At 41.0% G+C, this 69431-nt stretch overlaps 3 protein-coding genes and 1 pseudogene across 3 annotated transcripts; 1 reads left to right on the top strand and 3 right to left on the bottom strand.

Moving 5' to 3' along the window:
* Window positions 1-8694: 8694 nt before the first annotated feature.
* LOC122411364 (uncharacterized) lies at window positions 8695-11373 on the bottom strand. The gene has a single exon (XM_043420111.1). It carries the CDS (start codon window positions 11371-11373, stop codon window positions 8695-8697), a length of 2679 nt encoding a protein of 892 aa, XP_043276046.1.
* A 790-nt stretch (window positions 11374-12163) lies between these two features.
* On the bottom strand, window positions 12164-14207 carry LOC122411363 (uncharacterized). The gene is made up of 6 exons (XM_043420110.1): window positions 13916-14207; window positions 13447-13641; window positions 13209-13364; window positions 12885-13130; window positions 12702-12760; window positions 12164-12628 (listed from the first exon to the last, which is right to left on the bottom strand). The coding sequence occupies exons 1-5, from the start codon at window positions 14205-14207 to the stop codon at window positions 12708-12710; spliced, it is 942 nt and encodes a 313-aa protein (XP_043276045.1). The 3' UTR covers window positions 12164-12628; window positions 12702-12707.
* Window positions 14208-22084: 7877 nt separating this feature from the next.
* On the top strand, window positions 22085-26066 carry LOC122411362 (uncharacterized; annotated as a pseudogene).
* Window positions 26067-26526: 460 nt separating this feature from the next.
* On the bottom strand, window positions 26527-37503 carry LOC122411361 (putative nuclease HARBI1). Its single transcript, XM_043420109.1, has 5 exons — window positions 37343-37503; window positions 37124-37264; window positions 27510-27531; window positions 27264-27452; window positions 26527-27063 (listed from the first exon to the last, which is right to left on the bottom strand). Exons 1-5 carry the CDS (start codon window positions 37501-37503, stop codon window positions 26527-26529), a joined length of 1050 nt encoding a protein of 349 aa, XP_043276044.1.
* Between the last annotated feature and the right edge of the window lie 31928 nt (window positions 37504-69431).

Here is a 69431-nt window from a genome sequence, read left to right as displayed (position 1 = left end):
GAAGCATGTAAACGAGTTGTCCACGTCCATGACGATTCGTTTGCCCCATCTCGTTTCGACGAACCGAATACATGTGATGCGGTAATCTTTGGCGAGTTCAAGATCGGCCAGTTTTTTGACGGGGTAGACGGACTCCAAAAGGCCTGTTTGATTGACGAGCGAGAAATCCATTGTTCAGATCGAGTTTTTTTACGGCCACTGTTAAAGCGCGGAGTTCTGATATGTCGCGTATTCTTGCTTTAAGCGTTGCAATATCGTGCAAAAAGATATCTAAGCGTGCTTTCAATTCACGGCGTTTACTTATGCGACGACTCGGGAGTACTGTCTGCTCATCAGAGAACTCGAACGATTTAAACCTCCTGTTCGGCAGATCCATATCCCTACCTTGAGCGCAGAAAAGAGCTGACAACAATCTTTTAATGCAGCATCTCCCGCCATTGTCGCAGGGGGCAGTGGTGGGAGAAATCAGCCAATGTCTTGGCTGATGTATTGGTTTACCATGACCCTGACAGCCGCCAGCATAAGTCAGCGTTTATAAGATGACGAAATGCGAGGATGAGATCAGCGGCAATGCGCGTCTTTACGAGGATGATTTTTTGATACCGGCTGCTTTTCCCTCTTCCCGCTGCTCCACCGTTAATAAACCAGCAGTCCAGGATGTGGTGGTTCTGTACTCCCACAAGGCGATGGAGCGATCGTTATGAGAAAGCCATTTTTTCAATCTCACAGCGCCGTTGAGAGCACACTTGAACGAGGTATTTTTGTGCAGTAAGCCGTGAAATACGCAAAAAGTGCTGCTCTCAGGGAGGTTACGAGACGGTGGTTCTTCGTTCTCCTCTAGATTTATAACGAAGCAGTCTGTTAGCTGTGTCAAATATGCGGCTGCATCAGATCCTCTTGTAAACAGGCGATCGGATTGTACCGCGATTTGCTTTAAAGCCGCTTCGACCGCACGTAAAGGTGTTTCACCCTCGGACCAGTCTATACCGTGATGATTGCTCTTTAACCACGTGTTTTGTCGTTTCACACTAGGAGGCAGCGCGCTATAAGCGTGAGGCGGTGATATGACCCAGTGTGCCAGGTAAGATGTTTTCACAGAGACCACGGCTATTTCTTTAGGCACGAAGTTATTATATTTATCCTTCAGGCCTTGTATATCAACGACGATGTTCATGATACCTCCCGAACGACGTAAAGTCTCAAGCCTTGAGCGTCGACTGACGATGAGCGTTGAACGCTCTGCAGCTGCATTAGAGACAACAGTGCTGATCGTCAGCGAAATCTGGCATCCGACCCGCGTCACCACTCGTACAATTTTCGCCGAAAGAAACGGGATAGGAGACAGACACAGGATTTTAAAACGGCTCGTGTGATTCTTGTTAAAATTTTATTATCATGTAATTACCGAGAACGAGAGCAGCAGTGTTGTATACAATGTAAATGCTTAATCCTATACCCCCTGCCGATACAGTCATCTGTATCGGAAACCATACCCTTAGATTTACCACCCTTGCTGCTATACGCATTTTAATACTCATGAACTATTTTATCGTTTCGCTGCAGATCATGCGAAAAAACATCTCTAAATCGCTGAATACCGAGACCAGTAGCCATATAATGAAGAAACATAACACAATACTGTCCACAGCACTGCGAGTTAGGGCCTTGGAGCTGAACCGTGTTGCAGCGGAAGAGTCGACAGTTTCTTCGGAGACGCGCGAGATGCTGTGGGATGATTGGAGGTAGGCCGTAACTGTCGAAGAACCATCCGTGTCCATTTCGATCGACGTACATGGCGACCCAGTGAGCCCCTGGGCGTTTGTATCCATCGGTGTTAACCACGAATGCCGTCGGTTTCGTCCACACCTTCGGGATACGATCGGCCGGGTAGACGCCTATAGCATGCTCCTTTATGTTTTTGAGAGATTGTAAGATCTGAAGACTGTTCATGATTCGGGGGTTCTTCTTCCTCCACGGTCCTGGCCTCAAACATACCAATGCTCCACGACGTGGTAGTCCTATACTTCGATAAGGAGGTAATCCGCTCGCTTTGACAGAGCCAGGCTTTGATTCTCATAGCGTTGTTCAGGGCGCATCTGTAGGCCTGTCTGTGGTTTGCGACGCGGTGGTGCACACAGCATGCGTCGCTTCGAGGTAGCTGACGTAATGAAGGAGCCTCTTCATCATCTTCTAAATTTATAATAAAATAGCCCGTGAGCTGCGCCAGATACGATGATTTGTCAGAGCCGCGCGTGAAAATTCGTGTCGCCTGACCCGCAATCCTTTTCAGATTTGTCTCCAACGCTTGTAGCGATGTATCGCCTTTAGACCATTCTATACCATGGACATTATCGCGTAGCCACATATTTTGACGTCTCACAAAGACTGGCAAGTTATCGTCCGTATAGGGCGGCTTTACAATCCAGTGACCATAGTCTTCAGTTTTTACCGATACGACGGCTACTTCTTTAGGTATAAACTGGTTATCTCTACCTCTCACGCCCTGCACATCAATAACAATATACATGATGCCGTCTTTTTTATTTGACCGTCACTCTTTGAATGCTCAGTGAAAACTGAGGGTGCTTCTCTCTCTCGCTCATCAACCGCTGAAATCTACGATGACCTGTCTGGATGAGTCAATCTCAAGCACATTATCATATTCAGCGTACACAATACAGTTAATCGTTGTAGGTAAAGACCCCGCGAAGCGTACTTCTATCCTCACGCTGCCATGCCTCACCAGATTCCAGTGGGTGCTGCTATTAGCAGAGAGATCGGGTGTCAGATCAAACGCGAAAAGGCAATGGCCGTATGGGTAGTTCAAACGCGAGATACAATTACCGTCGTTGAGAAAGTGAATACCCGAGCCAGAAAATAACGTGTGATATGCATCCACATACATATTACTATCTGTGAAGTCTGTCTGCAGGGGTTTTGACGGTATCTGTTGGCCGTCTACATATAAAGAAAGATAATTGATCGAGTAGTGGTGAAAATTGAACGGATTTTTGCCATAATCACCGTTGAAAGCCTTATTATCGACAAAACCAATTATTATACGTTTTGGTAGTTGGCCCAGTATGACGTTATCAAGAGTATCGCCGTGTATTCCGGCGTGCATTGATATAGCTTTAACCTCGACACGCGTCAGCGGATATTTTGCTGTGGATTTAGACAGAGCTCTCGCATGAGACAGGAGTATACCGGGCGCTATCTTAACGCGTCGCACGATTAGCGATGCTTCTGTAATGCGGATTTTACAGTTTTTCAAATCAGTCATGAGACAGAAAGCGCTATTGTTCTGCACGAGTCGCAAACGCATCTCAACACCGTTCAGCAAAAACCTTTCCTGATTGAAGATATCGCAATGCAGATGTCCAAGAAGATCGATCGTTCTATCCTTGCCTAACGCATCCCGTCTCTCTACAAGGCCTTTGTTACCATCGCCCTTATCATCCATTGCTCCCTCTGTATCGTTATACCATAAAGCGCTCGTAAGATGCGAGGTCTTCGCGGCGTACGCGTAGTTCAACAGAGTTTCAATATAAGCTCTATAAGCATAAGCATTGTTAGGAGGAGACACAAGTTTTTGATTCAAAAATACATCGATCTGGCTGAACATTGAGTGTAGGAGATTATTGACAGGTCCTACATCGGGTGATACGCCCTCTAACCCCCCTGTCTTTTTATAATCTGGGGCATCTATCTTAACGCGTATACTTAGCATTGTATGCGCGAGATCAATGTACTCATCCCCCTGGCCTGGGACGACAAATTCTATCGGTGAATCATCCGTCAGCGATGAGATTGGTTTGTAGTATACAGAGTGTGTCCCCTCGATCGTTGTCTGGGTTGGCGGTAATGAAAATAATTCAAGCTCCGACTTAAGACACTCGCACGAGTGCGCGTGTAGGAACGCCATTTTTTAGAGTGCAGTTTAAGCAAAAATATCCGTCACTGTTCTTGGTTTCTTGTTACGTCTCGTGACGCGTGGTTTAGCCGATGATCTTCTACCTCTCACACCCTTCTTCCTCTTCTTAACACACTTCGTTCTTGCACCACCGCCGCCGCTTGAACGTTTTCGCGATTTCACCGCCTTTCTTTTCACAGAGCTGCGCCGTGATACGCTCCCCGCAGCAGAATGCACCAGTTTATTAATTTTGCTGCCTTTATAGCCGGAGCCCTTCATGAGCGATGTAATTTTTTCCTCAGCTTTACGCCTCAGGTTTTGCCCTGATTCGCGCAGGCGCGTTTGAAACGCTTCTCTCGGTTGTACACCGGAGTTAACGACATCAGAGGCCATGTTAATCCCCGAGCGAAGCGCCTCTCTACCAACAGTCCGAGCCCCCTGTTTCAAGAGAGGTATGATACGTCGAAAGAGACCCCCTAAAAAACTTCCAATGCCATGACCTCGCTGGTTTGGTGAGCCGATATACACATGGCTGATACCGCCATAGCCTGTTCGAGCCCCGCTCCCCGTTTGCATCTCGAAGTACTCGTCATAGTAATCCATTGTAGATACACCCAGGTCAGTCTATACGTTTGAACTGTAGCGTCACCGTCAGCGTCCCGTGCTCGAATGGTATTGGCTCGCCAAACTCATCCCTTATATCAATGGTTATTGTTTGAAAACTAGTATGTAGTAAGGGAATATAACGCGGTGGCGAGAAGCTTTTTATCCTCACAGAGCCGTAATTATGGGCATCGGCGATAGCAACAGGCACAACACGTAGCAATGGTGTGCGAACATCGCCGGTAATATAGGGCTCGCAGATATCGGTATAAACGTACATCATGTTGGGGGTCCCGTTGGCTAAATTGGCAGGCCTCTGAGCAGTGTATCCTTCACGGGGCACTACTACGCCTCCTGTTTCGGTGAACCCTAAAACCTTGCTCAGTACGTCGGAGAAAAAAAAGGTGTGCTCCAGGCTCTTACAGGATTCGCAGACACGCTTCACCGTCACATACCCGTTGCGGGCGTGCTTGAATTTCAAATGGCCCGTGACATAAGGTATTTCGTTAATAGCCTCGAGCAATGTCCCTATGCTATGGTATACGCCGGGCGGCACACAGGCGTTATCTTCCTTAAAAGCAGACGCCTTTGAAGCACCGGCCTCCAACTCGCTCTTGATAGGTACGTACTTCACCAGGGTACCAGCCGGTTGCCTCGTTGTCACACTCAGGAGGTTTCGCCTACCCTCGGTAGGTACGTACCTCATTGAGATACCAGCCGCCTGCTCCGTTATCATATTCAGGAAGTTTCGCCTGCCATCGGTAGGCACGTGTAAAATGGTTGAGGGTATATGGATCTCGGCTAATGAAACAGCCCAGCTACCGTGAAGAGACATACGCTGCGGTAGATGTGTGGTATACCGCGTTGTTACATTATCGGGATAATAATCCATACTACTATTGCTAGGCAAAACCATGTAAAACTCGTCTTTCATTTTAACGCCCTCTGTTTAACCTGTTTTGTTTGCACTCTCGATAGCTCGGGTTCATAAAATACACCGTCAATATCCTCGTCGTGGAGATCGTGCAGGAAGTATACCACAGGACAAATACCGGACGACACACGGTGAATCTTGAATAACTCGCTGCTCCAACCACCTTCGTAACCTTTTGCAAAGGCCGCCTTCGCGCTACTGATACGCACAATGTCACCCACCTTATATTTAGGGAGACAACGCTCTGGCCTTTTGTATCGCTGTATCAAGTTATTCCGAGCCCTAGCGGCTGTAGCAAGCGTCACAGAGCTGGGCGTCATTTTTATAGTGCTATGCGTAGAGTTGTTGTATGCTGAAACAATGCTCTGTAGAACGTCGAGGTAGCGTTTTTGCCGGGAATACGTGAAATAGCGCCACATTCTCTCCTTCAGCATTCTATTGAATCTCTCGACAATAGCCGCTTTGATATCGGGGTTTCTCGCAATGCGAAACTGTATGCCTTTTTTCTTTAAGAAATCCTGAAACGCAGCACCGACGAATTCTTTACCCCTATCCGTCTGCAGATAAACGGGTGATCGACCGTTGCTATTTTTCTTAGACAAGATGAGGTTAAACACTTTAGCCACGGATGTGGCAGATTTGTCGCGTAGAGGCTGAACCCATGCGTATTTACTGAGAGTGTCTATCACGACGAGTAGATAAACATAACCATCGTTATAATCTTTAATTGAGCGAAGATCTACCAGATCAGCTTCCCAAAAGTCATCAATGTTCCGTACGTTATAAAAACGACGCGGGAAGTGCTGTCGCACGGGTCTGTGTTTCGTGTAAGCATCCTGCCCCTCAAGCCACTGCAGCATCTTCGTTCTGGATACTTTTTTCTGACGTGCCAGACGTAGCAGTTTAGTAGCACCTGAAAACGATGCTTCATGGGATGGATTAAAATACACTTTTTCCAGCGTTTTCATATTTATAATTTGAGGTTAGCCCAGATTACATGTCTTTTCTTATGATGTTTATTAGGATAGCCGTTGCCGCTCTGCCCTGCGTTATCTGATTTGCTATCACGGCCACTGAAGAACGGTGACTGACTCGTCGCACCTGTACTGTCGCTGTTTGTACTGCTGTTGCTACTCTCCTCGAGCTGCGACGGTCGCAGCGTTGAATTGGCCCTTGTCTCCTGCCACAAGGCGTCATTACCGATGAACTCCCGCGGTGTCTGTATTGCTCTCAGAAATTTAGCGAAAGCACCACGCCCCGCCGGTTTAGATATTTTTCTAGCTCTCATGGCGTCGTTCACAAGATCAATGATATTCGAGCCCTGAATCGGGCTACCCTCAATCGATACGACTCCTCCGGAATCCCAAGAAAAATTGCTGCGAGGCGCGTCATGTAAACGACGGAGCAGTAACTTCGCTTTAGTGCGATATTTGGCTGGTATGCTTTCAATTATGACGGAGTCGTTCATGCCGTTACGAGTTTCTCCTTTTTCACTTTTATCATAATTAGACGCCGTTGTATGGTCGTTCTTCATAAGATCGCTGTGTTGTCGAGCTCTCTCGTCATCAGAAAAATGGAGATAACGCTGTAGCACAACCAGGTACGCTGTCCATTTTTCCCTCTCATTCTTGTAGGCATTAGAGTTCAAAATTTCATTTATCTCCGCGTCCAGTCTGGATAATACGGTATCAGTAGATTGTGGCGGTTGTGCCGAGGCGTTCCAGCCGGCCGTTGGCTGTCTCTGATTTTGCATGCCCAGCTGTGTCACATGCTCCTCAGGGATAAGAACCATTTTTCTCGCGTGCTCCATCATCCCCGTCCACCAATCAGGCTCGATAGAACAGTGCCTAGTATCGGTGCTAGTAGGAGCGGTAGAAACCCGCCACTCTGGATAACAAAGCGTTTTTTACTCTTCCAACAACCTTTTTTCGCGGCTAAACGACGGAGAGCGGGGGCGTGTCGTCGTAGCTTTTTTCGCTGATCAGCCTTCAAAGGAACGTTACCGCAAAGAACGTTCAAGGCACACTCGCAGATACAGCGGATGATGCTCGGATCCGCTTTACGCAGGACAGCCTCGCGTTGCTCTTTATTGAGATACTGAAGAGCCCGTAGTATCGTCACGTGCTTTTTACAGAGCGGTTCACCGTTTCGCTCCATTACGCATGTCAAACTGTCTAACCTCTCGACGTATCGCCCCTTTTAGCCGATTTTTTCGACCTATAGGGATGGGGGGTAGCGGTGCCTTTAAGAATATACCACACGCATAGACCAATACAATAATAAGGGTGGGAGGTGTTTCCACAGGTGTTGGGTCCTTGCGTTATCTTGTTAGCTCGCTGAAGTGCGCTCAAAACGATCATGCATTTATCACAGTGCGATAGCCCTTTGGGCGCCATTACATGCGCTGAACTGGTAATTCACCAGCATTGCATCCGCTTTTAAACTTTTTCCGCGGTACGTAGACAAAATGATGGGGGTCGTCGGGAAAAATACAGGTACGGAATCTACAGTTGTCAGGCGTCGATTGTTTCAGGTCGAGTAGCAAATAACCGTGCGGCTTGGCTGTTGCGTCGTGGTACGCCTCCTGTAGGAAACGCGGGTTTTCAGGATACACCTGTCGCGCGAGATGCTGAATTTGAGCACGATCACGGGGATTTTTGAAAATCACTATATAGTTGGCATTCAGTGAGATATCGCGCTGGCCGTGTCCTTGATGGAATAAGTTCTGGGTAATAAAAATAACGCTCAGATTTTTATGATGACTGCCTTTGGTGAAAAGATCCACAACATTGTTGTTAGACGCCTCGCGCATCAAATCATCGATTATGAGAAGTTTTGCGCGAGGGTCGTTAGCATAATCAGCACTCTGAGGTAGACCCTCGTGGAACTCTATTGATTCACCATACTCCGTGTACGCTGACTGCCACTCGGAGTAATAGAAAATGACTCTCTCAAACGGCTCACTGTTCATCCGTGAAATAAACTTTAAAAACTTTTTTACAAAGTACGTTTTACCGCAGCCTGTGGGACCACAGATCATTGAGGTCCAGGGATGCTTCCACCGTACATCCATCTGCGCGAATGACCACGTTTCCTACGGGGCAGTATAATATAAAGAATTCGAGCAGTTGAAACATGTATAGAGCTTTTATTTTCCGGTAACAGTATAAATATTTTACAGTAATAACATAGATATTTTACAACGCTGCTTAACAATGTTTAAAGCGAGAGTTTTTATAAACGGTTACTTGTAGCCGTAAGGGAGCGAGCCGTATTCGCCATCACGTCTTCGCTTGACGCTCAGAGGCATGCACGATTTCTTTTCGGGTCGTGTGACAACCTGGTGGAACGGCGTACGACGTATTGAATCAAACTGTAGTACAACAGGATTTTCTCTCTCACCTATTATAAATGACCGTATTGATTCGTAATTTATCAGCGAGCTGTTTGCGTAATTCAGCGTTATGCCTTTAACCTTGCAAACCTCGCTTTCCGCGCCGCTCGGCGTATTAACTATGAAAGAATAAAATTTAGGGCCGCCTGAGATGAAAGACTTAATGTAACTGCCCTCACCGTAGGAGCTTAGCTCGTCGGTTAAATCCCCTAGCAATTGACCCGTTGGCGGTTCATACTCTCCAGGCTCTTTTCTCGTGACATAAATAACGGAATCGGTGTCGCAGTACAGAGCACGCTTACCCAGCGGTTCGAGATAGGTGTAAAGTTTTAAACGGGCCTGGGCTGTGGTGTATGCAGCTATGACAGTATTTGCTATATTAGACGGTATTACAGCATCACTGGTTTTCGTATAATTAACATACAGCACCTGGTTGTTAACAGGTAGCATACCAGTGATCTCGTGCTCGGGGCTATTTAGCAGCTCCATAAGCTTTTCGCGTGTCGATACTATTTCTGTTTGCGGTAAATTTTCGCGTTGTCCAAATTTACCCCAAAAGGATTTAAGACAAAGTTTGGCTACCGAGCGCAGCCCCGGGTTTTTCGCTACCGCACCCCGCTCCAGCTGAACCCCTTCGGCTGTCTTAAAAGCAGTTATATAACGCTCTTGGGCAGCCTCGTCATCTGCATAACCCTCGGGCCAACCGCTAGCCTCTTGTTTGATTTTAAGAAAAGTGTTTATGTACCCGGTGAAAAGGCCCCCCTTTTGTGTATCGCGGTTGTACTGCGTTATATTATACTGCCAAATCTCGCTCACGGTTAATATTTTATACCCGCACGCAATAGCTTTTCGCAATTCATCCACTACCCAAGTACCGCTAAACACACGCTCCGCGGGGTCTTCATGAGGACACGCGTCCTGGTTCATTGTTTCGCAACAGCTACGACATAACCCGAATAACAGGCGCTGATGCATTCGCACCGGCAGCACCGGATGATAAAGATTTTGCGGTGGAAGCACTGTACATTTAACAAGGCCCTCGACGCGGGAAAGACTGATATTATTTTCGGGACCTGTCAGCGCCCTGCACTCGTCGCCGACGTATACCGTTGGATGGCCCACCGGATATTTGCCGTACTTGCAGATGTATGGGTACAAAGAACAAACGTCAACATATCGTATCTGCTCCCCGTCTTTCACGTCGTACAGAGTGACCATGTTTTCCGTGCGACCACCGAAAAAAGCATCGCGCGGATTGAGAGGCTCCGCTCGAACCAGAGGGTGATCACTCACAAAAGCGCTCATCTCTAAATCTGTTTTTATCATCCGGTCATACGCGCACTCCCAAATCTCGGTTAACGTGTAGCCGCTTGAGCGGATTCTCTGCGATATAGCGTTTGTTCTCTCGAGACGCTCGTTCAGTGTATCACCGTCGCCTTGTACACGGTCTCTGTTTACAGTGAAACAGCTCAAACACCCGTGCCAATAGCAACCGTGAAACTGTAACACGTGGGCTGAATCAGGTGTTTCGTAGTAACCGTCTACTAATAAATTTTGAGGCAATTTAAACTCGCGCGAGCGTCCTGCGTGAATGATACGACGATTTAAAGAATGCTCCATCCACACGAGCCAAGAGACCGCTTTTTTTGACTGATTGTGAGCCCATCTGTAACCGCCCGTAGGTATAATACCGATCGTGTTAGGTTTTAAAAAATTTTTTCGAAAGATTTGAAAGCAGGCGGACGCGATTGTTGTGTTTTCGCTAAACGGGCAAACGCGTCCGCTGTCCTTGAACATTTTCCGGAAAACCACACAGGCCTGTCTCAATATCGTAACGTCGTTTTTACAATAGGTTATGAGCTCGTTTGAAAAGTTAAATACATAAGAGGCATTCTTTAACTCGTTATACCATGCAAAAAAACGCTCGCGTTCCTCCGGGCGCATAGTGTCGGGAGAGTAATCGGCCGCAGGCGGCATCGGCCCAATATAATTTTGATTCTCGGGCCTATTGAACAGATGCGGAAAAGATCCTTTGGCGAGAGCAGTTTTTAGACCGAAAGATTTAGGCAGTGCACTCAGAGGCATGTGAAAGTAGTTCAAGCTGTCGAGAAACACGAGTTTGCCAATGCGCATTGTGATGATTTTAGTGCCGTTCATTATTAAAGAAGGGAGCTGCGTTTTTTTCTCCTCGATGAGGTAGCGCAGGATAAACTGGGCGTCGAAACCACCGGCGTTATGGGCTATTAAAAATACGTGAGAGAAGTTCGGCATACTCTGTATGGCTAACTCCACAAGTTGACACACAGGGTTCGTCCTAAATATAAACTCGTGATCCCCGCAATACTCGCACGGCTCGTCTATAGAAGCATTATCGCAGCACTTGGTGCAGACACGTTGAGCTACGCAAAGATTCGGTTCGTGAACGCGCGTTGTAGGATCACCTTTTACAGGGGTACACTGCTGCGTTTCAAAATCATAGAATATGAATATGTTCTCTATTGGCCTCTCATCGACGCGAATAGGCCTCATATAGCACAGGCGATTATAGGGGTGCCGCGATTTACAGGTTTTACAGAAACCCTCCCCGCACACATGCGTCTTTTTCTCTAAAGGCCTTATCGCGCGAAAGCAGTTACGGCACCGCTGAAGAGATTCGCAAACAGTGTTTACCCTGTGTTTACGACGGATGGTAACAGCCCTGTGATTTTCTAAACATTGCTCCCCAAAAAAATCGCGGTTACATGTCTCGCATCTGATCGCGGCAGCTGCTCCCAGAGCGTAGGGCGGTGCTTGAAGGCAGCGAGGGCATTTCTTTTTTAAACATCTATGATCCCGACGAGAACGAGCGTTACAGATTGCGCAGAAGTTTAAGCTGCCTACAGCACCACGCAGATTCAAGATAGGCTGGAAATGATGCGACCGCTCATAATACAGAATGTATAACGTGTGCTGGACTGAGCCTACTGTATCCATAACCGTCTGTGTACCGTCAAACACCGGTCTTTCGCGTCGCCCCAAAGTCAAAAACTCGAAAACCACGATAGCTAACCCCTCGCGAGCCAAATAATTCTGGTATATAGCAATTTCGCGCATACCGCAGCCAGCGGGCTGTATAACAACATTTGCGCTTCTCGTGAGCTCAAGCGCCGCCTCTTTTTGAAGCGACCCGTTAATCTGTCGTATACGCTGCCATCTAGAATGCAGAGCCCCCGAGCGTATCTCACCCCTTTCCGCGTACGCGCGTGCTGTTACTAACGAGCGCGGTAGACACAGATTGTCGGTATTTCGAATCGTTAAAATTGATTTTTAGCAACGCCCTCGTGTGTCAAACCTTTTCGCCCCCTACCCTCCAAACCTTTAACGATACATACTTTTATATGGAAAGAATCATTAATATCCAGAGACGCTGCACTTTGAGCTATGTTTGTTATTAATTGCCAGATATCTACAAATGTATAGGCGCGGACAGGGCGGAATGAAAGCCAGACGGGGCCGTGCGCTAAGCAGCTCGCGGAGAACGAGATCCCCGCGTAGTCACCACCCTCACAGTGACTCGTGAGATGCGTCAGAAGATCGCGGAATGCTCCTTCAAGCCATGCTGTCACGTTTGCGCCAGCTTGAGGTTGGCGGATACGCAGTGTTATCTCCCGACCACGTAGTCGAAAACGTTTGAAATAACGAGCTGTATCGTGCGCAATGATGATCCGCCCTCCCGGGGGTTGCACATCCCCGAAAGCCTCGCACCCCTGTGTATTGCGCGTTCTCCCCCCGCCCGTTTGTATATCTGTAATCAAACAAAAGCGTGAGTTATAGGGTAGAGATCGCTGATAAAAAGGCATATTGTAACTTTAGTGTACCTCGTACTAATCGCGGTACGCCAATAACGAGACAGCTGACGAGTCAGCTGACGAGTACCCTGTGTTAAATATAATAAAGCCTTTTAAACATATCCTGCATTTACCGCAAGGGTTAGAGATAAAGAGAGAGAGAAAGCGCGCGAGTGAGGGAGAAAGAGAGAGAAGACATTATTATTTCTTTACCTGAATCACACTCCATCAGCTCTTGAAACCATAGGCCGAAGCGTCTAGCTTCTAATCGCTCCTCGTTTAGACGCTCCTCCTCCTCCCCCTCCTCCTCCTCCTCCGCCTGTTGAGCGTCCAGCGGATACACCCCCAGCTGATTCTCGGGTTGTACGAGGTCATCATCTTCCTGCTGACGATGGTGGTGATACGATGGACCCGCTATCGCTCCGTCGTCATCGTTAGCTCTGGTGTGCCGGTACACAGCTGTTTGGGTTATTTCATAATTTCTGTTTATTAACGAGGTTTATTTTTATTTTATTATCGCTGTACGGCTATGCTTACCCAGTATATCAGACCGATCGCTAAACATCAAGGAGGGGTTGAGAATAGTCGACGCCTCGTCGTCATCAAATTCGGGCTGCAGCGGTACCGGCTCGGCCGAGGTTGCCGAGGTGCTCGCTCTAGGCTCTTCCTCGGCCCTCTCCTCATGCTGCGGTTCTGAAAAACACCGCGCCAGTAGCTTTTATATCTAAAAACGAGAATCGCTGATAATAATGCCAAAACAGAGTTGAATACACACGGTAGAGGGCGGTTTGATGCTCTAGATCCGCTTCCTGCGCAGCTCTCGTCGTCTCAGCGAGAGCCTCTTCTTCTTCGTCACTCACAGCGTCGTAAAACGGCCGATATATGGTAAAATGCTGCGGTATCGTCTCGGCCGGGGCTGCCGAGGTGCTCGCTCTAGGTTCTTCCCCCACCCCCTCCTCGTGCAACGGTTCTGGAAAAATACCGCCCCCGTGGTTTTTACGTCTAAAAACGAAAATCGCGGATGATAATGCCAAAGCAGAGTTGAATACGTACGGTAGAGGGCTGTTTGACGCTCTAGATCCGTTTCCTCCACAGCTCTCGTCGCCTCAGCGAGAGCCTCTTTTTCGTCACTCCCCGCATCGTAAAACTGCCGATAGCCTATGGTAAAAAAAAAATAGCTGTTGTATTGCTAATCGCCAACAACAGTGATTTATCGTGATAATGGTACTTACATCTGATTTCACCGACAAGGCCTCTTACGCGGGGGGCTTCTAAAACACCGCGGCGCTGTAACTCGTCATACACAGCATCCAGCACTCGTTGACCACTTAATATGCCTCTGTTATAGGCCACCACTAGAGCACGTAAAGGGGCCCACCAGATCACGTATTTAAGTCTGTTCACGAGTCGAGCACCCGATAAACGCAGCAACTCGTAACACCATAGGTCGTTACACCGGCGTCTCAGCTGAGCGCTATGCGGTTTTGTTAGACGTAAAAGACCCAAAATACAAGAACGCACTGATTCATCCGACATTGTAAGGGGTGATCGTTAAATACCGTTCTATATGACGGTTGAATCGCTACTGTCATATCTCGAGCGAGAAGATAGGTGTGAATCATGATTAAAATGCTAGCGATACTTTTTTCAAGACAGCAAAGGAGCAGTCGCTGAAGTTTAACAGTACTCTGCATGGTCCCCGGTGTTTGCGTGAAAAAGCACGCGCACGAGTGAGACAGCTTTGTTTAGCCCTGCAAGCATATTTCCGAGCATATTGCTCCATCTTCTGTATAGCATCTTCTCCCGAAGACCGAGCTGTGTCTTTAGCCCTCGGAGATACGCTCTTCATAAGTGAATCGGCTGAAGTCGCAAAATAGCATATAATAAAGAATATATATTGATGGGGATTTGTTTAGAGGCATCAAGAGGCTGCAGCCGTATGTGTAATCCCGACAGTTCTGTATAAAGCATCGCGTCTTACGGTAGAGCGAGAGAGAGGACTGCTCACTAAAGGATCGGTATGATGAGAGTGAGCGAGACGGCATACGTCATCACTGCTACAGCTTTGAAGAGTTGTGCCTCTACATCTAGCGAGAGAGCAAGTGAGAGAATGAGCGGTGTCGCGAGTGTGAGCGAGAGGGCATATGCTGTTGCTGCTGCTCTCGCGCGCTTCACAAGAGAGAGAGTGAGCGAGAAAATGTATCATGTCTCCAGGTGTGGGCGAGAGGCTGTGCTCTATCCATGTTACAGCTCTGGAGCGCTCGGCCGATGCACGTGCAATTCTGATGACACTGCACGACGACGTCGCGAGAGCGCAGGGCCTCGCATCTCATGAGAGCGCAAGCGAGAGGGCTTATCATGGCACGGGAGCGAGTGAGATAGCATGCTCTATCATTGCCGCGACTCTCAGATGCTCGAGTATCGGGCCCCACGAGAGAGAAAGAGAGAGAGAGAGGATGTATCATGATGTTGGAGCGAGCGAGACGGTATATGATATCACTGCTACAGCTGTGAAGCGCTGTGTCTCTACGGCTAGCGAAAGAGCGGGTGAGAGAATGAGCGGTGTCGCGAGTGTGAGCGAGAGGGCATATGCTGTTGCTGCTGCTCTCGCGCGCTTCACAAGAGAGAGAGTGCGCGAGAAAATGTATCATGTCTCCAGGTGTGGGCGAGAGGCTGTGCTCTATCCATGTTACAGCTCTGGAGCGCTCGGCCGATGCACGTGCAATTCTGATGACGCTGCACGACGGCGTCGCGAGAGCGCAGGGCCTCGCATCTCATGAGAGAGCGAGCGAGAGGGCTTATCATGGCACGGGAGCGAGTGAGATAGCATGCTCTATCATTGCCGCGACTCTCAGATGCTCGAGTATCGGGCCCCACGAGAGAGAAAGAGAGAGAGGATGTATCATGATGTTGGAGCGAGCGAGACGGTATATGGTATCACTGCTACAGCTGTGAATCGCTGTGCCTCTACGGTTAGCGAAAGAGCGAGCGAGAGAATGAGCGGTGTCGCGAGTGTGAGCGAGAGGGCATATGCTGTTGCTGCTCTCGCGCTCGTGTGCTTCACAAGAGAGAGAGTGAGCGAGAAAATGTATCATGTCTCCAGGCGTGGGCGAGAGGCTGTGCTCTATCCACGTTACAGCTCTGGAGCGCTCGGCCGATGCACGTGCAATTCTGATGACACAGCACGACGGCGTCGCGAGAGCGCTGGGCCTCGCATCTCATGTGAGAGCGAGCGAGAGGGCTTATCACGACGCGGGTGCGAGCGAGATAGCATGCGCTATCATTGCCACGACTCTCAAATGTTCGCGTATTGTGCCTCGCGAGAGAGAAAGAGGATGTAGCATGACGTTGGAGCGAGGGAGACGGTATACACCATCGTTGCTGGCTGTTGCTTAAAGAACCAGTGCGATGCTATGACTTAAGGTCAATGCTACGATGACGTACTCCCCCGCCTGCTTAGAGGCTGTGCACGGTGAGCGCGAGGTACCGTATCTCGAGAGAGAGAGCGAGCGAGAGCGTATACGCTGACGCGTATGCTAGCACGAGAGCGAGTAAGAGGGTGCACGCCGTCGAGATTGCAGCCACGTGCAGTTTTGATGAAGCAGTGAATACCTCAAGCTCTCGCGAGGCATCGCGCCTCGCGAACGGTCTTATCTAAGCGCGAGAGCGAGCGAGAGGGCATGTGTGATTCCTTTGCCCCGTATACGAGGATGACTGCATCGGGCCGAGACGTCAGCTGTTTTACACCCCTCCTGTCCTTCTTTTACCCCTGCAATGATGTGCTCACCATAAGCACGTATTTGCATGAACGTCTTAGCCGTCAGTCTTCAGCCGAACCGTGCGCGAGTATCTCGTCCCGGCCTCTTTTATATATACCGCTCCTCTACAAGTTTTTTCTTTTTTTTATTTTTTCACCAAAATGTATCCGCGCTACCGGGATTATGAGTTTTTGTGCCACTCGTTTACGTGCCGTGTCATACGGTTCTTGAGCGTCGCGTCCCTATACGTCCGTACCGACGCTCTTGAACAACTGTACCTCCACGTGGTAAATTTAATGCACAGTGAGTTTATAGACAGGAGGTTGGGCCGGCCCATCCAGCGCGAGGAGGCAACGCCGGGTGTGTGCTGTGTGGTTGTATTGCGGGGCTCGCGTATTGCGTACCGCGGGGAGGTCGTGTACTGCGATAGCGGTGACTTTGTCGAGGTGCATCTGGTGGATCATGGTGACAGTGAGTTTTACGAGTTAAACTGCCTGTACCACCCGTCAGCGGCATTAGAGGCAATACCGGCGCTCGTGCTAGAGTGCTCCCTCCGCAGCGTCGCCTACTTAGAGGCCTTCCATTATCCGGCCCATGAGATGGAGGCGCTGTGCGAGGGGCCTCTTACGGCTAGGGCCGTGGGCCCTCCTACACGCCACCCCCTGAGCATCCAGCTGTTTGACGAGGACGGCCGGGAGCTCGGGGGTGTTCTCGTGGACGAGTTACCGGACGGCTATCGCGGCTACGACGAAGGGGCTGAAGACGGGCTCGTCGGCGTTGCTGCAGCCCCTGACGACCCTGAGGAGTTGTGTGTGTGTGTGTGTGTGTGTGTGTGTGTGTGTGTGTGTGTGTGTGTGCGCGCGCGCGCGCGCGCGTGAAAAAAACAGTGGCGTGCGAGCCAGCGCCGTGGAGTCTGGATCGGGGCGAGAGAGAGAGGCACGTCACCCTGTTAAGTTTCTCGATATATATTTTTTATTTTTAATTTTTTCTTTTTAATTTTTATTTTTTATTTTTATTTTCTGCTTTTTTTTTTATCCCTTTTAAAAATAAAATTAATATAGAGAGAGAGATTTTTTATTTTATATTTTTTCAGAAATATAAAGAAATATAAAAATAAAAAAAAATATATACCTGAAAAAACGATGGTGCACTATGGCGACACGCTCATCCCCCTCCGCACACCCGCAAACCTCTCGCCCACAACGCCGGCCGCTCGGCCTAGTGGGGGAAAGGAGTGGGGATAGGAGTGGGGATAGGAGTGGGGGTCGCCATAGTGCACCACCTACTACTGTCGGAAATAAAGATGGCCGCCCAAACCCAAACGGTCAGTAATGAAGATGGCCGCCCAAACACTCGGTAATAAAGATAGCCACTCTAACCCAAACAAACCTAAACGGTCGGTAATAAAGATAGCCGCCCAAACCCAAACGGTCGCTAATAAAGATGGCCTCCCAAACACAAACAAACCCAAACAAACCCAAACAGCCCCAAACAAACCCAAACATGTGATCGAACTGAGCTCAAACCCAAACATGTGATCGAACTGAGCTCAAACCCAAACAGTCGGTAATAAAGATGGCCGCCCAAACCCAAACGGTCGGTATTAAAAATGGCCGCATAAACCCAAACAAACCCAAACATGTAATCGAATTGAGCTCAACCCCAAACAAACCCAGACAGTCGTTAAGGCAGTTTCCCAAACCCAAACAGTCATTAAGGCAGTTTTCCCAAACCCAAACATCGAACTGAGCTCAAACCCAAACTGAGCTCAAACATTCAAAGTCCCGCGCGCCCATAGATGGCGATCTGGCTAGTGGAGATCTCGTGTGCGGAGTCACGGCTGACCGAGCATATAAGGCAGCGCGTAGCGCTTGGATTTCGTTGAGCGACTATGGTAAGTATATCCCACAATAATGCTCTCATGTACCTTTTTGTTCTTTTACAGGTGTGGTGGCCACGAGTGGGCCCCTCGCTTGGCCGCGGTCAGTAATAAAGATGGCCGCTCTACGAATCGGTAGTCCGGTCGACTGGATGGTCTGCTCCACCCGTCGGTAAAACAGATTCCTCGGTGGGAGATTCGAACGCTGTATTTTTGGCTGGACATTTGAACTTTGTAGTTTTGGCGGGAGATTCGAACGCTGTATTTTTGGCTGGACATTTGAACTCTGTTATTTTGGTGGGGGAGATTCGTTCGCTATGTTTTTGGCGGGGGCATTGGACCTCTATAGTTTTGGCGGGAGATTCGAACGCTGTATTTTTGGCGGGACATTTAAACTCTGTAGTTTTGGCGGGACGTTGAACTCTGTTATTTTGGTGGGGAGATTCGAACGCTACGTTTTTGGCGGGGCATTTGACCTTTATAGTTTTGGCGAGAGATTTGAACTGTGTAGTTTTGGCGGGAAATTTGAACTGTGTAGTTTTGGCGGGGGAGATCCGAACGCTGTATTTTTGGCGGGACTTTTGAACTCTGTTATTTTGGTGGGGGAGATTCGAACGGTGTATTTTTGGCGGGACTTTTGAACTCTGTTATTTTGGTGGGGAGATTCGAACGCTACGTTTTTGGCGGGGCATTTGACCTTTATAGTTTTGGCGAGAGATTTGAACTGTGTAGTTTTGGCGGGAAATTTGAACTGTGTAGTTTTGGCGGGGGAGATCCGAACGCTGTATTTTTGGCGGGACTTTTGAACTCTGTTATTTTGGTGGGGGAGATTCGTTCGATATGTTTTTGGCGGGGCATTTGACCTCTATAGTTTTTGCGGGAAATTTGAACTGTGTAGTTTTGGCGGGAGATTCGAACGCTGTATTTTGGCGGGACATTTAAACTTCGTAGTTTTGGCGGGAGATTCAAATGTTTTGACGGGAACTCGAACTGTCAGTCATAAAATTCTTTACTCTGTTGTTTCGGCGGGAGATTCAAATGTTCTGACGGGGGTCCGAACTATCAGTAACTAAAACCCCAGACTGTTGGAGGATGAGCAGATAAGTCGAGACTGAAAGTGCTCGAACGATCTTAGAGGTGATGACTTAACTATCGGAATATGCAGACCCGTGCGCGTCTCCATCCAGCGTCCTGCATTACCGATTGTCTCCAGGGGAAACCCCGAATCCGTACGAGGTATCCCGGAGACGCTAGGGGCGGACGCTGGGGCACTGTTCTGAACTAATCTCTCTCTATCCGAGATCCTAATTACGCGCCTCAGGATAGACAACTATCAGGATAGTTGAGGTTAGTCTTCTGTCACTGAGGATAGTCAGCGAGGTTAGGATAGTTGAGCTTGGGATAGTCATGATAGTTGAGGTTAGGAAAGTCATCTATCACAAGAGTTGAGGTTAGTCAGCTGTCACGATAGTGAAGATTAGGATAGTCACGATAGTTGAGGTTAGCCAACTGTCAGGTTAGAATAGGCACGAGCGGGATATTCAAAGTGCAGGCTATTTGTCGTTAATGACCCACCAAACGCAGAATCTCATTGGCTGAGACCCAGGGCGGAATCCCATTGGGGGAGACACGAACAGAATCTGATTGGCGGAGACACGAACAGAATCCCATTGGCGGAGACACGAACCCACCGTCGGAATGGTCTAACGTGTGGTGGAGATTCGGCTATTGGGAATGCAGATTCCACACCCCCCTCCCGATAGAGCTGTGGCGAACACTGCAGCGGGAGATTCGAAGTATTGGCGATCAGGTCAAAATAACCAGTTGGGCGAGGATAGCCAACCATTTAGATAGTCAGCGATCAGAATAGACAGCTATCAAGATGGCCGACTAACGATCAGGGATAGCCAACCAACTGTCCCCTACCGAACGAATCCTATTGGTGGACAGCGAACCCAGATCCCCATTGGTGGACGGCGAACCCACATCCCATTGGTGGATTGGCGAATCCCATTGGTGGACGGCGAATCCCATTGGTGGACCATCAGAATAGTTGCAGTCACGTGGTGGGGACAGTCGGAATACTCAGGTGGACTTCCCCCACCCGATAGAGCCAACTGTGGAGCCGCTCCCGCGGCGCGATCAGGATAGCCAATTATGAGAGTAGCTGGAATACTCAATCGGCAACCATCTGGATAGTCAACGATAAAGATGTCCAAACACAGATGTTCGAACGGTGGGAATATCAGGGATGAGGATAGCCAACTGGCGCCTACCAAACGAAACCCATTGGTGGACAGCGTCTCCAGAGCAGAATGGACAGCCAACTATCGCGATAATCAAGGTTAGGATCGGGGTCGCGGGCAGTTCCACTTATCTGCTGCGCAAGCATACGAGAGATGGCTGGGGGAAGAAATTCGAGCATAGCGCCACTGCTGTCCGGATAGTTGATTCGAGATCACCCGCTGCGTGGTGACTCTTTTCCGGTGCTGCCAGGATAGCCGAGTGTCAGGATAGTTTGCGAACTAACGTTGAAGTTGACTATTGGAATAGTTGGAGTTAACTATTGGAATAGTTGAAGTGAACTATCGGAATAGTTAAGAAACGGACCGTGAAAGCGCGCCTGACCGGTTTTGGTATAAATATACCGGGCACTGCGTGACTTTGCGCAGTTCATCATGGTTGGTCGAAGCGACGAGTTCCGTCGTATAAAGCGAACGCTCTGCCAGCTGGAAAATTTTCCATCTCATTAGGCTCCTTACTTGCATTAACAAGACGTTCGAGCGGCTCGACGTTTGGTTTGAATGTTTCGGTGAGAGTTCTCTCCCTCGATTGTTTATCCCCCATCTGGATCATGTACTTGCGTTTAACAGCATCTCTTATTTTTTCCAGCTGGCAGAGCGTTCTCTTTATACGACGGAACTCGTCGCACGCAGTGCCCGGTATATTTATACCAAAACCGGTCAGGCGCGCTTTCACGGTCCGTTTCTTAACTATTCCGATAGTTCACTTCAACTATTCCAATAGTTAACTCCAACTATTCCAATAGTCAACTATTCCGATAGTCAACTATTCCGATAGTTAACTTCAACGTTAGTTCGCAAACTATCCTGACACTCGGCTATCCTGGCAGCACCGGAAAAGAGTCACCACGCAGCGGGTGATCTCGAATCAACTATCCGGACAGCAGTGGCGCTATGCTCGAATTTCTTCCCCCAGCCATCTCTCGTATGCTTGCGCAGCAGATAAGTGGAACTGCCCGCGACCCCGATCCTAACCTAGATTATCGCGATAGTTGGCTGTCCATTCTGCTCTGGAGACGCTGTCCACCAATGGGTTTCGTTTGGTAGGCGCCAGTTGGCTATCCTCATCCCTGATATTCCCACCGTTCGAACATCTGTGTTTGGACATCTTTATCGTTGACTATCCAGATGGTTGCCGATTGAGTATTCCAGCTACTCTCATAATTGGCTATCCTGATCGCGCCGCGGGAGCGGCTCCACAGTTGGCTCTATCGGGTGGGGGAAGTCCACCTGAGTATTCCGACTGTCCCCACCACGTGACTGCAACTATTCTGATGGTCCACCAATGGGATTCGCCGTCCACCAATGGGATTCGCCAATCCACCAATGGGATGTGGGTTCGCCGTCCACCAATGGGGATCTGGGTTCGCTGTCCACCAATAGGATTCGTTCGGTAGGGGACAGTTGGTTGGCTATCCCTGATCGTTAGTCGGCCATCTTGATAGCTGTCTATTCTGATCGCTGACTATCCAAATGGTTGACTATCCTTGCCCAACTGGTTATTTTGACCTGATCGCCAATACTTCGAATCTCCCGCTGCAGTGTTCGCCACAGCTCTATCGGGAGGGGGGTGTGGAATCTGCATTCCCAATAGCCGAATCCCCACCACACGTTAGACCATTCCGACGGTGAGTTCGTGTCTCCCCCAATGGGATTCCGCCCTGGGTCTCAGCCAATGAGATTCTGCGTTTGGTGGGTCATTAACGACAAATAGCCTGCACTTTGAATATCCCGCTCGTGCCTATTCTAACCTGACAGTTGGCTAACCTCAACTATCGTGACTATCCTAATCTTAACTATCGTGACAGCTGACTAACCTCAACTCTTGTGATAGATGACTTTCCTAACCTCAACTATCGTGACTATCCCAAGCTCAACTATCCTAACCTCGCTGACTATCCTCAGTGACAGAAGACTCACCTCAACTATCCTGATAGTTGTCTATCCTGAGGCGCGTAATTAGGATCTCGGATAGATTGATTGATTGATTGATTAACATTTATTATGCCGCGGAGTATACTCCAAAGGGCAAAAGATAAGAAATTATACAAGCAAAGACAAATGAAGCTATATAATAACAAAAATATAAAGTAACATAATATAAAATATAATGTAAAATAAAATATAATATAAAATAAAATGTAATAATGAAGTTGATACACAGCATGAAGAAAACAGACGAAGGAGGTACATACTAAGAGTAGATGCCAAGTAAAATTAAAATCAAAATAATCAAAACAAATGTCGAAGATTAGTATAGTAAAATAAAGTAAAGTAGATTAGTTCAGAACAGTGCCCCAGCGTCTGCCCCTAGCGTCTCCGGGATACCCCGTACGGATTCGGGGTTTCCCCTGGAGGCAGTCGGTAATGCAGGACGCTGGCTGGAGACGCGCACGGGTCTGCATATTCCGATAGTTAAGTCATCACCTCTAAGATCGTTCGAGCACTTTCAGTCTCGACTTATCCGCTCATCCTCCAACAGTCTGGGGTTTTAGTTACTCATACTTCGGACCCCCGTCAAAACATTTGAATCTCCCGCCGAAACAACAGAGTAAAGAATTTTATGACTGACAGTTCGAGTTCCCGTCAAAACATTTGAATCTCCCGCCAAAACTACGAAGTTTAAATGTCCCGCCAAAATACAGCGTTCGAATCTCCCGCCAAAACTACACAGTTCAAATTTCCCGCAAAAACTATAGAGGTCAAATGCCCCGCCAAAAACATATCGAACGAATCTCCCCCACCAAAATAACAGAGTTCAAAAGTCCCGCCAAAAATACAGCGTTCGGATCTCCCCCGCCACAACTACACAGTTCAAATTTCCCGCCAAAACTACACAGTTCAAATCTCTCGCCAAAACTATAAAGGTCAAATGCCCCGCCAAAAACGTAGCGTTCGAATCTCCCCACCAAAATAACAGAGTTCAACGTCCCGCCAAAACTACATAGTTTAAATGTCCCGCCAAAAATGCAGCGTTCGAATCTGCCGCCAAAACTATAGAGGTCCAATGCCCCCCGTCAAAAACATAGTGAACGAATCTCCCCCACCAAAATAACAGAGTTCAAAAGTCCCGCCAAAAATACAGCGTTCGGATCTCCCCCGCCAAAACTACACAGTTCAAATTTCCCGCCAAAACTACACAGTTCAAATCTCTCACCAAAACTATAAAGGTCAAATGCCCCGCCAAAAACGTAGCGTTCGAATCTCCCCACCAAAATAACAGAGTTCAACGTCCCGCCAAAACTACAGAGTTTAAATGTCTCGCCAAAAATGCAGCGTTCGAATCTGCCGCCAAAACTATAGAGGTCCAATATCCCCCGTCAAAAACATAGCGAACGAATCTCCATCACCATAATAACAGAGTTCAAAAGTCCCGCCAAAAATACAGCGTTCGGATCTCCCCCGCCAAAACTACACAGTTCAAATTTCCCGCCAAAACTACACAGTTCAAATCTCTCGCCAAAACTATAAAGGTTAAATGCCCCGCCAAAAACGTAGCGTTTGAATCTCCCCACCAAGGGTGCGTTCGGGGAGTCACTATTAGCGCAATCTAGCGCTAAAATCTGTTCACGGAGCCCGACGGTAGTGCCATCAAACGCATTCGTGACGTCATCAACTGTGGTGCGTGACGTCATAACGAAGCACTGTCAACGCTATTCCTTCGGAGGTAGTGTGATGGTGGCGTCAGTGTTCGCAGCCTCCGTGAACGTGAACTGGAACACTATCGCTACGAATTGCACCCCGCGTGATTATCATAACCAATCATAACCTTCACCGCATTTATGATTATAAAAGGATAAAAACGATCGCAAAATGGATAATTCGGTTGCAGTGGTTTTGCAAGATTGTAATACTCAGAAAGAATACACACTACAGTTATCTCCTAATACTGCCTTAAGAGCACATAACGGTAAGTTTCCCTATGCTTTAAAAGCTAACCGAGAACTAATCGCACTAATCTTATGATTATTATTTCTTCTCAATTTTCTTATTTATCATATAAATTTCTTATTTTTTTGGCAATAAATATTGACGGAATTTCAAAGCCCGATTCCTTTTCGTGTGTGTGTTTTGTGTAATTTCGCACAATTGATATGGTATTGGGATTTCCCATAATCATTGTTACGTTCTTTCTTTTTAATAACCAATTTTTTAATCCATTTTATATCCTTGGATGTCCTTTTTAATTGTTCTCCTCTGTATGTATTGCATACAGATCTGGCTTTTGCAACCACTCTTTTGAATGTTGCCCGACAGGCATGCGATCCAGGTGTTGCAGGCGGGGGTGAGAATTTTTGCTTCGCTATGCCATCACTATAAAAATCTCCGTTAATCAATACATATCTGAAAAAATAAAACCTTTCCAAAATTCATTTATAATCTCATTATCAATTTTTAGGGGCTTCTCAAGATACAAATAACATGATTGATGCTTCGGACGATATGATATTTGGTACGTTATAAATGGATTTTAATCTATGATCAATAGTCACGGGTATATGATTGGAATATGGTTTTGAATTAATTGAAAATACTTACTTTACAGACGCTGCACAGGATGCTATACTTTCCCAGGATGGAGATGAGCCAATGAGCCAGAACTCATCTATCGAAAACAAAGAAAGTTAGTAAATTCTGCAATATTAAGCATTTCTATATGTTCAGTTTCCGTATTGTTGTGTTTGATTTGTTTGATTCATATTACAGACTTCAGATGGTCCGATTCAGCAATAATGTTGTTGCTGGAGGAATATCGGTTGCGCGAGACTTCCATGTCTTCAGGCAAAATCAGCCATGTCAAAGCATGGAAGGAAATAGCGGCAGTAATAGAAGAAAAAGGATATGCTGTGTCCGGTAGACAATGCATGACAAGACTCAATACCATGAAACGGACATTCAAAACAATCAAGGACCACAACGGAAGATCAGGAAATAACAGGCGCAGCTGGAAATACTTAGATGTGAGGATTATTATAATTAATTTTACCTTGTTTTCAAATAAAAGTCTCGGCACAGTCATTTTCAAAAGTTGACTCTCTTTTACATTTCTACCGCCCCTTCAAAAGAAATATTAATATTTATTTTCGGGTGATGGAAGATCTCATTGGTAAAAAAACATACATGTCTCCACTAGCAACTATTTCCTCTACAGCCCCTTCCTCTGCAGCTCCTACAAGTGACAGTGGCGAAAGTTGCACAATTGCCTGTACATCCCCATCAGTTTCCGGTCAGTAACTATAATTAATTATGTATATGTCAATATTTATTGTTTTTTGCGTATTATTGAATATATGTATGAACTTTTCTAGGCAAACGTAAAGCATCCGACGCAGTGGACAGACTTATAGAAAGCCGCCGTATAGCTGAGGAAGGGAAAGAGAGGCGTCACAGAGAAAGGATTGAAATGCAAAACAAAATGATCGATATCCTTGGCAAATTTGTAACAGAACAGTAATTTATTGAGAAACTTAAAAATGTGATAACTGATCTCAGTACTGTGATAATAGATAAAACGTCAAATATATTTTGATCTAGTCTGGATTCTTGTTAAATGTATAGTGTTTGTATTATTTTATTTTCAACCTCCACAGTATTTGCCATTGACATTTTTGATTAAGTTTACATTTTGAAAGTTTTGCTTTTATACAGAATTTTATATTTAGCAACGAAAAGGATGCTTCTTTTTTCTATTAGTATAGTTATGAATGGAACGGACGTTTGTTCGTACTACTATCGATCTAGACGATATCGAATATGAATTTCTAAGCTTTAACATTTAACGCTCTAAAGCTATCAGGTACCATTCATTTCGGTTTTATCTTTTATGCTTTATAATACTTCAGACAATTTTATTATACATCTTATTTTTTTTTATAGACATTTGTTTTATACATCTTGGACCAAGTTAAGAGGCGCTACACATTTCTTATGTGTAATTGTCCTGCTATCGTATCTCGTTTTATCGAGCCTGTATTCACAGCATTACGAACTCTTTCATTATCATCAGCCATTTCACAGTCCATAATTTCTTCCTCCTCCACTTCTATGTTTAGATCGTTATCTCTTGTCAAACATATATTGTGTAAGACGCAGCAGGCAAGAACATGTTTTGGAATCTTAATGACTCGATCAACTGCGAGTACGGTAAGCAGACTTCGAAAACGTCCTTTTAGAAGTCCGAAGGCTCTTTCTATTGCAATTCTTGCAGAAGATTGCGAAAAATTATAATTACGTTGTCTCTCAGTCAAATGTCCATTATCACGATATGGCGTTAACAAGTTTTCATGCAATTTATATGCAGAATCTCCAACCAAATGACACTGCTGAGGAAATTTGAGTAAGTTGCCGAAATAGGATGGAACTTCAGAAAGGCGGAAAACTCTCTGGTCATGTACCGAACCTACGTGTCCTACGTAGCAATGAGTATACTGGCCTTTGTGATCGCAGATTGCCTGTAAAACATCATTCAGTGGATGTTAGTTTTATACATATAAAATAGCATAATAGATGTGCTAATTTTTTTCTTGGAAAAACTCGTAGAATGAAACACTATGATTTTCTTTCTCGCCACTTTCAGATAAACAAACCTATTATCAATCAAATATCAATTACTCGTATATTAGATATTAATATTTAAGCAAAAGACGATTACTTGAAGCTGGATTGAATGATGGCCTTTGCGGTTAACATAAGCTTCAGGATTGACTTTCGGAGCTGGTATCCTGATATGAGTGCCATCGATAGCACCAATGACTTTTGGGAATCCGCTAGAAGCTTCAAATCCTGCCCATACTTCCTCAACTTCTTCTCCAGTGGGCCATTTAATGACCAAAGGTGCTAGCTCAACCAAACTGTCAGTAACGCGTTGAGTACAGTACAGCGCAGTGCTTCTGCCAACATCAAATCGATCGGAAATTGATCTAAACACATAAGAAAACCGTAAACTTCCCCTAGGGAAAAAAAGGTTGGGACAAGTACATTGATGGTCTCTTGTTTCTGGATGACATAGAAAAAAGACTCAGAACCAGGAAAAAAATTCTATAGAAATAATAAACGAAAAATTGAAAAGTTCAAAAAAATTCAACAAAAATAAAAAATAATCGAAAAAAATTCTGTAAAGAAAAATAAAAAATTTTCAAAAAATTCATAAATATTGGACAAATGGAAAAATGTACTACCCAAGTTACATGCAGTATAAAAATGTATGATATCAATTGGAGGCCAAGTTTTTATTGATAATTTGGAATATTTATCCAACAAATCGGAAACTTTAATTGAAATTTATGATAATTATTTTCAAGAAAAAAGTTAATGAAAAAAAGTCATAACGGAAGTTACGTGCAGTACTAAAATGTATTATATCAATTCGAGGTCAAGTATTTATCAGTTATTCGAAATATAATCTCCGGCAACAAATGAGCGTTGAGAATCCTTGTCGGGCTCACAACGTTTTATCAAAATTACTAAAAAATGAATGAAAATAAAATCATTAAAAATTCACATGAAAATCATTCGTTACTTCAATAAGGTACACACTTTAAAGAATCGATTCCCCTCCGACTTTCAGGATCTCCTGGTATTATTCACAACATTCAACTTCGATTGGATCGGTACAAATTATGTTCAAATACGTCTTAAACGTACTTGTCCGGCCCATCACTTTTTATTCAAATTGCTCATTCGAAAACAAATCAGGACTGTTCTATAATGACAAATATAATAAAATCGATAGAAATAAAAATAATATCTCCAAGTAATTTGAACTTGATTGTTCGCAAGTTCGTATAGCAATATCCACTTCTCATTTTCTTCAGTGAACACATACCATTCGGTAAGAACCAATGAAAATGAGAAATAATCAGGCACATTACTAGAAATTTTCGAACCTACTCAGCCATGAAATGTTTTTTTTTTCTATAGTCACGTACACATTTTGATAAATATCACTAGTCGAGTACGACACGTGGATTCCTGGAATTTGGAGAAAAATGATTTTGTTGTGAATTATGACTCCATACAATATAAATAGATTAATCAACTTCATCTTTCATTTTCGTTTCATTTTGACATGAGTGATTCGAAGGAAAATTATTTTCTCGGGAATTACTGTTCCTTAATATTAACACATGCATTAACTTCGTTTTTGATTTGTTTTCGAATGAGCAATTTGAATAAAAAGTGATGGGCCGGACAAGTACGTTTAAGACGTATTTGAACATAATTTGTACCGATCCAATCGAAGTTGAATGTTGTGAATAATACCAGGAGATCCTGAAAGTCGGAGGGGAATCGATTCTTTAAAGTGTGTACCTTATTGAAGTAACGAATGATTTTCATGTGAATTTTTAATGATTTTATTTTCATTCATTTTTTAGTAATTTTGATAAAACGTTGTGAGCCCGACAAGGATTCTCAACGCTCATTTGTTGCCGGAGATTATATTTCGAATAACTGATAAATACTTGACCTCGAATTGATATAATACATTTTAGTACTGCACGTAACTTCCGTTATGACTTTTTTTCATTAACTTTTTTCTTGAAAATAATTATCATAAATTTCAATTAAAGTTTCCGATTTGTTGGATAAATATTCCAAATTATCAATAAAAACTTGGCCTCCAATTGATATCATACATTTTTATACTGCATGTAACTTGGATAGTACATTTTTCCATTTGTCCAATATTTATGAATTTTTTGAAAATTTTTTATTTTTCTTTACAGAATTTTTTTCGATTATTTTTTATTTTTGTTGAATTTTTTTGAACTTTTCAATTTTTCGTTTATTATTTCTATAGAATTTTTTTCCTGGTTCTGAGTCTTTTTTCTATGTCATCCAGAAACAAGAGACCATCAATGTACTTGTCCCAACCTTTTTTTCCCTAGGGGAAGTTTACGGTTTGATATCACGCCTTTTTTCTCAAAAGTTCCTCATTTATGTTATGACGGTTATAGGATTTTAGTATAAATTTCTATGAATTATTTGCTTAGTATATTTTTATAGATTCCATTCTCATACGAACAATTTTTATGGGATAATCTTTTTCATGAAATTATCAGCAAATAAGGGACCATAAATGTACTTTTCCCAATCTTATTTTCCCTCGGTATGATGTTTGGCTTATAAAGTTGGTTTCCACCATAAAAGACCAATTTTTCGTAAAAATTGTAGTGAAGATATTTCGTCACAAGACTGCCCTTGAACTTTGGCGATTTTTTTCCTTATACTCTAATATGTTATGCCTATTAGGAACTCAACAGCATAGAGGAATCCGGGATGATAGGCCCGAGAAATGAATTTCGGTTTATAATATTGGTTTCCACGTAAAAGACCAATTTTTCTTCAAAATTGTACTGAAAATATTTCGGCACTGGTTTGGTCTTGGACTTTGGTGATTTTTCTCCTTGTCTTCTAATATGTTTTGTCTATTGGGAACCGAAGAGCATGAAGAAATGCGTGTTGTGGGCCGTAATATGATTTTCGGCTTATAACGTTGGTTTCCACGAAATAAGATCTATTTTTCGTCAAAATTGTACTGGAAATATTTCGTCACCGGTCTGTCCTTGGCCTTTGCCGATTTTTTCCAAGTCTTCATACCAAGAAACAACTGACGTAAAGATTTCCTTAATAGAACAGATTTCATTTATCCCTTTTCTTCAAAATTCAAATGAAAGATAGATCAAATTCAAGACACGAAAAATCCAACAGATTTGCCCACTTTGAATGTCGCTTTTGCATTCTGAATCTAGAGATTTCATTTCATCCAAAACGTGCCCCCAATGAAATATATTTCCGAAGTTTGCAAGTGGCCGCTGAGATCCAATTATCCACAGTTTGATAGTTGCTGAAAAAAAGTACCTGAAAACTTCTAACATTTATTATGCCAGAACTCAAAGCAGCAAAAAAAACTAAGCGAACTTAATTCAACAGAGCAACAGAATTCAAAGACGTTTAAGGTACCTGCATTGGTTTTGGAGGAAAACCATTTCAGGACAATTCAGAAATGAATTTAGAAATTCGAAAACTCACAATGGAGTAGAAAAAGGAAAATTGAAGTATTTAGAAAAGCGGAAGACTTTTGTGATAAATTTTCTAGATTCCATGATACGGTTGGAGTAAATGATTTGAATGATTGGCACACATGCTGCAACACAGAAATATCAAAGTTTGGAAGTATTCGCTGTGTATCAGTCATACAAACTTCAATACTATTTGAAAAGGAACACTTAAAACCTTGCCGAACCAAGTTCCATTACATATTACCATAATCAAAGATAAGGGGTGATCCGTCGCATATATATTTATCCACAGAAATTTCAGAGTCAATGTATCTGCGCGATGAGCTTCGAAGACAGCAATTTCAAATCTATCCATAAATGAGCAACTGAAGACTTTTATAATCAATTTTTTACTTCATATACACTACCGTCGGAAAGTTTCCGGACAAAAATTGAAAAGAGAGCCGATACTATTTGTTGCGCCATTTTGCCGTTAAATGATGTAGGCAAATTTCCCTTGCGGCATTTCAAAATAGAAACATTTAGCTTTATTTTGGCCTATTTAAAAATTATGCACGATTTTTTTTACAGCCCCCACCGATTTTTGAAAACGACAATTTTTTGTCATTTTTTTGTTGACTTTCGAATGAACCCCGTTTATGATAAAAAATTGTTTCATGCATTTTTCGGATTAAAATCTTAAAGGGGGAAGCCTTAGCTTTAATTTCTTTTTTTATAAAGTTCTCTAGCATTTTTTTTTCTAAAGTTATAGTGTTTTTTATGCAAAATGGGATATTTTGAAAATTGCTCCGGAGCACGTAAACGATGAGGTTTACAAAAAAACCTCAAGAGGATAAAAAGTTGTAATATTTTATGGTAAAATCATACGAATTTTTTTAAATAGTTTTTTTTCAATTTTTTTTTCTTGATTTCCGGTGGGTGCTCGATTGTTATAAAAACCATTAATATGATTGAATAAAATTTTGTACTCACATTTTAAACTTTTGTCTCGTCGAAAAACCCTCCTCTCGCGGACAACACGGCCTTGACGAGACGTGGCATCCTCTCCACAAGCTTTTGGCAGGTCTCCTGGCTCGTTTCGTTCCACGCTTTCACGAGAGAGTCCCATAGATTTTCGGCGGACGAATGGGTGCCTTTACGTACTTGCCGATCTATCTCGTCCCACAAAAGCTCGATTGGATTAAGATCGGGCGACTGAGGAGGCCACTGCATAATCCGAAGATCGCCGCTATTTTGCTTCGACTCGAGGTATTTCGAGCAAAGTTTTGATGTGTGCTTTGGGTCGTTGTCTTGTTGGAAAACGAACCCTTTGCCAATCAGTCGTTTTCCGGACGGCAAAGCATGATTTTTTAAAATGGCATGGTATCCCTTCTGGTCCAGAATCCCTTTTACGCGATAGAGATCGCCTGCACCCGCGTACGAAAAACTGCCCCACACCATCACGGAACCGCCCCCGTGTTTCACCGTCGGGATCACACAATCAGAATGCATCTTCTCATGGGCTCCACGGCGAACGAAAACCCGACGTTTCCCTCCAAATATTTCAAATTTGGATTCGTCGGTCCACAAAACTTTTTTCCAGTCATCGATCGTCCAATTTTTGTGTTTGCGTGCCCAGTTAAGTCGCTTTTTTTTGTTACCACGACGCAAAAGTGGCTTTTTTGTTGCGACTCTCCTGTTTAACTGGGCACTGCTCAAACGATCTTTAACTGTCGTCACTGAAATTATTTTTTTCCGACTTTCGATGAACTGCGATCGGATATTAGTCGCCGTTAGCTTCCGATTCATTTTCGACAAAATAATCATCGACCGATCCTCCGCTTTTGTCGTCACACGAGGTCTCCCGGTACGTTTTCTGTCTCTGTTTGAGTTTGTCTCCCGAAATCGTTTTATCGTGTCATTTACGGTCGATTTCGCTACTTTTAATCTTTCCGAAATGTAACGAATCGTAAATCCTTCATTGCTGAGTATAATAATTGCCGCACGCTTTTCTACACTCACATTAGGGCCCTTTTTTTTACTCATTTTTTTCAAATCTTCGCGTTTTTTTTTGGCAACAAGATATCGCAGGCACGAACTCTTTACGATGCTCGCTGACGATGAGGTACTGAGGTGCAATAATTTTTCAATATTTTTCACGCCAATTACTTTGTTCTCTTCGTGTTTTCGAAGCAGAGCTTTGTTTACTTTTTGACTGCCTCGAGCTTCGAGGAGTCGCAGCGGTTTCGGAGCAAAAAGTAAACAAACTCTGCTTCGAAAACACGAAGAGAACAAAGTAGTTGGCGTGAAAAATATTGAAAAATTATTGCACCTCAGTACCTCATCGTCAGCGAGCATCGTAAAGAGTTCGTGCCTGCGATATCTTGTTGCCAAAAAAAAACGCGAAGATTTGAAAAAAATGAGTAAAAAAAAGGGCCCTAATGTGAGTGTAGAAAAGCGTGCGGCAATTATTGTACTCAGCAATGAAGGATTTACGATTCGTTACATTTCGGAAAGATTAAAAGTAGCGAAATCGACCGTAAATGACACGATAAAACGATTTCGGGAGACAAACTCAAACAGAGACAGAAAACGTACCGGGAGACCTCGTGTGACGACAAAAGCGGAGGATCGGTCGATGATTATTTTGTCGAAAATGAATCGGAAGCTAACGGCGACTAATATCCGATCGCAGTTCATCGAAAGTCGGAAAAAAATAATTTCAGTGACGACAGTTAAAGATCGTTTGAGCAGTGCCCAGTTAAACGGGAGAGTCGCAACAAAAAAGCCACTTTTGCGTCGTGGTAACAAAAAAAAGCGACTTAACTGGGCACGCAAACACAAAAATTGGACGATCGATGACTGGAAAAAAGTTTTGTGGACCGACGAATCCAAATTTGAAATATTTGGAGGGAAACGTCGGGTTTTCGTTCGCCGTGGAGCCCATGAGAAGATGCATTCTGATTGTGTGATCCCGACGGTGAAACACGGGGGCGGTTCCGTGATGGTGTGGGGCAGTTTTTCGTACGCGGGTGCAGGCGATCTCTATCGCGTAAAAGGGATTCTGGACCAGAAGGGATACCATGCCATTTTAAAAAATCATGCTTTGCCGTCCGGAAAACGACTGATTGGCAAAGGGTTCGTTTTCCAACAAGACAACGACCCAAAGCACACATCAAAACTTTGCTCGAAATACCTCGAGTCGAAGCAAAAGAGCGGCGATCTTCGGATTATGCAGTGGCCTCCTCAGTCGCCCGATCTTAATTCAATCGAGCTTTTGTGGGACGAGATAGATCGGCAAGTACGTAAAGGCACCCATTCGTCCGCCGAAAATCTATGGGACTCTCTCGTGAAAGCGTGGAACGAAACGAGCCAGGAGACCTGCCAAAAGCTTGTGGAGAGGATGCCACGTCTCGTCAAGGCCGTGTTGTCCGCGAGAGGAGGGTTTTTCGACGAGACAAAAGTTCAAAATGTGAGTACAAAATTTTATTCAATCATATTAATGGTTTTTATAACAATCGAGCACCCACCGGAAATCAAGAAAAAAAAATTGAAAAAAAACTATTTAAAAAAATTCGTATGATTTTACCATAAAATATTACAACTTTTTATCCTCTTGAGGTTTTTTTGTAAACCTCATCGTTTACGTGCTCCGGAGCAATTTTCAAAATATCCCATTTTGCATAAAAAACACTATAACTTTAGAAAAAAAATGCTAGAGAACTTTATAAAAAAAGAAATTAAAGCTAAGGCTTCCCCCTTTAAGATTTTAATCCGAAAAATGCATGAAACAATTTTTTATCATAAACGGGGTTCATTCGAAAGTCAACAAAAAAATGACAAAAAATTGTCGTTTTCAAAAATCGGTGGGGGCTGTAAAAAAAATCGTGCATAATTTTTAAATAGGCCAAAATAAAGCTAAATGTTTCTATTTTGAAATGCCGCAAGGGAAATTTGCCTACATCATTTAACGGCAAAATGGCGCAACAAATAGTATCGGCTCTCTTTTCAATTTTTGTCCGGAAACTTTCCGACGGTAGTGTATATGTTACAGTTAGAGTCAAAATGTAAAATGAATGGCACAGTATTTAAATTGTATAGTTTGCAGATTTTTGCAGTATGTCAATGATCCGAATTTACAGCATTATAATGAAAAGTTGTCAAAAGTCATGATGTTACATTAAAATGACATAGCGCACATTGCATTCAGCAATTCTGTAAGTTTCTGGGGATGTTGGTTGGCATTATATTTGATCGCATCCAAAACTGAGCAACAGTAGACTTATTCGAATGAATTTTTTTTATAATAATTCCATATTTGTAGTTTGCAAAGTGGAAATACTCAACATACATGTCATTCCATAAGTTTTGTTATCAAAATTTGTGTTTGCATACAGCATTCCCAAGATACGATTTTTCATATCATCAGCAAAATAAGCATCCAAAGACTTTTTGGAAGAAGTTTCAAAATTTATTACTCGACAGACCAGGTGGAAAAAGTATAACAACACTTATATCAACACCAGAAACTGTTTTAAGAATCTGATATATAAAATGTGCGATTGATGATCATAGTCGGAAACCACTTGAATCATGTTACCACAATCAGCATGAAGAAATAGTAGAAAAGTATAGGACACATATTAGGCAACCATTTAATACTATGTATCGATCCGCTGCAAACCGATGGAGTCAAAACAAGGATCGGAAAGAGCAGAGCCAAACTCAATAGGAAGCAAAATGTGGGAATATTCAAAAATACCGATGACACAAGAAATAAATTAGAAAACATTTATTCGATTGGAGTTTCTTACATTATATATATACTAACAGTTCTGTGTGTTCTTGTTTTATTAATTATCAACCATAATATTTCAGATCGCAAAAAGAAAATTTGACGTTATAGGTTGACGAACATTTTTTCTTACAACTTCCAGACCTATTTTGATAAACTGATTTGCCTTATTTATATTATTCACTAACTATGCGAACGTTTGCTACATTTGTCCCACACTTCGTAACGTCAAACCCCGGTCGGTTCGTTACCACACAGCTATCAAAGGGAACTCGTATATATGACGTACATTATTACACATGATATGTAATCACGCAACTGATGATATATTTACACTGGACAATATTCCGCGAACTCTGGTTTAATTGAAAGATTATCTCAGTTGACACTTATTTCCAATCGAACGAAATAATGAAATCTTGAAAAGTTTCGTTGACATATATATGAATCGCGCATTTTTTTATATGTTTTATTTGCACACACAGATCACAGTCTACATTTACGCGGCCGCTTTTATACCGGTTTAGTATACCACAAGTTTTAACAAAATATACATTAACCAATTTTCACTAACCATTTTCATTTATTAATTAGAGTCCGCACACAACAGCACATTGGGGATCATAACCTCACCTGTCAAAATGACGTTCAGTATGAAAACAAGTCTCGGGTGGTTTCGGATGTGCGTATCGATGTATTGATATCTTATAACCTATATTCACAAATGATATAAATGATAAACTTATTTTCAGTCAAACGAATTAATGAAATCTTAAAAAGTTTCGTCGACATGCACCGCGTATTTTTTTATTTTATTCTTTTTCACACACCAGACTACATTTACCCGACTGCTTTTATACCGGTTTAGTTTAGCATTCCACAGGTTTTAGTACTATGCACTTGGTTAGATGACGAAAGTTTTTTTTATATATTCCACACGCATTCCATAATGACAAAACTCCGTTTGTTTATACGATGATCGAAAACTGACACATGGTTTATATATATATATAATATTTACGGAGTCTGAGCGCGGTCGGGGTAAGACTCAAAAGTTAGAAGGCCTAAAATGGCGAACAGGCATTCTGTATAACGCATATATAGATATACAGAATGCCTGTTCGCTATTTTAGGCCTTCTAACACTTGAGCCTCACCCGCGGTCGGCCTAGCAGCTGGAGGAGCCGACATCGTTGAGCCAATCAGAATGCGTAGAGGCAACAACTCTACTACCACTAACTACGTCAAAACGCGTATACGTATACGTCGAACTCGTGATGTGTCAGTAACTTTTGCATAATCTTGAGCCCGTGCAAAGTTTTTTCTCAGCAATTACGCCACCGATCGTGTTGATTTTGGGCGCAATCGAAAGAGAATTTCTTAATTAGCTGAAAGTTCAATTTTCAAAGCCTCAGATGACTCATAACTTCGGTAATTCAAAAAAATCACTTGCCAATTTTACCCCCACCACGGCGAATCGTTTTATTCAGAGAAAGTATACTCGGCAAGAGCCTCGGGCCAGCAGACGACAGGGCTGTCAATGTACTTGTCCCGAGACTCTACCGAGTCTCTTGATAATCAAGTTATGACGGAAACTTATATATTGCATATATTTATGAATACTTCATGCTCATGCCTAAAACAATAGAAAAATTGTCATTCATATAGTTATTACTGGCTGTTTGCAGAGAAACTTATGTTTATAGTGACAGTTTACCTGAAAGAGCCTGGAGTGGCAAACCTCCAGAGTGCCAATAAAAATTGTTTTTGTGGGCAAATCATAGGAGTTCCTCTTGTCTCTCTTTGTAGCTTTGGTGCAATAATTGATAAAATGTACTGGAACGTATCAGGGAGCATCCTAAACCATAACCCAATAAGGTTTTGTTTTAATTGAATTTCTAACGATAATTATTAAAATGGAACATAACAATCGTACCTGAAATGTGCCTTGAATTCCTGCGTCGTCAAACCCGGCACTACTTGTTCGACATAATTTTCAACTCTGCATACTTTTCGCCTTTTCTTCAATCTTTGCACAATTATTTGCTCAGCGTCATCACTTTCGCTTGATGATACCTCTATTACTTCGTGAATCATCATGGTAATTGCACTCAACAAATTACTCCGATTCATATTTTTCCACTGCTGTTTTTACACGAACACTCTAACCTATAACTTCAAACCAGCAAAAGTTCCGCGCAAATATGATCGAAAATGGCGAACGAATGCGAACGCAAATATACCGTTCATGGAGTATGCAATCACTAACACGCAATTGGGTCGATGAACAGCATTGGTAGCGTTTGGACTTTTAGTGCTGATAGTGACTCCCCGAACGCACCCCAAAATAACAGAGTTCAACGTCCCGCCAAAACTACAGAGTTTAAATGTCCCGCCAAAAATACAGCGTTCGAATCTCCCGCCAAAACTATAGAGGTCCAATGCCCCCCGCCAAAAACATAGCGAACGAATCTCCCCCACCAAAATAACAGAGTTCAAAAGTCCCGCCAAAAATGCAGCGTTCGAATCTCCCCACCAAAATAACAGAGTTCAAATGTCCAGCCAAAAATACAGCGTTCGAATCTCCCACCGAGGAGTCTGTTTTACCGACGGGTGGAGTAGACCATCCAGTCGACCGGACTACCGATTCGTAGAGCGGCCATCTTTATTACTGACCGCGGCCAAGCGAGGGGCCCACTCGTGGCCACCACACCTGTAAAAGAACAAAAAGGTACATGAGAGCATTATTATGGGATATACTTACCATAGTCGCTCCACGAAATCCAAGCGCTACTCGCTGCCTTATATGCTCGGTCAGCCGTGACTCCGTACACGAGATCTCCACTAGCCAGATCGCCATCTTTCGGCGCGCGGGACTTTGAATGTTTGAGCTCAGTTTGGGTTTGAGCTCAGTTCGATGTTTGGGTTTGGGAAACTGCCTTAACGACTGTTTGGGTTTGTTTGGGTTTGTTTGGGTTTGTTTGGGTCTGTTTGGGTTTGAGCTCAGTTCGATCACATGTTTGGGTTTGTTTGGGTTAGAGTGGCCATCTTTATGACCGGCCGTTTGGGTTTGGGCGGCCATCTTTATTACCGACCGTTTGGGTTTGGGCGGTCATCTTTATTACCGACCGTTTGGGTTTGTTTGCGTTTGTTTGTTTGGGTTCGTTTGGGTTTTTTTGGGTCTGTTTGGGTTTGAGCTCAGTTCGATCACATGTTTAGGTTTGTCTGGGTTAGAGTGGCTATCTTTATTACCGACTGTTTGGGTTTGTTTGGGTTAGAGTGGCCATCTTTATTACCTGCCGTTTGGATTTGGGCGGCCATCTTTATTACCGACCGTTTGGGTTTGGGCGGCTATCTTTATTACCGACCGTTTGGGTTTGTTTGGGTTTGAGCAGGGAATCTACTTTACCTGCGGTCGGTAAGGTAGATTCCTACATGGCGCGGAACCGGCCTAGCTGTACTACTCGATTGATATCATAAATTTTAGTGCTGCACGTAATTCAAATGGTAACTTTTTTCAATTCATTAGAAAATACTTGGCCTCGAATTGATATAATAAATTTTAATGTTGCACGTAAATTAGATGGAATTTTTTTCAATTGATTTAGCTGTTCGAATCAAATAAGAAGAATGAGGCATCGGTTTCCGAAATGATTTCAAGGGCGATTTTTCGGTATTTTTTTTACTTGTTATTTGATTCTTTTGACACTTTAAAAAATAGATACAGATTAGTTTTTTTTACAGATAATGTTTTTTCAAGATTTGTGCAAATTTTTTCGAATTGTTCTGTATTTTTTTTTATAAAATCATTTTTTTGACAATTTAAAAAGAAAATATTTTTAAAGTTTTTTTTATGGATGGAATTATCAGCAAACGAGGGACCATCAATGTACTTGTCCCAACCTTTTTTTTCCTAGGGGTTATAACTAGTGCATAATAATAAACAATCGATCAATCAATCAATCTCTCTCTCTCTCTCTCTCTCTCTCTCTCTTTCGTACGAAGATTTTTAGAGACTCTTTCAGAGTTGCAGGGTGTTATCTCTGGCATTCCTTACCTCCGGAGGTCACTACGTCTACGAGCATTGTCGTGTTCAAACTGAGACTCCATAAATTTCTGTTGGACTCAGAGCGTGAAAAATATCTGTAAAGCTGTAGGCTTACGTCTACTTGTATTTTAAAGGTGTATTCTTAATCTTGCTTTATCACATTAGCTTTGATTACCACCTCTCTTACATTCCAATAGTATTTCAATTGTCTGATCACGTGTATTGTATCTCCTGATTTTTCATTGTCCAATGAGGTCTAGTACTTCGGTAATTATCATTCCCTTATGTAAATTTTGGCGATCTTGAGTATTGTTTCTTTTTACTCTATTTCTTTTTCTCTGATGCAATTATTATTAAATTATTATTTCTCAAAACTAGTCTGTAAGTCATTAATTGATTAAGCAGCAGCCAAATGGTTTGATCTGATGTTGTTATCATTATTTTTATTTTATTTACCTCTCTCACTTTTCGTATCTTGTAATTTCTATCTGTATTCGTATTATTATATTATTCAGTATTTTTTCTTTCTTTTTTTTCAATTTTCGTTGAATCTATACTTATTCTGAGTTGTATACTCATAGTTAAGTTTAGTTTAAGGCTTGTAATTGTAATGTTTATTGCCTAAAAGTTTTACTAAGACATAATATATATCATCATCATCATCATCATCATCATCATCATCATCATCTCTCTCTCTCTCTCTCTCTCGTGTCGAAAATACATCTTCGAATTCGTAGATCACTGATCGATATCAGTGTTCTGTCAACGCAATAGCGACCAATAAGGCTATCTATTGATTCGCGTATAACACGAGTACTCATCGATTAACACTATGTATGGCATACTCTACACAATCGATAAGACAGGATAGAGAGAAACTGAAAGCAACTAGATACTGAAAAACAAAAACAAAAACAAAAATATTTTCAAAGAAGGATTGGACATGTAGGGCATGCAACAAAGAACTTCATACGGAGGTATTAAGATGCGTACCCTGTTTAAAAAATTTTCATCCCGGATGTATCCAAAAACACTTAATCTATAATAAAGACAATGAAAGGGTTCCATGCACAGGTAAAAGAGAGAAAATCACGAGAATGAAGAATAAAGAAAGGGGAAGATCAGACAGTATAGGAAGTAACAGCAGCCTAAAAAATGACAAGACACGGGACACAGAGTTCTTACTGTCAAATGAAAAGGATGAAGAAGAAAGTGCAAACGTAATAGATGTAGATGAAGCAACGGAAACAAATGATCAACGGAATAGGAGAAATCGAGTAACAGGTAATGAGGAATCTCAGTTAGTGGAAAATAGTATAGAGAAAATATTGCACATAGTTAAAATAATAAAGGATGAGAGTATCAGCAGAGTGGAACTACGAGAAGTAGTGAAGGAGGTGATCGAAACGGAAATTTCAAAAATAAAACAAAAAATAGAAGAAGTAAAGAAAACCATGTAAATGTTACTAAACAATAATGGGGATAACAAACAAACAAATAAAACAGGACCGAAAAGTTATGTAGAGATCGCGAAAATGCAGAAAAATGAAAACATACTCATAGTAAAACCAAAAGAGCAGCAAGAGAGTGAAACGACAAAAAATCAAATTCTAGAAAAGATTGAAATAAACACGTTACCAATAGGAGTGTCGAGGATGATTAAGGGAAATAACGGTAGTCTTATAATAGGCTGCGAAAGTGGAAAAGAAGTACAAAAGCTTCAAAAAACGGTAGAGGCAACAATAGGAAAGGACTTTGAGACTATAATCCCTAGAAAGAAACTGCCAAAAATCAAGATAATAGGAGTCGATATGGAGGTCTACGAAGCAACTGATGAAGAAATTATACAGTCGATAAAAGCACAAAATGAGTTGGAAAACTGCTCAATGAAAATTGTTAAAAAAGGGACCATCGAAAAGAAAAGCGAGTACAGTAAAAAAAAATGGAATGAAGGAACACTTATTATCGAAACAAATGTAGAAACTCACACGAAATTAGTTGAAAAAGGAAAAATTAACTTAGGTTGGAGAAAATGCAGAGTCTATGACTTTTTAAGCGTCCTGCGATGCTTCAAATGCTGGGGATTTAACCATATGGCAAAGAACTGTAGAAAAGAGGAAGTATGTCAACTAGGGTGATTCGTTTTGAGCGAACATTTTTTTTTCTTTACTCCCGCAGCCAAATATCATTCTTCATGCTGAAAAAAAGACCCTGTCCAAAGGGGAGCTCTGAATTTTAATTCGAAGTACTTTTTTTTCAATTTTGAACATTTCCTATTTAACATACGCGTAAATTTTTATTTTTTTTTCTTTAATTTTCATAACTCTGCGGCATTTGATGGTATCATCACACCCACAAATAGGATTTCTTCAGAATTGAACGCTCTAAAAAAGTCCCCATTGCAGCGAAAGCGTAACTCACACTGGTGAGTAATTGCGCTTTGCTAAACCTGATTTTTTCCTGATATTATCATGAGATTAGCCATTATCTCGTTACGAACGAGAGCTACAGAAAAAATGTGAATAATGAACTTTTAGGAAATTTAATTTCCTACAAAAAAGGTCTTATAAATGTAAGCGATACAATTGATAGTTTGAGAGATATTCAACATTTAGAAAAATAATTTGCTGAAAATCGATAAAATTGCTAGGTTTATGGCTTCACAAATTCGTCATCAGAAATTATACAATTTTCAATGATCACAATGATCAATTTTAACCTTTTTATATTAATTTGAAATTCAACTAGACAATGACTAATTGGTGATCTATTACTTGTTCAATCGGTAAAAATCCTGTTGCACGGTTTATTGCAAGTAGCTTGATATTTCAAAGAAAATATGAGTTACATGCTATTCTCATTTTATCAGAGGTGTAACGTTCATTTTTCTCGAAAAATCAAGGGTGTCCGAGTGAACCGTGTAACCATTTTGCAGCCATTTCTCTCGCACTTACGCAAGTGATAAATCACCTTAACACTTAGTGAACTGGTAACGACACAAATTGACAAAATTTTCGTTTTTTATAGTAATTAAAATTGGGTTTCAGAAAATAAAATTATTTTGGATAGCAATGCTAGGTTATTTACTCTGTAACTCAACTGAATTTAAAATTGAAAACGAAGTTGTATTGAAATGATTAAATGATTCTTCATATAAAAAGCTTGGTAATAAATAAACAATTATTAAATGAAAAAATTCTTATTAATGTCATATTACGTTTTCCAATAATTATAAAAATATTATTTATGAAAAAATAAATAATTTTTTTTGAGTGTTTCGATGATTTAAAAGACATAAAACTAGCAATTTTATTGATTCTCAGCAAATTATTTTTCTAAATGTTGAATATCTCTCAAACTATCAATTGTATCGCTTACATTTATGAGACCTTTTTTGTAGGAAATTAAATTTCCTAAAAGTTCATTATTCACATTTTTTCTGTAGCTCTCGTTGTTAACGAGATAATGGCTAAACTCATGATAATATCATGAAAAAATCAGGTTTAGCGACCCGCAATTACTCACCAGTGTGAGTTACGGTTTCGCTGCAATGGGGACTTTTGTAGAGCGTTCAATTCTGATGAAAACCTATTTGTGGGTGTGATGATACCATCAAATGCCGTAAAGTTTGTGACGTGACATTTTTGCCCCGCCACTCGTACGAATCGTGTCGACCAGTGGACCGGGTTTACGGCCCATTTTGACGCCGTTCGACTCGTCGGGTGTTGGTCGGAACGAGACTCATCGTCACGTAATTATAAGATTTATTTTTAAGAATCGCGTATAGTACCTTTCGAGCGACAATTTACTAAGTCTAATAACCGTTACCTTTTACCTCGGTGCAAGGAAGAGAGAGAAATTCTTGATTGTTTAATTTTGAGTTTGATGAAGTTTCCTTTTGACTATTCCGTTTGTTTTTTTTTTAGATTTGGTGTTAACGTCACCACATTGGTCCCAGCGAGCATTAGATATTTGACGATACTTTCCTGCTGTTCGAGCCGATCTCGCTCGCAAGAATCATCCCTCTCACGCCGTCTTCAAGTACCGAAGAACATTCTCGACCTGCGGGCGGTTGAAAGAGCACGCTGGCATAGGCCATTTATTGAACGCCGCCCGTGTCTTTCCCGCCGTAGCAACCCAGAGTTGCACCGCCCGCAATACCGTGAATTCGGGTGTCAAAGTCCGTGTGAACCGGCGCCTCGTCAGGTGGGGGTTTGGGGGAGTTTTCTGGAGGCGAGGTGCTGTTCTTGCCTGGTGGCTTATCTTGTGGGCCCACCGCGACATCCGGAATCGTGAGGGAGGCCTCCCCTCGTCCTTTCAGAGCTGCCCGCCGGATCCTCAAGAGGAGAGACACCCGGATCACGGTCATCTAGTCGAGAGGAGTGTTTCGAGTGAGCGGGAGAGGTGAGAGCAGCAGAAGGGTAATTATTGCGATATTGGGTAAAGAAGCGTAACGGGAATTATCCTCCGTACACGCTCCCTTGTTTTGAGTTTCCCGCGAAAGCGCGAGCAAAGACTCTGTACTCTAGTTCGCGCCTAGCGCGTGAGCACCGTTGTGCATGGGCCTAGTGGTGGGGAGAACGCCGAATCTGGAGGACCGCTCGTACGCACTATGAGTCTTCTTCCGATCACCTCACCGGCGAGTCATCAATACCTCCCGATCATCGAGGTTCCTTTGTCTTTCGGCGTGCGACGAGCGGGTTCCTCGGTAAGCCCTTTCTCTTTCTCCCGGAATGATTAATGGAGTTGAGCATTTTGAGTTTCGGAATTTAGTTCCGGTTTATTTGGCGTTTCGGGGAACATGTGTGTCGAAGTTTCGAGCGAGATTGCGGCCGATACTTCCCGTGTTCCCGAATTTTGTAGTTTGGTGGCTCAGCTCCACTAATCGATTCGATATTAATTTGGGTCCATTCGGTCTAGTTTATTTGACGTAATCCGGTTGCGCATGAATGAATTAAGTTTGAGTTTTGTAATGTCGAATTTTGATATCGAATTTTGGTAGTACGCGCTGGAATATTCCACGCAGCTACGTTTCTCTCTCTCCCTACATGCGTTGAGGCTCTAGCGAGCACAGACGTTCGCGCGATGTTTTCGCTCTGTCTCTCTCGCACTTATGGTCGCGCTCGTCTATACGGCGATTTATTCTGTCTTTTGTATTGCGTATTTTTCAGCCGTTCCTTTTGCGTTCGCAGTTATTTCCTTTTCTCTATTTCGTGACGATCGTATCATTTTGTGTCTCTCTATGGCGAATTATCTTACGGCACTCTTCCGTTCCCTCTGTTACCGTTTCAAAGATTATCTTGCTATTAGTTTCTGTGATTTATTTTATCGTATAACGCCGCTATCTTCGTATTATCGTACTGATCGTTCGGGAATTTCGGTGTTGCCTCGCGCTTAGCCGAAGTCGCTTCACTATTACCTTCGATTACCTTTCGTCGCGAATTATTTTAGGGTTACCTAGCGTCAATTACCTTGCCTATGTTGCCTATGACGCTCTCGCGAATTATTTTAGGGTTACCTAGCGTCAATTACCTTGCCTATGTTGCCTATGACGCTCTCGCGAATTATTTAGGGTTACCTAGCGTCAATTACCTTGCCTATGTTGCCTATGACGCTCTCGCGAATTACTTTCGGGTTACCTGGTGTCGATTACCTTTTACCTGAATTTACCTAAGACACCGTTTGTTCTGGTGTTGGTTACCTTTTACCTGTTACCTAAGGCATCTGCTCGTCAGATCGCTGATTATCTTTTACCTACAATGCCAGAGCGTCGGTCGTCGATTACCTACGACACCCGCGAAATTGCGATGCGATTACCTATTACCTGAATTACCTGATGAATTCGAGTAAGCCACGCGCCGAACCGCGTTGTCGTCCGATACGTATTGGCCATGCGATTCTAGCGAGCCGTAAATTGAATTTCCTTTCCAACTCTTCATTTATGTAGAATTCAATCTCGCGAGGATTCATCTTTTCCTGTACTTTTGTTTATTTGAATAAATTGTGAATCTTTTCGGAATCTTCTGTCTGTGTCGATTATTTGCTTTGCATTGTGAATTGCTACTTTTCCTCAAGGATCCCCCCCCTCTACCTTTTGTATCTCAGATGAGCTGAGTAGTCGGACCGTCCTCGGTCATTCGTTCCCCTCGTGTACTCTAAATTCTAGTTTTGCGTTGCGTTACGATCGCGAGAATCGACGAAAATAAAGTCGATTAATTCGACGGTACTTTGTACCTGGCGCCCAGTTCATTCTCGCAGCCGGAGAGTCATACGGGAAGGAGCGGGTGAGCCGAGAAGGGACTGGATCGTACCCTTGCGGGGAAAATCTACGTTACAAGTTATAAAAATTAAAGAAAAAAAATAAAAATTTACGTGTATTTTAAATAGGAAATCTTCAAAATTGAAAAAAAGTACTTAGAATTAAAATTCAGAGATCCCCTTTGGACAGGGTCTTTTTTTCAGCGTAAAGAATGATATTTGGCTGCGAGAGTACAGAAAAAAAAATGTTCGCTCAAAACGAATCACCCTAATGTCAACACTGTGCAGGTAAACATAGAGGAGAGGAGTGTAAAGCAGAAAATAAAAAATGCATAAACTGCGAAGAAAAGATCCGACGTTTTCATAACACTAATTTATCGAGTGATCACGAGGCAACGGATAAACAGTGCCCGACATATCAGAGAAAATTAGAGGAAGAGAAAAGTAGAAGAGAGAACGAAACAGAATAGCAATTAGTGAAAAGGAAGCAACATCTTTTCATGTGCTCAAATATCCGGAGCCTCGTAATCCATAGAGATGAATTAGAAACACAAATATGCCAAAAAGTATCACTAATAGTCATAGCACTAACGGAGACAAGATTAATTGAAGAAATCGAGGACGCGGAAATAGCCCTACCAGGATACAGATGTATGAGATGTGACGGAGAATCGAGAACCACGGGAGGAGTCATTTTGTACATAAAGGAGTCGATCAAATACAAATTACTCTATAAAATAAAAGCTGCAGGAAACTATTGGTGCGTCGCAATATGGTTGAATGAAACTAACATATATAAGGGTGCAGTAGCGGTGGTATACCACTCACCAAGTTCGTCGGATGCAGATTTTGTTGCATTCATGGAGGAACTGAATGAGGATCTGAACAACAGAGGGGAATGTATTATTATGGGTGATCTCAATATAGATATAAAATCGAAAACGTATTATGCAAGGAGGTTGGAGAACGAGCAATTAGCTTTAGGATTGAAACAATATGTGAAACAGGCAACAAGGATAACAGAGAATAGTCAAACAATTATAGATCTAGTTTTTTCAAATAAAAAACAGTTAGTAGAAGTAAAACAAACACCTGCGATAACAGATCATGGATGGGTTATATTAACAAAAGAGAAAGTAGCTAGTGCTAAAAAAAGGGTTGCCGAAATTATATCAAGGGACATGAAAGGATTGACAACGGATAGATTTCACGAACATTGGTTACGAAGAAAGACAATATGGAAAGAGAACGATACGGTTGATGATAAAGCAAACAAGCTCATAGGGAAAATCGTACAAATACTGTACATTATCGCACCAAAGATGAAAATCAACATCCCCACAAAATGGATAGATAAGGAATGGTATACAAATGAGCTCAAGGAAATTACAAAGAAAAGAGATTTATCATATAAAAAGGCCATAGCAACGAGTGAGTAGTCAGACTGGGAGGATTACAAAAGAAATCGTAACATGGTGGTAATGAGTATAAGGAAAAAAAAGAAAGAATACTTCGAAAATAAAATAGACAGAAAATTCAATGTGAAAATAGACGGATAAATTCAATGAATATTTTATAAACAGTATTAAAGCGATAACATCGAGCATTGTAAGCAGTCAAACTACAACAAATGAGACTTTAGAGGTCAGAGGGTTGAATAGCTGGGAATATTTCGACAACATAACGAGAGAAGAACTGAAAGAGGTAATACGAAAGATGGATGGTAAAAAAAAATGAACGACCGAAGGCATATCTACAAATGTTTTGAAACAAATAATTGATATAATAGGCGACGAATTGAAGGATGTAATTAATACCTCATTAAAGCAAGGAAAGTGCCCAAGCGAATGGAAAACATCTACTGTAATTCCGATACCTAAGGTGGCAAATACCATCAAGGTAGGGGAATTCAGACCCATAAATATGCTGCCAATTTATGAAAAAGTGTCAGAACTAGTTGTTAAACAACAACTTGACAAATTTATGGAACGCAATGACACGTTGATACAACAACAGTCGGGATTTCGGAAGAATCACTCATGTGAGACAGCAATTCAAACAGTAGTAGACCAGTGGAAGATGATTGTAAGCGAAAAAAAAATGATAGGAGTACTTTTTATGGATTTGAAACGAGCCTTTGAAACCATTGACAGGAAGAAACTTGTTCAAAAATTGGCCATCAACGGACTCAAAGGAACAATCCTAAACTGGTTCAAATCATACGTATCGAATAGATATCAACAAGTGAAAATAGGGCAAAAAATGTCTACTAAATTATCTAGTGAATATGGGGTACCACAAGGGTCAGTGTTAGGACCGATATTATTCATAATCTACATAAACGACATAGAAAAAGCATTAACTGAGGACTCCTCGATAAAGTTATTTGCAGATGATACCCTCGTATATGTAACAGGACATAGTACAGAAGAGATCGAAAGACAATTACAAGAAGCTATGTATAAATTGGAGAAATGGTTAGAAGATAATATGTTAAAAATGAACGCAAGCAAAACAAAATATATGATTATAAGGAGCATAAGAAAAGATATTAATAGGAAAACTACAATCTTGACAAAAGAGGGCATAGAGATAGAGAAGGTAGAAGTAATGAAATATCTAGGCATACTAATAGACGACCGTTTATTGTTCAAAAATCAATGTGATTATTTATTAAAAAAAGTAGGTAAAAAAATAAGCTTCTTAAATCGGATAGGAAACGAAATATCTATGTACACTCGCTGCACAGTTTATAAAACGATAATAATACCTCATTTTGATTATTGCTCTACTATTATGATAAATATGGGAGAAACAGAACTTAATAAGATACAAATAGCGCAAAATCGTGCAATGAGAAGCATTTTGCAAGTAAATAGATTCACCAAAGTTAAAGAGATGTTTGAAATATTATGTTTTATGTCAATAAGAGAACGAATAGAATATAACATATGTATGTTTATTTATAAAGCCCTAAATCAAGAGACTCGGTAGAGTCTCGGGACAAGTACATTGACAGCCCTGTCGTCTGCTGGCCCGAGACTCTCGCCGAGACTATACTTTCTCTGAATAAAACGATTCGCCGTGGTGGGGGTAAAATTGGCATGTCATTTTATTGAATTACGAAGCTCAGGAGCCATTTAGCAACTTGAAAATTGAAGTTTAAGCCAATTGAGTAATTCTCTTTCGATTCCGCCCTAAATCAGCATGATCGGTGGCGTATTTGCTGAGAAAAAACTTTGCACGGGCTCAAGATTATGCAAAAGTTACCAACACATTCAAGAATTTATGCGTCTGTATTTATAAACACCATCAAAGGCACTTTGATGCTCTCGAGTTTCTGATTCGTTGGATCTGACGACATCCATTTTTTAGACGTTGTGATTGGTTGTAGAAATTAGTTGTTGATGATTGGAAATCTGACGTCAACTTCAGAACGTAGCAAACGGCGCAGCACAGCTGGTAACAGCAGTCATAAATTCGACCGATATACATATATATATGTACAAACCATGTGTCAGTTTTTGATCGTATGAACAGAATTTCGAGATTACGAAGTGCGTGCGGGATCAATAAAAAAATAATTTTCGTCATCTAAAGAAGTGCATATTACTATTTATTTTGTTAATTTGTGATATATTAAACCGGTATCAAAGCGGCCGCGAAAATGTAGTCTGTGATGTGTGTGTGAAAAAGAATATAAAAAATGCGCGATGCATATATGTCAACGAAACTTTTCAAGATTTCATTATTTCGTTCGATTGGAAATAAGTGTTAACTGAAATAATCCTTCAATTAAACCAGAGTACGAGAAATATTGTCCAGTGCGAATATATTGTCAGTGGCGTGGTTATATATCATGTGTACATAGGTTATATATACGAATACATAGAACAAAAATACACGCAACCGTTAGAATGATATTAGAAACTTTAATTGAATAAATGTTTTCCAATTTATTTCTTGTGTCATCATTATTTTTAAACATCCCCATATTTTGCTTGATTTTCAGTTTGGCTCTGCCCTCTCCGATCCTTGTTTTCACCCCATCAGTTTTGCAGCGGATCGATACATATTATTAATTCGTTCCCTAATATGTGTCCTATGATTTTCTACTCCTTCTTCATGATGATTGTGGTAACATGATTCGAGAGGTTTGTAACCATAATCTTGAATTGCACAATTTGTAAATCAGATTTTCAAAAAAATTTCTGGTCTTGGTATACTGGGTAGTTATTCTTTTCCCATTAGGTCTGTCGAGTGATAAATTTGGAAACTTGTTCCAGAAAGCCTTTGGATGCTTTTTTTGCTGATGATATGAAAAGTCGTATCTTCGGAATGCGGTGTGCAAACACAAATTTTGATAACAAAACTTATGGAATGACATGTATGTTGAGTATTTCCACTTTGCAAACTACAGATATGGAATTATTATAAAAAAAATTGATTCCGATAAGTCTACAGTTGCTCAGTTTTGGATGTGATCAAATATAATGCCTACCAACATCCCCAGAAACTTACAGAATTTCTGAATGCAATGCGCGCTATGTCATTTTAATGCAACATCATGACTTTTGACAACTTTTCATTATAATGCTGTAGATTCGGATCATTGAAATACAACGAAAATCTGCAAACTATACAATTTATATACTGTGCCATTCATTTTACATTGTGACTCTAACCGTAACATATATATGAAGTAAAAAATTGATTATAAAAGTCTTCAGTTGCTCATTTATGGATAGATTTGAAATTGCTGTCTTCGAAGCTCATTGCGCAGATACATTGAACCGCAGCAGATACCTGCGAACTCTGAACTTTCTGTGGATAAATATATATGCTGCGGATCACCCCTTATCTTTGATTATGGTAATATGTAATGGAACTTGGTTCAGCAAGTTTTGAAGTGTTTCTTTTCAAATAGTATTGAAGTTTGTATGACTGATATACAGCGAATACTTCTAAACTTTGATATTTCTGTGTTGCAGCATGTGTGCCAATCATTCAAATCATTTACTCCAACCGTATCATGTAATCTGGAAAATTCATTACAAAAGTCTTCAGCTTTTCTAAATACTTCAATGTTCCTTTTTCTATTCCTTTCTGAGTTTTCGAATTTCTAAATTCATTTCTAAATTGTCTTGAAATGGTTTTCCTTCAAAACCAATGCAGGTACGTTAAACGTCTTTGAATTCTGTTGCTCTGTTGAATAAAGTTCGCTTAGTTTTTTTTGCTGCTTTGAGTTCTGGCATAATAAATATTAGAAGTTTACGGGTACTTTTTTTCAGCAACTATCAAACTGTGGATAATTGAACCTCAGCGGCCGCTTGCAAACTTTGGAAATATATTTCATTGGGGGCACGTTTTGCATGAGACGAAATCTCTAGATTCAGAATGCAAAAGCGACATTTAAAGTAGGCAAATCTGTTGGATTTTTCGTGTCTTGAATTTGATCTATCTTTCATTTGAAATTTGAAGAAAAGGGATAAATAAAATCTGTTCTATTAAGGAAATCTTTACGTCAGTTCTTTCTTGGTATGAAGACTTGGAAAAAATCGCCAAAGGCCACGGACAGACCGGTGACGAAATATTTCCAGTACAATTTTGACGAAAAATAGATCTTTTTTCACGGAAACCAACGTTATAAGCCGAAAATCATATTACAGCCCACGAAACGCATTTCTTCACACTTTTGGGTTCCTAATACACAAAACATATTAGAAAATAAGGGGAAATATTACCGACGTGCAAGAACAAACCAGTGCCGAAACATTTCCAGTATAATTTTGACGAAAAATCGGTCTTTTTTCGGGGAAACCAACGTTATAAGCCGAAAATCATATCTCGGCCTCCAACCCACTTTCCACCGTGCTCTTGGGTTCCTAATAGACAAAACATATTAGGAGACAAGGGGAAAAATCACCGAAGTCCAAGAACAAACCTGTGCCGAAATATTTTCAGTAAAATTTTGACGAAAAATAGGTCCATTTTCGTGGAAACCAACGTTATAAGCCGAAAATCATATCTCGGCCCTCAACCCGCTTTCTACCGTTCTCTTGGGTTCCCAATAAGCATAGCATATTAGAGTAGAAGAAAAAAAATCGCCCAAATCCATGGACAGACCTGTGACGGAATATTTTCTGTACAATGTTGACGAGAAATTTGTTGTTTTTCGTGGTAACCAACGTTATTAACCGAAAATCATATTACGGCCCACAACACGCATTTCTTCATGCTCTTGGGTTCCCAATAGACAAAACATATTAGAAGACAAGGAGAAAAATCACCAAAGTCCAAGACCAAACCAGTGCCTAAATATTTTCAGTACAATTTTGAAGAAAAATTGGTCTTTTACGTGGAAACCAACATTATAAACCGAAATTAATTTCTCGGGCCTCATCCCGGATTCCTCCATGCTGTTGAGTTCCTAATAGGCATAACATATTAGAGTATAAGAGAAAAAATCGCCAAAGTTCAAGGGCAGACTTGTGACGAAATATTTTCACTACAATTTTTACGAAAAATTGGTTTTCTATGGTGGAAACCAACTTTATAAGCCGAACATCATACCCAGGGAAAATAAGGTTGTGAAAAGTACATTGATGGTCCCTTATTTGCTGATAATTTCATGAAAAAGATTATCCCATAAAAAAATGTTCGTATTAGAATGGAATCTATAAAAATGTACTAAGCAAATAATTCATAGAAATTTAAACTAAAATCCTATAACCGTCATAACATAAATCAGGAACTTTTGAGAAAAAAGGCGTGATATCAAACCATAAACTTCCCCTTGGGAAAAAAAGGTTGGGACAAGTACATTGATGGTCCCTTGTTTCTGGATGACATAGAAAGAAGATTCAGAACCAGGAAAAAAATTCTATAGAAATAATAAACGAAAAATTGAAAAGTTCAAAAAAATTCAACAATAAAAAACAATCGAAAAAAATTCTGTTAAGAAAAATAAAAATTTTCAAAAAAATTCATAAATATTGAACAAATTGAAAAATGTACTATCCAAGTTACATGCAGTATAAAAATGTATGATATCAATTAGAGGCCAAGTTTTTATTGATAATTTGGAATATTTATTGAATAAATCGGAAACTTTAATTGAAAATCATGATAATTATTTTCAAGAAAAAAGTTAATGAAAAAAAAAGTGATAACGGAAGTTACGTGCAGTACTAAAATGTATTATATCAATTCGAGGTCAAGTATTTATCGGTTATTCGAAATATAATCTCCGGCGACAAATGAGCGTTGAGAATCCTTGTCGGGCTCACAACGTTTTATCAAAATTACAAAAAAATTAATGGAAATGAAATCATTAAAAATTCACATGAAAGTCATTCGTTACTTCAACAAGGTACACACTTTAAAGAATCGATTCCCCTCCGATTTTTAGGATCCCCTGGTATTATTCACAACATTCAACTTCGATTGGATCGGTACAAATTATGTTCAAATACGTCTTAAACGTACTTGTCCGGCCCATCACTTTTTATTCAAATTGCTCATTCGAAAACAAATCAAAAACAAAGTTAATGCATGTGTTAATATTGAGGAACAGTAATTCCCGAGGAAATAATTTTCCTTCGAATCGCTCTTGTCAAAATGAAACGAAAATGAAAGATAAAGTTGATTAATCTATTTATATCATATAAAGTCAGAATTCACAACAAAATAATTTTTTCCAAATTCCAGGAATCCACGTGTCGTACTCGACTAGTGGTATTTATCAAAATGTGTACGTGACTATAGAAAAAAAACATTGTATGGCTGAGTAGGTTCGAAAATTTCTTGTAATGTGCCTGATTATTTCTCATTTTCATTGGTTCTTACCGAATGGTATGTGTTCACTGAAGAAAATGAGAAGTGGATATTGCTATACGAACTTGCGAACAATCAAGTTCAAATTACTTGGAGATATTATTTTTATTTCTATCGATTTTATTATATTTGTTATTTTAGAGCAGCCCTGATTTGTTTTCGAATGAGCAATTTGAATAAAAAGTGATGGGCCGGACAAGTACGTTTAAGACGTATTTGAACATAATTTGTACCGATCCAATCGAAGTTGAATGTTGTGAATAATACCAGGGGATCCTAAAAATCGGAGGGGAATCGATTCTTTAAAGTGTGTACCTTGTTGAAGTAACGAATGACTTTCATGTGAATTTTTAATGATTTCATTTCCATTAATTTTTTTGTAATTTTGATAAAACGTTGTGAGCCCGACAACGATTCTCAACGCTCATTTGTCGCCGGAGATTATATTTCGAATAACCGATAAATACTTGACCTCGAATTGATATAATACATTTTAGTACTGCACGTAACTTCCGTTATCACTTTTTTTTTCATTAACTTTTTTCTTGAAAATAATTATCATGATTTTCAATTAAAGTTTCCGATTTATTCAATAAATATTCCAAATTATCAATAAAAACTTGGCCTCTAATTGATATCATACATTTTTATACTGCATGTAACTTGGATAGTACATTTTTCAATTTGTTCAATATTTATGAATTTTTTTGAAAATTTTTATTTTTCTTAACAGAATTTTTTTCGATTGTTTTTTATTGTTGAATTTTTTTGAACTTTTCAATTTTTCGTTTATTATTTCTATAGAATTTTTTTCCTGGTTCTGAATCTTCTTTCTATGTCATCCAGAAACAAGGGACCATCAATGTACTTGTCCCAACCTTTTTTTCCCAAGGGGAAGTTTATGGTTTAATATGTTACCAAAGGAAATAAAAGATAGTCTACAGTTAGTAGGTGAAACAAGGGATAGAGTAACGAGACAAAATAGCGAAATCCGCATTAATACTAGGCGTACAAAAAATGCACAAAAAAGTATATATTACGAGGGTATAAAACGATACAACGCGTTACCACTAGCGATTAGAGGCATAAGGCGTCTGATTGATTATAAGTTTGCGCTTAAAGAATATATTTTAGGTAAAAAAAATGTACAATTATAATATTAAGTTACACAAGAAAAGCAAAATGTATGGAAACAAATGTAATCGAACCTTAGTGAATAGCCCAAAAGGCTAATAAAGCATATTTCTCTCTCTCTCTCTCTCTCTCTCTCTCTCTCTCTCTCTCTCTCTCTCTCTCTCTCTCTCTTTCGGGTGGGGTTCGAAATTTCGAATAACCGAATTGTAGAATGGTCGATATTTCGAAATTAATAAATTCGTCATGTAAGATTGGAGAAAAATAAGTAATTCGAAATTCTTATTCCCGATCGACTATTTAGCAGATTACGTCTGTAATCGAATATTTTTTCTTTGAATTCGCATTTATTCGAAAATATATATTTCGATAGTTTGCATTTCGAATGCAATTTTTACAGACCGTACGAATGTCAAAAGTTCATATTTTCGAATTCAAAATGGAGAGTAATTGTTTTACAGATAGACCAGAATATAGATTAGCAAAAAATCGAAAGTGAATTTTTCGAGCCTATAAAACTTAGATATACGGAATAGCGATAGCTCGAAAAGGCGAAAGTCAAAATGGCGATGTTTAAAATTGGAGATCACCGGTCTGAGTAAGTGAGTGAGTGAGACGCGTGTATTTGGAGCTTCGCTGCATTTCTTTATTATGATCGATCGACTTTCTAACATTTCGCTATTTTGACCATTCGACTTTTTGGTGTTTCAGTATTTCAACCTCAGTAATATTTGGTCTTTCGCTATTATATTTTCAAAATTGTGAATTTCCACAGTATCGTTGACTATAGTAATTTATGAATCGAAAGAGTGATAGTCGAATTTTCGAAAATTCGATATTTTAGTCATCGTTCTATGGGCGATTGTTACATTCTATCTTCGATGTAAAGGTGCTTCGAACCTTGCAGTTTCTGCTTTATTTATTTTCGGCATTCAAAGCTCTAGTCGAATCTATCCTTCTCCATATTATCATTCGAAATTTGTGAAAACATTCGAAATTGTTGAAAAATTCAGGGGTTCACTTTAAATATATAAAAAATATCAAACTCGTTATAAAATGCACAAAACTTGACGAAAATCATTGGAGAAATTAATTTTGATCATCACATCAAAACTTTCAAAGACTTTAAGAAACCTTATCGAAAAACATTCCATTACAATAAAAAAACCGCAAAAAATTTTTATTCTGACAGAGAAATAATAACTAAAAAATGAATTGGAACAGTTTCCATCTACGTTACATGCCGCACTAAAATTTATGATATCACTTTGAGGCCAAGTATTTATTGATAATTGGAATATTGAAATCAAAATCCTGTAGCCATCGAAAAAGATAGAGGAACTTTAGAGAAAAAAGTCGTGATATAAAACCGCCAAGTCGTGATATAAAACCGCTTGGCGGTTTTTTTAAATTCTACAAAAAAATGATTAAAGAAAATCTTCTTAAAAGTCTAATTATCGCTTTTGTTTTAATTTGGTGACACGCCTCAAACTAAAAAACTCTAGATTCAATGTTTCGTGCTATGGTTCGCTGATTCTAATTTTCGATGTTCTCATTCGCTCGCTCTTTTAAAAGGAAAAAAAATCCAAGAGTATTATTCGCTTTTACAATTCTTTCTTTTGTTTCTGATTCGATATAACTCAAAATTAATCTATTGCCTCTTGGATTCTAATTTTCGTAAGATCTCCTTGCCAGATCAATTCAGATAAATTTTATACCAAATGTGAATAAAAAATTTTTAATTATTAAAAAAAAATTCCAGCTCTGCTCTTTACAATCATAAAAATGAGAGAAAAAGCAATAACTTTACGTGAATTAGAAAAGGATAGCGCAGACCACAGGCTCTGGGATTGAAACGTCACCGAATCGTTCCGAGATCCTGTGCATCCACTGAGTTAGGTAATTTACCGTCCACGGGCTCTGGGATTGAAACGTCACCGAATCGCTCCGAGATCCAGTGCAACGGAAATTCGGAAAAAGTTAAGAGTGGACCCTGGACTCTGGGATTGAAACGTCACCGAATCGCTCCGAGATTCCAGGCATCCATTCTCGAGCGCCGAGAATCTCGGTTTTCGATCGGTTCTGCGCACCTTTCTGTAACGCCTTCTCGTATTGGCCCGTTGCCATGATTCACGCTCGTCCGTCGGTTGAGCGGGCTAACATACGATGCGCGGACCACCGCTTTTTATGATTTTCAGCTTATTCCGATTTTCAATAACAAAAACTTCGATTTGATCAGTTATTATTTAATTTCTTCTTTGATTTAGCGTTGTTACTTTCTTTAATATGATTCAAATAATTACAATCGCCAAAAGTCACATACGCGTCCTATAGCCCATTAACGCTCTGCTTGCGCATGCGTCGCAGTCGATTTTTACATTTTTTATTTGCGATTAGATTTTATATTATTAATTTGACTTGTGATCATTTTTCTTAAACTCGTAATATTTTTCTGATAATTTTGATCGTAATTACGTGCTTGGGCGACTTAAAATAACAAAATGCAAAAAGAATTAAATTCAGCAAAATATACTCGGGCTCATGCCTACCGGCCTAAGATGGCCGCCACCTGTCAACAACGACGAGCGTGGTCGCCGCGATGTTTTGTCCGCGATCTAAAGATCGCGGAGTTTCGTTAGTTTCGACGGGCTCGAGCCGTCGCGCGAGTGTTCCGTTACAATACATTTACCAAATTTCATTAAATTCTTATCATTTTGAAATTCTTTATATTTTTAACATGGTTTAGCATGGCAACATTGTATCGTCGCGATCCACCCTCTCTAAGTTAAAAATTTGTTCGAGGAATACTCGAACTGGCACCCAGGAATTTTCGAGATCGAGGCATTTGTGCGACTGTTGGGAAAAGTCGGTACAACTTATAAAAAAATTCCGATAGAATACTTACAGTTGCAGAATCGGTTAAAGAATCAATAACGTTGAGATTGACAGAAAATGGAATCTTCTGACTGTGCAAGAAATCAGACCATCGCCTCTGAAGAAGAGTGCGATATTCTTGATTGAACGGACCGCAGTACGATAAAAATGCGGTTAAAATGAGTACATCTCCAACAAGACGTTCAATTTCTGATTTGAATGTGGCCAGTTGATTTGTCCATCTAACCCTTTCTCCAGCCAGACCATCAATCATAGCATTAGCCGTGTCCATTTTGGCCTGACACGCATCAGCCAAAGCTACAATTTCCTGTTGAAGAAACATTTATTAATGAAGTATGTTGTATGATTGTGACAGGGTAAAAAATAGTGGGAGACTACAACCATAAACTTCCCCTAGGGAAAAAAAGGTTGGGACAAGTACATTGATGGTGTCGTGTTTGCTGATAATTCCATCCATAAAAAAAACTTAGAAACCGATGCCTCTTTCTTCTTATTTGATTCGAACAGCTAAATCAATTGAAAAAAATTCCATCTAATTTACGTGCAGCATTAAAATTTATCATATCAATTCGAGGGCAAGTATTTTCTAATGAATTGAAAAAAGTTACCACTTGAATTACGTGCAGCACTAAAATTTGTGATATCAATCGGTGGACAAGTATTTTATTAGTAACTCCAAAGTTCAACATTATGGAATTGTTCTAAGAAGCTTTTAAATCCAAAAATATCACATGCAAGCTAATCATTTCTTGCTCTATGGTGGCAGAGACTTATAAGAAAATCGATTCTTTTCAGACTTTCAGGATCTTTTGGTATTATTCACAAAATTCAACGTCGATTGGATCGATACAAATTATGTTTAAATATGTGTCAAAAGTACTTGTCCGGCCCATCACTTTCCATTCAAAATAAAAATCAATCATAAAAAAACGAAATTGTACGGCAGAATCCGATTAAAAATTTATTGACATGCGATATATTTAACTAGTTTAATGTTCTTAAAAATAGTGTAGGTTAGTTCTTATACCGAATGGAATTCATTCGGTGGAAGGAATGAGGAGTAAAAATTGCCTTCATTGCAATATAAACTGGGTTATTCTGGAAGCTTGAACATATTTATTGTGCAAAATGTTTTTCATTTATCGATACACAATAATATGCGCATGTCAATAAATTTTTAACCGGATTCTGCCGTACAATTTCGTTTTTTTATGATTGATTTTTATTTTAAATGGAAAGTGATGGGCCGGACAAGTACTTTTAACACATATTTAAATATAATTTGTATTAATCCAATCGACGTCGAATTTTGTAAATAATACCAGAAGATCCTGAAAGAATCGGTTTTCTTATAAGTCTCTGTCACCGTGGAGTAACCAAATGACTTTAGCTTTCATGTGATTTTTTTGGATTTAAAATCTTCTCAGAACAATTTCATAATGTTGAAATTTGGAGTTACTCATAAATTACTTGTCCCCGAATGATATCATGAATTTTAGTGTTGCACGTAACTCAAGTGGTAACTTTTTTCAATTTATTAGAAAATACTTGGCCTCGAATTGATATAAACTAAATTATATTATACTAAATTATATGTAAACGAACATAAATTCTAGTGCTGCAAGTAATTTAGATCGAATTTTTGATTCGATCGATTTCCTTGTTAGAATAAGATAAGAAGAATGGAGCATTGCTTTTCAAGATGTTTTCAAGTACGATATTACGGTTTTTTATTTCTCATATTTTATTTGAATTTTTTTCACTTTACAAAATAATATAGATTCGTATTTTTTTTTTCAATGTGATGTTTTTTCAGGGTTTGTGAAATTTTTTTCGAATTGTTCTGTTGAAATTATTTACAGTTGGTTTCATAATTTTTTTAAGGATTTTTTTTACATTTTCCGTGATATAGGTATATTTTCATAAACTTTATTCCGTTGGAACGGTACAGCGAGTGTCCTGACCAATCACAACTCATGATTTCTATAGCCGGGATCCCGGGATCTGAGCTTCCATAGAAATGGGTTATAGCTGGCATCAAGAGGCCTTTGATGGTGTTCTGTACAGACACGGTAAATCCATAAATGTGTTAGTAACTTGAAAATTGAAGTTTAAGCCAATTGAGTAATTCTCTTTCAATTCCGCCCTAAATCAGCATGATAGGTGTTGTAATTGCTGAGAAAAAACTTTGTACGGGCTTAAGATTATGCAACAGTTACCAACACATTCAAGAATTCATGCGTCTGTATTTATAAACACCATCAAAGGCACTTTGATGCTCTCGAGTTTCTGATTGGTTGGATCTGACGACATCCATTTTTAGACGTTGTGATTGGTTGTTGAAATTAGTTGCTGATGATTGGAAATCTGACGTGAACTTCAGAACGTAGCACACGGCGCAGCACAGCTGGTACCAGCAGTCATAAATTCGATCGATATACATATAATATGTACAAACCATGTGTCAGTTTTTGATCGTATGAACAGAGTTTCGACATTACGAAGTGCGTGCGGGATAAATAAAAAAATAATTTTCGTCATCTAAAGAAGTGCATATTACTATTTATTATGTTATTTGTGATATATTAAACCGGTATCAAAGCGGCCGCGTAAATGTAGTCTGTGATGTGTGAAAAAGAATATAAAAAATGCGCGATGCATATGTCAACGAAACTTTTCAAGATTTCATTATTTCGTTCGATTGGATATAAGTGTTAACTGAAATAATCCTTCAATTAAACCAGAGTACGAGAAATATTGTCCAGTGCGAATAAATTGTCAGTGGCGTGGTTATATATCATAATAGGTTATATATACTGTGACGGTTTTTTATTTTTGACCGTCACTAAAGCATAGAGTATCGGAAGGAGAGCGCTCCCATAGCTCCTGCTCGATACTTCGGCCACACGATTATTTCACAGGGCTTGCTTAGGGCGATAGTTTTGTTAATATTTTATTAATTTGCGTCTTGGAATACATTTTTTCATGTGAGTGATCCCGGGAAAGATAGAGAGAGAGAGAGAAAGGACTTCGCATTCTGTTGTTGATACAAGGACGAGGCAACGGAAATCTCACGGAAGGCTCGAGAATATTCGAGTTGGAAAATATTCGTTTGGCATCGAGGACTTGGTTGTTTTCCCATCGTTACGCCAGGGCCGTCGTACCCGCCGGATTCTCCCGTCGACAATCATCGAACGGCGATCATCGCATCATTCTCGCAAGGTCCCGTAAATTATGCGAACTCCACGGTCCGTTTTCTTGCGTAAAAATATAATGGTCGAGCCAGGGGTAAAATGCATTGACATCGTGTGTAGCATTTCCCGATTTTCAAACTCATTCTGGGGCCCTGTCTAACGCTCGGACCAATTTTGTAATTGCGCCGGACCTGTCAATAATTTTCGGGAGTATTCGAAATTAGGAGAGGGGCGGGAGACAAAATCCTCGTTACGCGTAACGTTCTGGTTCTCGAGGAGATTCTCGTGAAGTATCGAGCAGAGAGGACGTGTCGCGAAAATGGGAAGAAACACCGTGAGTTCCTTTCTTTTCACTTTCTGGTTTGGTTGGTGGGCCCTCGAACATCTTTCCCGGGTCATATTTTTCGTGATCGTGCATAATTAAAAGAATTACCGTCCTTCTCTTGTGTTGAGAGAAATTTGGTCACGATGACGACTCTGTCACGCGTTTCTTTGTCGGCTCTTTTGATTTTTGTTCCCGCGGTCGCCCGTTTAGCGTTTCGTGTTAGTTAAAGTAAAATTTTGTGTCGAAGAGTAATCGTGGCCGTACTCGAGATCTCCAATTTTCGTGTTTCGTGTTTCCAAGTTTCGCGTTTGGTAAATAATTGTTCCCGATTGGCGTAAGTTGTTTCCCGGGCTGAAGGGTCGCGAAATTGTGTAATTGCGTGCGTGTGTGAGTGACTGGGTCGGGATGATTTGACGCGAACAACGTTCGATAGCTCGACCGAGTAACCGAATATCGGGGGCTCGGTATTGCGAATAAAACATCGACAATTTCGTTTTCATCTTAAAATTTATTTTCTCGACCGTGAGTAGATCCACGGAGAGAATAAATTCGAGCTCGGTTTAGATTGTAGAGGATGTAGGATCCCGACCAATTTTGTGTGCGAGCGTGCGAGAATTTTGAGTGTGTGAGTTCGCGATTCTTCCCCCGTGGTTCAGTAGAGACGCGTGATCGTTATATTTTGTTCTCCCGTGTTGAATCTTTCGATAAATTAAATTTGGATAAACTCTTTTCTTGAGCGAAATAATGTAAATTTGTTTGCGACTGGAACTTATCCCGAGCGTGCGTATTTCTGTTGTCATTTTTCTTATATTTTCCGACTATAAGATTAAATTTGTTATTATTATTTCCAAACGTAATTTTTGTGTTTTAATTATTCTCGAGGTCACCCCGCCCATCCCGCTGATCGCAAGCTGGTCAACTTTACGTCTCTCTCTCTTTGCCGTCGAGTCGCCTTGCGACTGGCGCCCAACCTTAAAATTTCCATCTTAGATTTTGTTTAAAATCGACGGGAAAGAGAGCCAGACTTTTGTGGCATTTTTCAGGGCTTGTAAAAATCCGTCACAATACGAATAAATAGAACAAAAATACACGTAACTGTTAGAATGATATTAGAAACTTTAATTGAATAAATGTTTTCTAATTTATTTCTTGTGTCGTCATTATTTTTAAACATCCCCAGTAGTAAGGCTACGCCGGTTCTGGCTCAAATGGTGGCGAGGGGGGAGCGGTGTGCGGGGAAGCGCCTGGGCCAGAGGGGGGCAGCGAAGGGGGAAGCCGCGCGCCGTAGGGCCGTGTGTGTGTGTATCGCACACATTCTCGCGGCCCTTGAAAAAGAAGGAGAGATAGAGCCGATGGTGAGTGTGAGAGAGATGGAATGAGAAAAATCGTGTGTGACATTTAATTAATTTATGACCAGTGCGTTACGGATTTGTCTTCGCCTCGGATGCCGATAAGGGAGGGGAGGGGGGGGCATAACGAAGGGTCTGCCGTTGGAGAGAGAGGTGTGAGAGAGATAGAATGACCGTAGAGAGCAAAAGCATGAGAGAGACGGAGTGAACGAGAAAAAATATTCTCTAAGAGTTTTGAACTCTGGGTGTATGTCGAGATGAAAACATTCAGAAGGGTCTGCAGCTCAAGAGCAAAATTATTCTACAATAATTCTATAAGAGGTCTGAAGATTTTTTCGACATTTTTCTATAAGAGGTCTGTCCGCTCAAGATTTTCAAAATTTAGTTATTTTTTGATATCCGATAGTTGCCGAGTGTAGGAGAGAGATGGGTGGTTTGAATAGGCTGAAATAGACTTTACTCATTTAGATTGAATTTATTGTATATTTTACAGAAAAACAAATTCTATAAATAAGTTTATGCGTTTTATTCATAATGTCTGCTTTCTGATCAATGCTGGTACTGAAACAGATCAAGGTAAAAGTTTGAATAAGAATTTTCAAATCTATGCAAAAATTTTGCTCATCAATGAGGTACTTACCCCTTATTCAATCTCGATCACAGTCTGGACAGATATTCTGCGTCACCACCTGGTAGAGACGAGTCCTACAGTCCTGACAACTCGATGCAGAGGCAATATTCCAATACTCTGTTCTATGCTTTCGCACCGCTGTGAGCTTCTCGAACATTTCACCTCCAGCCCCGAGAACACAGACACCACACAATTTTTCGCCACGTTCGGTGCGGTAATATACCGAGACAATGCACACTCTCGATTTTTCACTCAAATTCAGTTTTTCTTCTTCAGTGAATGTACACCACACTTTTTCATATACATCATGTGTTGAATCACATTCACTGACTGTAGTAACCACCGATTCGTTTTGCGACATTGTTTTCTTCAAATAACCGAAGGGAGCGGAGTCTCGAACAGAAATGAAAATGTTTTGAAAAACCTCTTGTTCCAAATTTGGTGTTGCATCCCCTCTCTTCAAGTTTTTCCCCAAAAACGCACTTTTCTCAGAGATGACCCTCGAGCAGAAATAGTAAAAAAATTATCTCTACAAGCAACGTTAAAATCTACTCTCACGCTTTCTTGCAGACGAAAAAAAAGATGGCCGCGAGTACAATTTATGATCTGAGATGCTGTAGTGAACTCGAAAATTCTGAGAAATCCTTTTTCCTTCCATCATATCTCGAGGAAAAAGTCTCTCTCTCTCTCTCTCATATTTAAATCTAGATGAGCAAAAAACGACGACTCCCAGTGATGCTCCCGAATAGGGCTCAATCTTCAGTTTGACTATTAAGCCCGAAAGAGTAAACACGAGAGGCACTGTGTCATAAAACTCGACCGCATCATGTCTCTCGTCACCGACGTTATTGCTACGCGGAGCAATGGCTGCGTATGCAAGCGACTCTTCTTCGGACGTTGGAGCAATATTTGGTCATGTCTCTCGTCACCGACGTTGCTACGCGAAGCAATGGCTGCGTATGCAAGCGACTCTTCTTCGGACGTTGGAGCGATATTTGGTGTCACGAAAAAAGATGGCCGCGAGTCGAAACAATTTATGATCTGAGATGCTGTAGTGAACTCGAAAACTCTGAGAAATCCTTTTTCTGTCCATCATATCTCTCCCTCCCTTCCATATTTAAATCTAAATGACCAAAAACGACTTCCGTCGATGCTTCCGAAAAGGGCTGAATCTTTGGCTTGACTAGTTAGTAAGTATCGAACCCCGAAAGAGTCAACACGACGAGATAACTTGAGAATGACTCTATCGTAAAACTCGACATCAACGCATCATGTCTCTGGTCACCGACGTTGCTACAGAGCAATTGCTGCGTATGCAAGCAACGCTTCTTCGGACGTTGGAGCAATATTTGGTGTGGGAACACCAGTGTGATACACTTATCGAATCGTTAGAGGCGCAAGTTCGATTGAAGCAATCACGACTGGGATGGCACCACGCAATCACTTCGCAAATCTTACGTCTCGAATGTTTGAAGCAGGTAACACGTCAACGCTTCATACATTGGGGCGGCGGAGTATCGAATGATTGTGGATTAATATGGCGAGAAATCGAGAGCGCATTCGGAAATCGCTTGTCAACCGGGGCTGTAATTAATCGTGATCACATCGACCCACGGAAGTTCTTACTGGATGCATTTGAACTTGTTGAAAAACAAGTGAGTGCTCATATACGCAAGTATAGCAGCATTAAAGTGAACACTTCGTTCAATGGAGAGTTCAGCGTGGGTGATAAGCGGGCGAATAAAAGTATCAACACGGGAAATGTTGAACTTTTTAAAACATCGGATCTGAGAGAGTGGTATGAGAAGCGAGTCGTGGAGCCAACTCTGAAATCGCTCGAGGAGTTCCAGGAGAGTGACAGTGGCTGGACCCTAACATCAATAGCCAATCTAACAGTGAACATCAACAAGTACAATGCTTTGCGTGCGGGATGTCACATTCCATTGGCGAAACGCATACTCTTGAAGAAAGCAGTCGTGAATGTGAAATCACGAGATAATGCGTGTTTCGGATGGGCAATGACTGCTGCACTTCATCCAGCAGAACAAAACAGTGATCGCATATCTTCATATCCACATTATTCGACGATATTTAATCTCCAAGGCATCAAATTTCCTATGACGTTGGATCAAATTGGGAGATTTGAAAAATTAAATAATCTCTCAATCAATGTGTATAGCGAGAAGAAGGATGTGATTCTGCCAGTGCGGGTGAGCAAGGAGAAGAAAGAGCGACATGTCAACTTGCTTTACGTCGAAGACGTGTCAGAATGTGGAATTGGACACTTTGCTTACATCAAGAATTTATCTCGGCTCGTCAGCTCACAACTCAATACTAATGAGCACCGGAAATACGTTTGCGATCGGTAAGTAAATTGTTATACGAGTGTACTTCTTTTCCCCTTTATAATTGTGACAAAATATTAAAAAGAATTTGAAATTTTACAGATGCCTCCATTACTTCGCAACCATCGAAAAGCTGCAGTCACATGAGGTGGATTGCGGCGTACTCAACGATTGTGCTGTTCGACTACCGGGTGAAAACGACAAATGGCTAGAATTCACGAACGCCAATCGGAAGGAGCGTCTCCCGTTCGTGGTATACGCCGATCTCGAGTGTATCTTGGAGAAGACCAGCGCTGAAGAGAGAGAGAAAAACAAGATTCAACATCATCGCGTCTTCAGCGTTGGATATTACGTAAAGTGCTCTTACGATGATTCATTATCGGGATATCACGAGCGCCGAAGTGAGGACTGTGTGGAATGGTTCGTCGAAGAACTAAAACAATTAGCTTTGCGCGTTGAAAAAATTCTCCTAACGAACATTCCAATGAAACAATTGACTCCGCAAGAGTGGAAAAAATTTCGGGAAGACAAAGAGTGTCATATTTGCGAGAAACCTTTTGTCGAGGGTGATGAGCGTGTTCGCGATCATTGCCATCTAACAGGCCAATTCAGAGGTCCGGCTCATTCAAATTGTAATTTAAACTATCAAAAGTCGTTTTTCATGCCAATAATTTTTCATAATTTATCCGGTTATGACGCGCATTTCATCATAAAAGAAGTTGCAACTGCGTTCGCGGGGAAAATCGATTTGCTTCCGATAACAAAAGAAAAGTACATCTCCTTCTCGAAAACGGTTCAAACAGGCAAAGACACGCGGAAAAATATAAAATTACGTTTCATCGACTCTTTCAGATTTCTCAATACGAGTCTCGATAAATTAGCATCTTTTTTAACTGCCGACAAACTCGTAACGTTAAAATCACAATTTCAAGATGTAGACCATTTTCATTTATTAACGCGGAAAGGTGTCTTCCCGTATGAGTATATTGATAGCTTTGAAAAGTTGAATGAAACGGAGCTTCCACCGCGGGAAGCATTTCACAGCTCTTTAACTGATTCAACAGTCTCCGAAAAGGAGTATGCACATGCGAAAAATGTATGGGAACGATTTTCAACGCGAACGCTCGGTGAATACAGCGATTTATACTTGAAGACTGACGTATTACTATTAGCCGATATCTTTGAGAATTTCCGCGATACTTGTCTAAAAAGTTATGGTCTTGACCCTGCGTTTTACTACACTCTCCCCGGATATACCTGGGATGCCATGATGAATTATACCAAAGTAAAGTTTGAATTGCTCACAGACATTGATATGGTATTGTTCGTGGAGAGAGGTATTCAAGGTGGTCTTAGTCAATGCTCCAAAAGACATGCCCGTGCCAATAACAAGTACATGAACTCGTATGATCCATCTATTCCATCGTCATACTTGATGTATTTTGATGTGAACAATTTGTATGGATGGGCAATGAGTCAACCACTGCCTTATGCAGATTTCGAATGGATTGAAGACATTGCAAACTTCAACATCGAGTCTCATCCACTTGACTCTGAAATTGGTTATATACTGGAGGTTGATTTGGAATATCCAAAACACTTGCACGATGCACATAGTGATTTGCCATTTTGTCCAACGCATGATAAACCTCCGGGCACGAAGCAAGAGAAGCTTCTTGCAACGGTGAATGCGAAAAAACGATATGTCATACACTATCGTGCATTGCAGCAGTGTTTGAAACATGGTTTGAAAATCACAAAAATACACAGAGTCTTGAAGTTTAAGCAATCTTCCTGGCTCAAAACATACATTGATTTGAATACACAGTTTCGTACACGTGCGAAAAATGATTTTGAAAAAAATCTGTTCAAATTAATGAATAATGCTGTGTTTGGAAAAACCATGGAGGATGTTCGTAGTCACGTTCAAGTTAAACTTTTAACGAAATGGGCAGGTCGATACGGAGCAGAAGCTATGATTGCTAAACCTAACTTTCACAGTGGAAGTATTTTTGCGGAAAATTTAATCGCTGTAGAGTTGCGAAATCTCCAAGTCATGTTTAACAAACCGATATATGTTGGCATGTCCATTTTAGATATTTCAAAAACTTGTTTATATGAATTCCATCACGAGTTCATGATGCCGACGTATCAGAATAAATGTAAAGTCATGTATACAGATACTGATAGTTTAATTTACCATATTGAGTGTGAAGATGCATATGAGGACATGAAATGTAATCTCGACAAATATGATACCAGTGACTATCCCCCAGACAACGTCTATGGCATACCGCTTGTGAACAAAAAGGTCCCGGGTCTCATGAAGGATGAGAACAATGGGGCCATAATGACTGAATTCGTTGGATTGAGATCGAAAATGTATGCGACGCGAGTTGAGGGCAAGAACGATGTTAAAAAAGCTAAAGGAGTCAAGAGTAATGTTGTTGCGAGAACCATAACATTCGACGATTATGTGAAATGCCTCGGTGAGCAGATTGAAATGAAGCGTTGTCAATCTTCAATTCGCTCAACATTACATAATGTCTATACGATCACGGAGACGAAAATCGCTCTAAGTCCACACGATGACAAGCGATACATTATACCTGAAACGGTAGACACGTTGCCATGGGGCCATTACAGTATTCCCGAATTTTCAGAAGCTATGGAGGCATTGTGAATGTGTGCTTACGAGTGTTGGAGATTAAGAGTATATTGAAGGCGAAAAAAAAAAAAAATTGTGAGAGTGAGGACATTTATATGAAATAAGAAAATTCTGTAAGAGAGGAATTTTCCTCAAAAACTTGTACATTTGTAATTGATGTAAAATAAAATTTTTTGTGAATCTCTGTCATTCTTTTTCCTTCGAATCTGCTGTTCGTGGGGGAAAGGTCGTTAAAATAAACCAGACTTTGAATTTTTCATCTTTATTGTTCACAAATCATCCTTACTTATCCAACTATTGTGTGTATTGTCGAAACCTAGCCATTTCACAAACAACTGACTGCCACGCTTCTTCAACACTTTTTCAATTAGATACGTGTCGGGATTTTTTGTTCGAAGCAGCTCATGCTCGTAGAAACCACCTGCGATGGGCTCCTCTTGATAATCTTTTATATTATAAGTAACTGGATTAGTTTTTCTCACTCGATATATTGTAAAAATTTCCGTTGTCCAATTTGGCGTATAACCTTTCTCAAATACATTCTTAAATTTACTTATGCGTACTTTATCGCCAATTTTGAATTTTGCTGGTTTCTCCCCATCCACAGTTCTATTATATACGTTATGCAATAGTTGCGCCTCATTCGCAGCGTTCACATCTTTCGGTTTCATCTTTATCGTATGATGCTGTGTAGCATTATATTTTTCAATTAAGGTTTCGAGAATATCAATCCATTTCCAGCTTCCGCGAAAACTAAATTGCATCCACATTTTATTCTTGAGTGTACGATTGAAGCGCTCACAAATTGATGCTTTCAAGTTGCTAAATGTTGAATACAAATGTATATTATACTTTTTCATCAGGGCCTTAAAGTCCGTATTGTAAAATTCTTTTCCTCGATCGACGTGAAGATTTTTGGGTATGCGTCCTTTGCTGAGAATTGATTCCATTGCAGCGGTGACATCTTTTCCACTCTTACTCTTCAATGGTGCGGCCCAGGCGAATTTGGAGAATATATCGATGACGGTGAGGAGAAATTTATACTTGGAGTTGTGTTGTGCATATGCAGACATATCGACAAGATCAGCTTGCCAAGTCTCATCCAGACCGCGTATATCCACTCGTCGACGTGGGTAATTTCGTCGAGCTTGCTTGTGTAGCTCCTCTACCACCGCGGCACGCTCATTCTCTCGCAACTTTTCACTTTTTAAGCTCCGCGATTGCATTTTCCAAATCTTTCATCTCCTTCAACAGGATGGTAAGATCATCTTTTATTTGCTCCGCGATTGTACTTTCCAAATTTTTCATCTCCTTGCGTAGAGTGGCGAGATCATCTTTTACACGC

This window comes from Venturia canescens, chromosome 5 (assembly GCF_019457755.1).
Source record: "Venturia canescens isolate UGA chromosome 5, ASM1945775v1, whole genome shotgun sequence".
NCBI lineage: Eukaryota > Metazoa > Arthropoda > Insecta > Hymenoptera > Ichneumonidae > Venturia > Venturia canescens.
The sequence above is the reverse complement of the archived record's forward strand: the minus strand, read 5'-3'. Positions and strand labels throughout refer to the sequence as shown.

Bases quoted from the DNA above. Each gene is read 5' to 3' on its own strand.
- LOC122411361 (XM_043420109.1), bottom strand. From the start codon at position 37,503: ATGATTCACGAAGTAATAGAGGTATCATCAAGCGAAAGTGATGACGCT. The intron at 37,265-37,342 runs GTACGATTGTTA...GTTATGGTTTAG, and splicing joins GAATTCAAGGCACATTTCAG to GATGCTCCCTGATACGTTCC. The intron at 27,064-27,263 runs GTAATCGTCTTT...GATGTTTTACAG, and splicing joins ATCATTCAATCCAGCTTCAA to GCAATCTGCGATCACAAAGG.
- LOC122411364 (XM_043420111.1), bottom strand. From the start codon at position 11,373: ATGAGGCCTATTCGCGTCGATGAGAGGCCAATAGAGAACATATTCATA.
- LOC122411363 (XM_043420110.1), bottom strand. From the start codon at position 14,207: ATGTCGGATGAATCAGTGCGTTCTTGTATTTTGGGTCTTTTACGTCTA. The intron at 13,642-13,915 runs GTGAAATCAGAT...GTATTTTTCCAG, and splicing joins CCGCGTAAGAGGCCTTGTCG to AACCGTTGCACGAGGAGGGG. The intron at 13,365-13,446 runs GTGTGTATTCAA...GGTGTTTTTCAG, and splicing joins GCATCAAACCGCCCTCTACC to AACCGCAGCATGAGGAGAGG.